The sequence below is a fragment of the Oryza glaberrima genome, chromosome 5 (genome assembly GCF_000147395.1).
Source record: "Oryza glaberrima chromosome 5, OglaRS2, whole genome shotgun sequence".
NCBI classification, from domain to species: Eukaryota; Viridiplantae; Streptophyta; class Magnoliopsida; order Poales; family Poaceae; genus Oryza; species Oryza glaberrima.
Genome location: NC_068330.1, coordinates 18,169,295 through 18,239,357, shown reverse-complemented (window position 1 = coordinate 18,239,357; position 70,063 = coordinate 18,169,295). Strand labels below are relative to the sequence as shown.

Genomic DNA, 70,063 nt, shown 5'->3' with positions numbered 1-70,063 from the left:
ATCCATTCATCGATAGTGTAATTTTATAAAACTAAACTACCAAAATATATGTACTTAAGTGTCAAGTGTCAAAATATGTATGGTTTTCTGTTACTTGAACCATAAAAACATGTTGTTTTGTGAAACTTACTCTTAAGTAAGGTAGTACTAGTACGTCCGGCCAAAAAAAAAGAAAAAAACGGACGCGACGTGCTACAGGAAATCCACCTCTCCCTTTTGTCACGGAGGTGTCGCGTCCGTCGTCTCCGCTTTTGCATGCACGGACCAGAGAACAGACAGGGAGAAGACGGCGCGGTACGGTCGATACCGTCCCTGGTGTACGATGAATGGACTCCACATGGTTTAACCCTTTCTGTCTTGATGGTGCTAGTACACTAGTACTAGTATTATTTGGCCCCAGGGAGCCGCTAATTAATCCTCCCGGTACTTGCTGCCCTCAACGTCAGGTTAGGCCACCAGTTGTACACTTGTGCGACAGCTAACACCGGTTTCTAAACTGCGAGTTATGCAGGACACAATCACAGAACAGCATCAGGCTCGTCAGAATCCGAACATTTTACTACTCCAAACGTTGCAAGGCCGCCCACACGTTAAACGTACTACCGGGGGGGTAATCACCGTCGTCCTCGACTGCAACTTTTCACGTGGCCTCCCATCCCACAGTACGCTGGGGTCATCATCGGCCACGGTCGGTCAAAGCTAAAAAAACCTTTTGACATCTGATCTCTGCCTGTGGAGCAGCACGAGCACAATGCGCAAACACAAACAAAAACGGCACGAGTAGGCAGGCAGCAGCTGGCTGACGCCGCGCTCGCCCGCCTCGCCGATTTGGGCCACATGCCGCATGCGCGAGCCGTTCGCCGCGCCGGCGAATCGGCAGCGATTTGGCTCGCAGGCGATCGAGCGGCCAGGTGTGTAAACGGCTAACCCGTAAACTTACTTAGGCTGAGTGAGTTTGTTTCTTACCGTTCCCAACTCCTCTTCATCGTTTTTCATATGTATGTTTTTCAAACTACTAAACGATGCATATTTTATAAAAATTTTCTATATAAAAGTTGTTTTTAATAAAAATATTAATCTATTTTTTAAGTATTTTTATCTAATACTAATTAATTACATGTCAATGAACTGCTCCGTTTTCTATGCCGAAGGGGAGCGTTCCCAACCACAGCCTTACTTCACTTCCTTTATCTCAATATAAATATAACCTAGTATAGATGTGATATATCCACAATGTGAAGCAAAAGTAGTCCATATGCAATATTATATTCTATTCAGCTACCTATTACTATTGTTCAACTAGTCCATATGGAGAAAATAACAAAAGTTATTCATAAGCATATGGACTACCCATATGAAATAAATAATACTATCTATCTCTAATTCTCTCTCATCTCCTAATGCTACTTCCTCCGTTTCACAATGTAAATCATTATAGCATTTTCCACGTTCATATTGATGGTAATGAATCTAAATAGATATATATGTCTAGATTAATTAACATCAATATAAATATGGGAAATGACAGAACGACTTACATTGTGAAACGGAGGGAGTACCTTGTATCTATATATATATTGTAGAGATTGCTATAGCTAAAGTCTCTTTATATGGGTCCCATCTATATAGATCACTTTTGCCATATACATTAGTGATGATGCTCTAAAACTATAACTCTGAATGTGACATACTTAAAAACTATAAATCTAAAATATGTCACATCTATTCTTCCTTATTGAAATGCAGGAAGGATAAATCAAAATAAACAAATCCGTAGACTCACGTGTCCTCTTTTCCCCTGAGAATAACGGTAGCACCGCCGTAGCAGTAGCAGTACACTATCGTTTACAAGTTCAAGGCCCAGTGATTAGCTAATCTGTGTGCCTTTAGAATTGGGACCTGTCATAGTGCCATGACTCATGATCTGATGAAGCCCCGGTGGTGATCAATGCTGCATTTTGGGACTCTACCTGGTGTCACTCAATATATCCAGAATTGGGTGGGGGGGGGGGGGGGGGGGGGGGGGGCTGTGGCGTCGAAGTAGGCAGGCAGTACTACGTGGCGATGAACTCTGTTTTTTTTTTTTCAGAACGTCTGAACTCTGAATTGAACACAATATCTATTTTCTGAAGACTTGATTAATTGGGCATGCATAATCAAACCACGCAATAACTCCCCATCGCGAAATTTCGATTGCCAATTGGCCCGCAATTAATCAATGTGCCAAAAACAATGATGACATTCCAACTAAACCGAAAGCAAAACTATATAATAAAAGCAGATTCTCCTCCTCTCCAGAAATCAGCTGGGAGGCAAAATGCAAATCCTCCACGAAAACACAAAGGAACAAACCCTACGTACAGGGACCTGATCGATGGGATCAGATCGGAGAGTAATTATATAAATCAAACAAAGCCATGTCAGCTACGACGTCGCTGTTAGTTGTACACGCTACGATTACAACGGATCAGACAGGTGCTCTATACGCTCTGCTACCTCCTAACCTATCACGACCGACACACAACTACACAAGGTGCTCATCAATATTGCTCCTAATCACATGGTTAATCACTCTGATTCCTCTCAGTTGTCACACCACATAATCGATCTCATCAACATGTGGGGACAGTCATTATCAGTGTGTTGATCATTATAGCATGATAATTTATAGTTTGTACAACTAGAGGAGACTCTGATCTCTGATGGATCGATATGATCTGCACTGTACTGCAGCTTCAGATTAAACTAAATGACAGTAGCTGGTCGCCGCTAGTAGGAGGGAGAGAGGGACCATACCCATCTCAGTCACACATGCATCCAAACAACCTTGTCACGTTTTATTTCATAATTAAATCAGTTCAACCATATCGAGGAAATTCAATTCCCTAGATGGGTTAGCCGTGGATTCTGATTTGTACGTGTCGCCAAAAATGACTGTATTTTTTTTAAAGCTTGAAATATCGATGAGATTCGAATGGATGACCACGGAAGTGTACGGTGCACCAAACAGTTTATACAGGTGGCAGTTTATAACCAGGTCAGAGGACTAGATAACTCTGTAGATGACACGTGCATATTCTTTTAGTGCTAGGTGTGAATCGAACTGTGGAATATTGTTCCCTGTTCCAATTGCCTTGCAGATCTCAACTGATCAACCTAACTTTAACAATTCTTTCTGGAAATCAAATCAACATAGTCTTTCTTTTCTTTTCGTGGCTACAGAATTCTTTCTGGAGTATATACACCTTATATCATGATGTAAACGAACGTATAGATATCAATGTTTTAAATAGCGGGCTAAAACATTTAGCGGTCAGTTTCTCAAACAGCTATAGCGGGCTAAATGGAGCTATAGCGGCTAAATTCTACTACATGAGAGCAAATAGCTAAAACCCTTCTCAAACAGCTATAGCGGAAGATTTAATACACTGAGAGATTTAAAACACTGATAGAGATTATAAATTAATTAAGGAGACATGCTCGCGGATGCACGTACCTCTTGCGATGATCGAGAATTTCTGTATATGCACTTGTGATGACTTGTGAGGTGCGTTAGGTACGAGGTATTACAACTTGTTGCATGTAGTGATGTATATCTCCGTTTTAGTCTCTTTCGCACGTGTACGAACGTCGGGTAAACGTGCAATTCCGGTACGTAGGTTTGACTGCACTAACCACCAATTTCACAATTTGGCAGGTTCAGAGTGTACGAGCCTGAAAATGGCTAAGAGTAAGAACGATATATATGGTGCGTTGCACCAGGCTTTTTCATCTCGATTTGTTCGCGTCCGTGTCACGTGTGCATCTAGCTAACTAAAACTAACTAATTAAACCGGGCATACATAATTACATATACTTGGACAGTTGGACGACTTTGAGCCCGGGATTGCTGGAAGCGACCTCTGCTTCTTCAGCATTAGTATCACAATTCAGGGCCTGTTCACTTTGATGCCATTTTCAATCTTACCAAATTTTGATAAAATTGCCAAAAAGTGGTTACATTTAGTTTGTTATCAAAATTTGGCAACTATATAAGAAATCCTACCAGTTGCCAAAATTTTGGCAACTATACCAAAATTTGGTAAGTTTTTTTTTCATCAAAGTGAACAGCCCCTCAGACCTGTTTAGATCTCCTGCTAAAATTTTTTACCCTGTCACATTAAATGTTTGACACATACATGGAGTATTAAATATAAACGAAAAAAATAACTAATTACACAGATTGCGTGTAAATTGCGAGATAAATCTTCTAAGACTAATTATTGCTCCATGATTTACTAATGACGGATTAATTAGGCTTAAAAAATTCGTCTCGCGGTTTACAGGCAGAATCTGTAATTTGTAATGTTATTAGCCTACGTTTAATACTTTAAATATGTGTCCGTATATCCAACGTGATACGTCAAAACTTTACATCCCCTGGATCTAAACACCCCCTGATCACACACACTACTACTAGTAGTATTTTTCTTTTATAAAAAAAATAGTTTTGAAGGTAAAGACATCCTCTAAATATTTTTAAGAAAAAATTATGAGCGTGTTATGAATTAAACACGATTGGAACCATAACCTTTTATCACCATACTACAAGTGCATCTCCTTCTAGCATATATATTTCTTCTTCAGTCAGATAAGAACATACGTTTCCTGGAAACTAATAACCGAAGATGGTTTGGCCAATAATCAGGCCGGCTACGTACGGTTCGTGTAACGTCTAATTAACGTGTTTGACATCGCTAGTGTGACGTGCCCGACGAGATCGATCGGTCGATCGCGCGTCTGACTTTCGAACAAAGACGCACCAAATTTAAACAGATCGATCAACCATTCAATTCAATTTCAACCTCAATCAACGGCGCGATACGCGCGAGGCGTTAATTTGCTCGATATCATATCGAAACCGACCCGCTGATCGATCGAGCTAGCTAGCGATGGCTTCGCCGCGCGACGCGAGTTCCCTGCTGCTGGCTGGCTTATTAGCTGGCGGTACTGTCGCGTGTGCAGACTGCCAGAGTGGTTTGTCTCCCTTTGCTTTCTTCGATGCAAAATGTTTACAAAACCATTTCCCAAAATCGCCATCGAAAACCAAACACGAAACAAACACGGTAGAAGATCCAAAATAGATGACGATACCAAGACACGATATTTATTAACGATGTTCAGCTGAAACTTATATCTTCGGGGTACTGGTTATGGACACTCCTCACTGATTTAGTATAATTACAGCGTATCAGAATTATATTGACTTTCGGTCGAACACCGTCGATAGCCGCTTCCTCTCGCATATGCTAAGTCGTTATACGGTTATAACAGGTTCATCCAATAGAGATAGTCCACAATAGAGTTTGGCTCTTTATTTCTAATATTTAGGACAACTTCAACTTTTAAACTGTAATTGACTATGTACTATATTCAACAAAAACTCGAAAAAAAGATAATGTTACTACTACTCCCCGATCATCTTTGCTTTGCAAACTTGCTAAATATAATTTGAAACCAAATCAAGGATCATAGTACAACAGAGGGTGCATGATGCTTGTATAGCATGCTACCCAGCTATACACAATTAATTTTAGTAAGTAGATACAACAGCAACTTATTCAAATACCTGACGTACAAATATGGTAGTACTACCTACCTACATGAAGGTTCATGCATTTTTTTTTGTGTACTGCTAGTGATACCTCCACTCATGTCTCATGCGCATGCTCGAGTTGATGAGTGTAAATTTTGCTAACCTGAACGGCGATTACGGCAACGACAAATTCAGTTAATCAGCGTTGGGTACGTACAATAATACGGAGGTTGGCCCTATCAGAAAGAGATTGTGATATACACATGCCGGCGATTATACCTATCATACTTACTTCTTTTTGATTCTATAATAATTGACGTTTTGAATAAAATTGAGATCAAACTTTTATAACTTTGACCATCAATAACTTTAAAAATATTTAGTATAAATAAACTAGAACAACATATATAGTTTTGTCTTTCAAAACACTATAATAAAAGTAAACATATATTTATTTATTATATATATTATAGTAGAAAAATAAGGTTAAAGATATATTTTGTAGACCGTGTCATTGTTGAAAACGTCAATTAAAATGAAACAGGAGGAGTATATATATGTCATCGATTCATTTCACTTTGAGAATTAAAGAAGACTTTGTTAAGAAGATCACGCATGCACGTCATATTGGAAAGGAGGACACTAATTAAAGAAGCTTACGGTTAATCCATACCCCATCTGACCGGGGTTTGCCTTTAACATAATTCAGGTTTGGTGGCTAAGCTAGCTGTTAGATCGTTACACATGAGAACGATCGTCTTATCGTGGAATCCAGCCAACCGATCGATCTCCCTCTACAAATCTCCTTTCTTTTTGAACCCCTACAAAGTGTAGTCCCAGCGTGCTACAGTACTAAATATGGCAAATACATGTACCATTTTTTCAAATAATGCTGCCTTTTTTTCAAAAGGAAAAGGAACTCGATCACAAACATATTACTCTCGAGCAGGGGGTGAGTGTAGAACGCACAATAGAGACCAGCTACATTTTCTTTTTTTTTCTGAAAGTAAGAAAGATGTGTTGTCGATTTCATGGGGGCACCGCGATTCTAATGCTTTTTTTTTTCCTTGGACATATTTTCATATTTCTTTGTTTTAAGTTGGTCCTGTTTGAGATAGTTGAAATGATGGATAATCTGATTTTTTATAGCTATTTAAGGGTATAAAAGAATGAATTAATCAATATAAAGTTGATTTAAAAAGGTAGTCTTACAAATTATATATAGAAAATTTCTGAACGAAACGTATGGTTAGAAACTTATGAAGCGTAGCGTGCAAATGAAAATCCAAAATCGAGAATCAAAAACGAAAATCCATTTGTACATACTAAATATAGTTCTCTTCATTCATTATCTTTTAAAAAAAGTATCACCATATTTCTTCCACTAAAATGTGTCCAAATTTTGTAACCAGAGAATGATGGTATAAACAGTTCAATTCATGTGCATTTTCCAGCGGTGTACTCCTAAATGCATGTACATGCCATCAATATACTAGCTCTTATTTAGATGCTCACCACTTAAGGCAGGAGGTAAAGAAAAGGCATCCTTAAATATGCCCACTGTATATGTATGGCTTGGTGTCGGTGGTGTGTATCACATTTGTTCAGTTTATGTCTTCATTGTCCCAAAAGCCATGGAGAATAATGCTGTACAGCCTATGTTTCCATGTTGAACCCTTGCAACTCCTGCAAACCAGAAAAAAAAAAGTGCCACAGAAACATTGTAGTACACACTAACACTAGCACGCTTTGGTTCCAATCAATCCAAAGCATCAGCACATGATGTCCAAATCATTTGGTCCTTATTGTACTAATCACAACGTGATGAACACAGTATTAGATCCTTTAGTTTGCGGGTTATCCATATAGACACAAGTTGAGATGATGGTTTTGATCCCTGTTCCCGCAAGAAGAAGCACCCCTGTTATTTTTCAAGAAATGGAAGATGAATGCGTGCTTTTCGAGTTTCTAAAATATGATTTGTTAAATATAAATGTTAATAGTATCATATATCTATTTTTTAACTTTACAATATAATCACGCTTTGTTCGTATAGCGAATAATCATTGGATGTAGTTGCTCATCCATTCCGGCAAAAGAACACGAGCACATGTGTCTAGGGAAGCTTACTTCATCAATTTTATTGATTCCAACATTTGCTTGTTGGCTTACTCTTCGCCGCTAAATTTATATTTTCAAACTTAGCTTAGAATTGATTTTTTATCGTAATTTATTTTCTAGTCTTATCTTTAAACGGCCAATAATGTAGATATAAAGGTTTTATCTATAAATTATTTATGATTATTTATTTTTTTTATAGCTTATCGACTATGGTTCAACTTTAGTACACTTAGCTACTTGACTGTCTTTTATTTTGTTGTGTTCTTTTATATTTACATGTGTCAATGCAACCATTATGGTAATGTACATGTATTTTTTGGTTAGAGTTCGAGAGTTTTGAATTATGCGCAACAACTAGTTCACTCAAAATTAAAGTTCAACCTTTTGAAGGGTGATCCTTTAAAATTTCAACAGTTTATACATTCCATTATTGAAACAAAAACACACACACACACACACAAAATTGCATGAGCAATAGGCTGCGCAAAGTAACATCATGCATCATTGCCATCTTGTTCTTTTTTTTCGAAAGAACAAAGATCACATCTCCCCCCATCCTCTTCCATTGTGAGCGATGACTCACCCGGTGGCTCCGCTTGCCTATTCTGCACCAACCGAAAGGCAGCCCTGCGAAGTGTGGCACTATTGCACAGCTCTATAGTTTTGTCTCCTCCTATCGTAGGGCAAGGCCAGCCACATGGTCCCTTGTACCCTCTCCCATCTGCATCACCATTCACCGGTTGATGCCAATGCTAGCTAGTGTGACTGTGAGAGTGAGGCTGAGCTGAGCTGAGTGAGTGATCTGACCAGGATCACACACCACCAATGCTCTCTTCACATTTGCAAGTGGCAAAAGGGCAATTCTTTTGCTGCTAGAGATGGATGACCGTCCAGTAGTCCACTCATGTTGGGATGAACTGTTTGCTCCTATGTGTAAAAATGTCTCCACAATTTATGTATATACAATGCTACTCTTGAGAAATTTCAGGAAAAACTTGTAGGGAATTCCCCCCGGTAGCGTTTGAAACAGATTATTTAGGAAAACTTGATCATAGGGAAATTAAATATCTTAAGAAATGGATTGGAACAAGTGGTCTGAGCAATACCGTAGGAGAAATGTTTTTTAGAAAACGTATTTTGGAAGTATGGATCGAATAATTTGGTGAATAAGCCGAAAATAAAAATAGTGCGGCAAATGTCATATTCATTAGCATTCCAACACTCTTTCCCTCACATTTTGCTAGGCACTACGATGTGAAAATATATCGCGCTTGGGCATAAAAACATCTATATCCACTAGAATGAGCATAAAACGTAACACGCAACGCTCTTGCATAGTCGCATTTCGCAACACGCGACAATGTGAAAACACGTCGAGTTTGTGCATGACAACATCGAACATCCACCGAAATGAGCATAATTTGTGGGGATACCATGGACAATTGGCCTAACTTGCAGAGCCAGTAGGACCAAATTTTGCCAGAAAAAAAAAATCCAAGAATAAAAATCCAGGGCATGCATTTGCTCGTGTGGGGCCATCGTCGGATGCAGTGAAGGACAAGAATAAGTACGAATCACAGAGTTGTGGGACATGGGCTCGTATAAATCTTGAAGAAACCAATGGCCAAACAGCAAGATGTGGCTGCTGAAGATGCCTGGCCAGCTATACTAAGATAAGATTATGATGATATGCACACACACACAATACACTACTAGCATATATGCCCCACTCACCAAACAAGAACTGGACTTGTGACCATTTGAAAAGAATACCTGAAAGTTTTTTTGTGTAAATTTACTCTACTTTCAGTATGTTTATATATAACAACTGAAAGTTTGAGCTTGCATGGCTTTGGAGCTAGTAGCTTCTTCTACTACTAATCTCTCTAGGCTTGCGTTGGAATCGTGTATGGTTCTTCTGCCCTTTTTTAAATGGCACATCATGCTTCCATGACGCTTTTCAGACTCTTTAATTTGCCCACACACCTCTCCAACCGCCACCAATAAGCCGCAGTGCGTAATAATTAAGACCTTGATATTCTGTTTTGGTATTGACCATCCAGAGAAGAAAAATTCTTAGTGTGTGATGTGGAGTTGCTTCCTACTTGTAGCCCAGAAGTAGCCACACTGTGCTTTGCTACTGACAGAGCCGGCAGGAATTTCATCCGAGATGTGTTGTGCGAAAGCAACTGTTCATATCCGCTATCAACAATTCGTGTGTGACCATGACAGGAGGGAATCCATCCTTTATTTTCCGTTATCATGTCATTGTTATCGCAAATTTTGCGGTGTTATAGTAACAACATGCCAGTACGAATGCAATAGATTTTCTTCTTGAACATGTCACTCTTAATTATTTGTCAGTGCTTGGCTTATTAGCGTAGACTATGGTTTGTAAAAGAACAGAAATTTTGTGTTATTCGGTCGCTGCCAATTCTTTAGTTTTGAAGCTTAATTTTAGTGTTGATTTGGGGGGGGGGGGGGGGGGGATTTGTTTTTCATCTTGATTTCTTTATTGTTGATTTATAGCCTTAGCTCAACCTCAACCGATCAAAACCTAAAATTTAGCAATTGAAATTAACTATGGGTTAGTAACCTCAGTGGAGCTAATTTTTAAGCATCATGGAGGAGAAAACAAGAGCGATTGTGATTGAACATTGTAACTTTCAAAAATACTGAATCATCAAGTCTCTTTCGGATAAACGTTTTTCAACAGATCAGAACTGGCTTTCAGGGGTAGTTAGCACGCATTCATGTCATGAATATAACACACCACCACCCATGGTGATGTGCACACCAATCTTGAAGAGATGTATGGACTGGAGTTACACCGGCCACTATGAAACATGGCCAATTAATAGATGCCATCCTACTACTATACTATTAGAGTATGCATCACTGTGCTTCTCTCAAGCATATCTGCATATGCTTCTCCTCCTTTTGACAATAGCCCAATGCAGAGGCTCACTTCTTCTTCAGAACCTCTTTTTTTCCTTGAAGAAAGTTTTGGACTTAACACCTGTCCTAAGATGTCATAAATATTCATCCGAAAAGCTAGTGTCAGCAATCTCAAAGATAAGAAAAATAAAAGAAGGTGGGACTGCAAATATTTATAATTGCTTCATGATATAGATGGCCTCTTGTGCACTTTTTTGGTGATAATGAGATTGCATTGCCTATAAAGCTCCACTACATATTCCATCAAGTATGGGTGACTTGTTCTTGCCTGATGCAGCATCCTGATATGGTTGAAATTTACTCTGTTATTTTAACTTACCAACCGTCGGTGCAACAAGGCAGAAGCATCCAACTATATGTTCAGACTTCAGAATTGTGCACATCCTACTATCCTACTCACCACTCACCACTCACTATACTCACTAGTGTGCATAATTGCATATAAACGAATATATGAAACTTTCATCCAAAAGAAAAAAAAAACTGGACATCTGATGAGTGAAGTAGGTTAGTACACTGGGCCTCCAAAAGAAAAAGAAGAAGAAGAAAAACCAGCGTCTTTCACAGCATCAAATCAATGGATTCGTATCTCTTCTTGTCAGCCTGAATATGTATCAGTAATTCAGTATGGGTTCTGCCGTCCAAAGCAGCTCGGCCGTTTGATCTTCAACTATAGTACTACTACCCCGTTGTAGAATATAAGTATTTTTAAAATTAGGTATGGATATTAAGAAAATAAATATTAAAATGACTAAAAAAGTTTTGATTGGTTGAAAAGAGAAAGTACGTGAAAAAAATAATAGAGAATGGATGTGACCGGTTAAGATGAGAATATGCGTAAAAAATAGCTTCGTTTTAAAACAGAGGATTTTTTTTGCGAGGAACAATCAGTGTCTCCATTTTGATTTTTTTTGTAGTCTTTGCCAACAATGTTACTAAGATATCTTGGCTAATTAATCAATACCCTATCTGTTTTATATTATAAGTAGTTTGACCTTTTTCTAGTCAAACTTTATTAAGTTTGACCAAATTTATATAAGAATTTAGTAATATTTAAAATATCAAACTAGTTTCATTAAAACTAACATTTAATATATTTTGATAATATATTTGTTTTATGTTGAAAATACTACTATATTTTTTTATAGACTTAGTCAAATTTAAAGAAGTTTGACTTAAAAAATAACGGAGGGAGTACTAGTAAACTTAAAAAACCTTGCATAATTCTAAATATGGATAAAGCATGACGAAATAAGCTAATTATAGTTGAAAACTCTAGGCTCCTATCATCTCCTAGTTTCTACTTGCTTTGAAATTTGGCCTAAAAATATATATTTATTGGGTATTGTTTGCTACTAGTACTAGGTACTTATTATATTAACTTGCATCAGAAAAAAATACCTGAACCATAACGAGAAAAACAGACAAGAGGTGCGTCGCATTTGTAGCATCTGCTCATGTGCGCGTGTCACCACTTGCAACTAGCAGTTTTCAAGCATCAGCGGCAAGCGGTTGCCCTAGGAATTCTTAGGTACAAGACAAATAATTCATTGTGTAGGTTTCTGTTTGTGCTTATCTTGCCCACCTGGCTGAAAACAAACATTATTGCCACGAGCAATAGCGTTTTCACTATCAATCCAAGTAAAAAAAGCGATATTTTGTAATTAACGATGGAAAAAAATACGAATATTAGAGAATAAACTAATATCAAATAAATAGAATGGGTGATAATTCGAGCCCAGATCAACTAGTCCACCAGCTTATAAAGCTAGCTGTAAGATCCCTGGACATTTCTCCTAATTAACGATTGGCATATCGAAACCACTTTTTCATGTGTATATTTTTGTACTTTTGGCTATATGTTGCAAGTTTGTAACGTTCATTAATTAGGATTGATATATACCAAAACAATTGCTGGTGCCAAATTTCAAGTGGTATAATCGAGGACCATCCAAAGATTAACAAATTCCCATCCAAACCTGACTTTTTAGCAAATCCAAATGGTTCTATACTTCTATTATTCCACGGTCCCACGAAGCACATTGTTGGCAAGTATTTGTCTGCCTGTTTAATTATACAGTTCTATTCTAGCTATGTGATGAAGATATTGCAAAAATATGGGTACCTATGCCTGGTAACCAATAATGCTATATTTACATGGGTATGGGCAGTTTTAGAAGGCCAATAATGTATATTTACTGAGGTATGGGTAGTTTTAAAGGTTCCTATAATTGCTTTCATATAAAATACTCTTCAGTCGTAAAATATATTTCATCCGTAGTTCTAAAAGGTTCCTATAATTGCTTTCATATAAAATACTCTTCTGTCGTAAAATATATTTCATTCGTACTTAAATATAAATGATTTTGAAGAGATGTAACATATCGTACTGCTATGACTCTAGAAAGTAGTATGTTACATTTCCCCAAAATCCTTTATATTTTAGGATGGGAGAAGTAGTAACCTAATAAAACAAATGAGATAAATTCTAGCATTATCAATCTGGACAACCCTCATTATAACGTTGGAATATGTCTCATCTAGTAAAAGATTGTTATATTTTAGAACCAAAATCTAGCCAGAAGAAATTATAATACAACACACATGCACTCTGCAATTGCATTCGTACATGTATATATACATATGTTGTACTAATAACTTACAAATATATAAGTTGCTCAATCTCCATCGCCGTACAACTATAAGGTACAAGTCAATTTGTTTTATAGCGGCAACATTTTCCTCTCATGGTTTCTTAGATACGAAAAATAAATTACATTTTCAGCCTCTACATCTACAATACGTTGCCCTGCATTGGAGAGATACCAACAACCAATTTCCCTCACCTTTTTAGTTTAACCTATTTAATTGTCCGATCGCTTGAGTAGAAAAACAAATAAAGCAACCAAAAAATATTAATTATTAAAATATTTATATTTATATCATTCACAGTTAAAAGCTAATACAAAAATAAACTAGGATTAAAAAATCCCAAAATTAACACTAAATTATAATCAAAGTTTTAAAAAATTAATTTTAGTTATAGGTTTTTCGCATACACGTTTCTTAAATTGTTAAACGATATTTTTTTTACAAAAAGTTTATATAGAAAAGTTATTTTAAAAAATCATATTAATCTATATTTTAATTTTTTACAGTTAATATTTAATTAATTATACGTTAATTCATCGTTCCGTTTTCCGTGCGGAGGAAATGGGTCCCACCTCTATAAAGAACACAGCTAAAGTCAAAAAACAGACGATGTAAGTGACCTTGTTCAGCAAACAGTGAACCGCCAGTGAAAAGGAATCAACCTGCACTAAGAATGTTCCCTAGCAAACCAAAATCCAAGATATGCCCCAAACCATATGCACCACAACCACTCCATCACATCATCATCTGGTAAAACACACAGCACTGCATTCTTCAGCTTCCTCAATCAGCGATCGCCACTGCATATTGAACTCCAAAATCGCCACCGAGGAGCTAGGTCCCACGCCGATTTAACTCCTGACCCCGATCATGGCCATGGGCGGCTTAGATCGTCTTCCATCCCGTGGCCTTTCCCCCCACCACCGCTATCTGATCTCGCAATTTCGGCAAGGGGAATTCATTCGTCGTCGTCCGTATGTGTACGCATGATCAACCTCATCGCAATTATACAACATCGATTCGATCTAGGTTGTTGTTTATGTCATAAAAGTTAGTCGATATATCGACTGGTTTTTTTATAACATTTTATTATAACTTGGTCATAATTATGGATGTTACGGTTTTGGTGCGGGGGTGTGTAGACAAGCTGCTTATCAACCTTCATGCTATAGAGGAAAATTTGACATCTCTAGTCTAAGCTAGAAATAAAATGATAGCCTGACATAAGCTCACGTGTTTAAAAAGAAATAAAGAAAGAAAAAAGTTCATGTCAAAAGATAGCCTGACAGACAACAGGTGTCTCAGGTATTTGGATAACAACAGGAAAACATTTTTTTTTTCCAAAAGGACAACAATTAGGAATATATCCCCAATATTTTTTTTTCTCGTTTTACTTACTGCATTCATTCATGAAAAAAAAGATAAGAAAAACCAACTTTGGTAGTCGATTAATTGGTGCATAGCTTTATCCATCGAGATTTGAATACTGCTACGTATAATCTCAAGAGCGTACATTTTAGGTAGGAGTAGGTATTTGCTGAATACCCTTTTTTTTAGACAATATTTACTGAATACCTGGTAATCCATCTCTTATACATTCCTTAAAATGGCACGTTAGAGAATGTATATGTAAACACGTCTTCTATGTATTTTCTGAAAAAAAAGTATAAAGTAAAAGCTAATTTATTTTGGTTTATCTGTTACCAAAAAGTAATACGTCCATTCGAAAAGATCTTACTTTTAGCTACATATAGCTAAACAACGTGACTATTATTTGGGGCAATTACAAATTTACCACTATTTTAAATCGTTATTGCAAAACTGCCATTAGAAAATTACAAAAATACCACTAGAACTATCATTCGAGTGGCATTCTTGCAATATTAAAAAAACCGGTGGCAAATTTGTAAATGCCTCTTATTATTTAGTTATACATGAAAAATATAAAGTTATTTTAGGAGTATTCTTTTCCACTCCAAATAAACACACGCCACAGCAAAATAGGCAGGGAACAAAATGTTTTTTTATTAAAAAAACACATTAAATTCCTGCAACGCTAAGCAAAATCCCTGCACTTTCTTCCAAGGAAGGAAGTGTTTTTCAGTGCTCGCTTTCGTCCTCCCGGGTTAAAGACTCGAGCTTTTTTTTTTTTTTCTGAGATAAGAACACGCACCGACTAAATGTTAAATTTTTTTTCTTCACTCTCTCGATGCGTATGGCCCCCCTTCGAAAGATTTTGCCTTGACCCGAAGTACACCACTGTACGTATAATCTCATAATTGGAAGAAAGAGAAAAATCCATCCCAGTAATCGCCATTGCCGCCGCGGCTCAGTGCGCCGCGCATTCGCTCGCGCTTGCTCTTCTGCCTCCTCCTTCCTCCCCGCGTGAGATGCAATCACGCAATTCTATAAATATATAAACGAGCTTCTCCTCCTCATGAGCTCTCGTAGTATATAGGAGTAGCCTTTGTGGAGAGATACAGAGAGAGGCAGAGGAGCACAAGCCGTCACTCACCTCACCTGCCTTCTTCTTCATCATCATCATCTTCTTCTTCTTCTTCTTCCTCCGCTTCGCCGATTCAGGTTCGCCTTCGCTGCAGGTAACCATGGCGACCCCCTTTTTTTCCTTGTGATTTCGTGGTGTGTTCTTGGTTCTTGAGTTGTGAGTGCTTGTTCCATTGATGGCACCGGTATTTGGTTGATTCGTTGTTGCCCCCCCCCCCCCCCCCCCCCAACACCTTTTTCTTTATTCTTTTTTCGGTCCGTGTTGATTCTGGTTCTCTGATCAACGGCAGAGTAGATTGGTTTTGTTTATTGGGGTTCTTCTCCTTTTTTTTTCTTGGTTTTTTTTGTGGTGTCAGGCTCATGTTTGCATTGGGTCTCCAACTCTGCCTCTTTTCTCTTCTTTTTTTTTTTCTCCTCCTCATCTTCTTTTCTTGACTCCACCGTTCTAGCCTCTCCCTCTCCTGTTCATGGTGTGTAGGTGTCCGTGCTCGCTTCTTCTTTTTCTCATCTTTTTCTCTCTCCTTTTTTTTCTCTCTCCATCTGGTTATCTGTGTTCTTCGTTGTGCCGGTGGCCTGCATGTTTTACATGACATTGCCCTGCTCTTGTTGTTGTTGTTGTCGTTGTCATTGCAGATGAGAAGCGGCGCCTCGGCGGCGGCGGCGGCGGTGTGATTCTCCTCTCCAGAGAGAGAAAGAAGAGAGAGAGAGAGAGAGAGGAGAGGAGAAGAAGCGTGACCACCGATGGGATCGCTGGAGACGCGGTACCGGCCGGCCGGAGCGCCGTCGTAAGATCCCCCCACAATCTCTTCTTCTTCTTCTTCCTCGCGCCGCCGCTTCTTGCCGGCCGGTGGAGACGGTGGGCGACGGCGACGATGTCGACGTCGACGTCGACGTCGTCTTGGTTCTTTCGCTCGCCGCCTCCTCCACTTTAATTACTACTTGCTGCTGGTGGTGTAGTGTAGTGGTTGGTGGTTTAAGCCCTTTCGCGAGCAACCTCTGCATTAGGGGGTGGGCAATTGGGGGTGAATTCCCGTGCGTGCGGTGCGGTTCAATCCAAAATCTTGCGATGAACACACGCACGCAACGGACAGTGGCGCTCGCATTGGTTAATGCGATCGATTGTGTTGTTAAGCGATGGAGCCTTCGCATTTGGTTGATTGTGTTGTTCATCAGGATTTGGCGTTTTGACCTCTTCGTGGACCAACCGCTGAATCTCTTGGATGATGCAATGGTGCCCCGGTATTGTTGATGATGATGGCATGACATGGTCGGCGACTGACTCTTGTGGGATATGCAAGTCTGACTTTGTGCCACTGGTTTTGTTTCCCCCAAAAAAAAAAAAAATCTTTGTGCTATTAGTGCTGGATTGTCACTGTGTGACGTGTAGGGGATGCAGGCTATGGCTTATGTTGCCGTCGGGTGATCTCAGCGTTCTTGGATCATCTCATCGCCTGTGTGCTATACTAGTAGTAGTTGAGTGGTTAGGTTCCTGATTTTTTTTTATGCTTTGTCAGGATTATGTTTGCTTTTGGTTGTCATGGTTGCGAATTCTAATTCGTGCGTCACAACGGGTATTGAAGGGTTGATCCTACTTTGAATTTTGAGTTGATTGAAGCCATGTGAGTGTGTTTGGTGCAAAGTGACCCTTTGTGATTGTGTAGTGATGATTTTTCTGTTCCTCAAAGAAGTGTCTGATGAGTGAAGCAGGAAGGTTGTGAAATAGATGTCCATATGATATTTTTTATAAGAATATTTATTAGTGCTGAGGACTTTGCTTTTGTTGTTTCGGTTTCCTTATTTTATTGGGAAACATCTTTTAGTGTATCTCACTTTCACATCCAACTAGCGGATATACTGCATTTTCTCCTCTCCTTTTCTTTTTTTTATAGAAGAACGCACTTTTGGATACTTTTAATTTGGCATTGCTCTGTGTTTTTGTAATTAAGTGCTTTGAGTATTTTTATAGCATACTCAAGGGATGATATAATAGCACTTCCTGTATATAAAAATTATTCCATATCTACCTTGTTGAGCTAATCATTAGGGGAAAGTAGGTACCTGAAAGTGCTATTTTTACGAGTGTAGCTGCTACATCCTTGCTGCTGTTTTTAGGGGTACCTTTATGCAAGATTTGGTTCACTGAAACTTCCATTTGTGCCTCTAACCTTTTAGTTAAAGCATATGTTCTTCCTATGAGAATCCTCCATTTGTGCCCGCAAAGAGGTCCTCTATCATGCAGAACCGGTTTTTGCTTTGTAGTGACCGTGCACTTGTTGTCTATATGATTGTGATTTAAATGAAAGTGAAAGGGATTAAAAAGGACATTATGCATTCATGTAGTCGCAGAGAGTTCAGAAATTCACATATTGTGGAATCTGCAGCTAACTTATCATTTATTTCGCTAGCATTCTAGGCTAAGAGGAGGCTAAGGCTATCAATGAGTTGACACATTTCTTTTAACTAAATCTTATTTGGCAAAAGTAGTCCATTTATGTCTGAAACTCTGAATGTTTCTGAAAATATATTGAGACTGAATATGTTTCTACCTTCTGCAGTGATGACACAACTAAGAGGAGGACCCCCAAAAGTAGGATTTACAAAGATGTCGAAAATTTTGGAGTTCTTGTCCTTGAAAAGAACTCTGGTTGCAAGTTCAAAACTTTGAGATATTTGCTCCTAGCTATCACTTCTGCGACGTTCCTTACCCTCCTAACTCCAACCTTTTACGAGCATCAGTTACAAAGTTCTCGGTGAGCACAACTTATTCAGAAGTCCCATTGAATTTTCTTATATAGGGTAAAAGGAAAGCCAAATACCTACATGCTGTTATTATTTTCTCATGTGAACTCATTTTCTCTGCAGGTATGTGGATGTTGGTTGGATATGGGACAAACCAAGTTATGACCCACGATATGTATCATCTGTTGATGTTCAGTGGGAGGATGTATATAAGGCACTGGAAAATCTCAATGTTGGTAGCCAAAAGCTCAAAGTTGGACTCTTGAATTTTAACAGCACTGAGTATGGATCTTGGGCACAGTTGCTCCCAGGAAGTGCTGTTTCCATTGTAAGACTTGAGCATGCCAAAGACAGTATTACTTGGGACACCCTGTATCCTGAATGGATTGATGAGGAGGAAGAAACTGATATACCGGCTTGTCCATCACTTCCAGATCCTAATGTTCGAAAAGGCTCACACTTTGATGTTATTGCTGTGAAACTTCCCTGCACCCGGGTGGGCGGTTGGTCAAGAGATGTTGCACGACTCCATTTGCAGCTCTCAGCAGCAAAACTGGCTGTAGCCTCTTCGAAAGGCAACCAGAAGGTCCATGTGCTATTTGTTACTGACTGCTTCCCTATTCCTAATCTCTTCCCGTGCAAGAACCTTGTGAAACATGAAGGCAATGCTTGGTTGTATAGCCCTGACTTAAAGGCTTTAAGAGAAAAGCTCAGGCTTCCAGTTGGATCCTGCGAGCTTGCTGTTCCGCTCAAAGCAAAAGGTTAGTTGCCTTTTTAGTTAACAAATTTTGGCCTAGAGTTTTCAATCTTATTCCACTTATGGTTACCTAGATCAATTGATATGCATGCCAAGAGTCAGGCAATCTAGAATGCTGTCATTAACTAAAACATGTTTAGAACTGTTTTCTGCACATTTAGAATCTAATAGTACATTGTAAATGGCAAGTCTGTCGTGGTTATAGTCTCCATAAACACATGTTAATGTCAGCTTTTAGTCTTTTCTGAACTGAATTAGAAACTCAGTAGCTAACATTTGTTTGTATTGCTGCAGCAAGACTCTACTCAGTGGATCGAAGAAGAGAAGCATATGCTACTATCCTGCACTCAGCAAGTGAATATGTCTGTGGTGCTATCTCAGCAGCTCAAAGCATTCGCCAAGCAGGGTCAACTAGGGATCTGGTTATCCTTGTCGATGACACGATAAGTGATCACCACCGAAAAGGATTGGAGGCTGCAGGCTGGAAGGTGAGGGTTATCCAAAGAATCAGGAATCCAAAAGCTGAGCGCGATGCTTACAATGAGTGGAACTACAGCAAGTTCAGGTTGTGGCAGCTGACCGACTATGACAAGATCATATTCATAGATGCTGATCTCCTTATCCTGAGGAACGTCGACTTCCTGTTCGCGATGCCAGAGATCACCGCAACTGGCAACAATGCGACACTCTTCAACTCCGGTGTGATGGTCATCGAGCCGTCAAACTGCACATTCCAGCTACTAATGGATCACATCAATGAGATAACATCGTACAACGGCGGTGACCAAGGATATCTGAATGAGATATTCACATGGTGGCACCGCATCCCCAAGCACATGAACTTCTTGAAGCATTTCTGGGAGGGGGACGACGATTCTGCAAAGGCGAAGAAGACTGAGCTGTTTGGCGCAGACCCGCCTATCCTCTATGTCCTCCACTACCTGGGCATGAAGCCATGGCTGTGCTTCAGAGACTATGACTGCAACTGGAACATCCCCCTGATGCGCGAGTTTGCAAGCGATGTCGCGCACGCCCGGTGGTGGAAGGTGCATGACAATATGCCCGAGAAGCTTCAGTCCTATTGCTTGCTGAGATCAAAGCTGAAGGCTGGGCTGGAATGGGAACGGAGGCAGGCTGAGAAGGCAAACCTGGAAGATGGACATTGGCGGCGAAATATCACCGATCCAAGACTGACTATCTGCTACGAGAAGTTCTGCTACTGGGAGAGCATGCTGCTGCATTGGGGTGAGAAGAACCCAACGAACAACAACCCTGTGCCAGCGACAATATCAAGCTCATGATCTGTAGATAGCTCAAGATATTATTAGTACACAAAAATCCATCCTATATAGCACTATACATGCATAGAAACAGCTTGTGTAGGTTGCCATGCTTAGGCCTTTCCAACACACAAAAGAAAAAAAAACACCCTCCATTGCTGTCATGGCTGCAGCTGTGTCTCGCTGCGTTGTTGACGGCTAACAATTCTTTCGGGTTGGTTTAGCTAATAAGTTATGGCAAATGTAAATTCCTTGATGAAAAACCTGAGTACTGCGGGAAAGAGATGCTGCACAGAGAGGCTGTCCTTTGTTGGTTATAATGGAAGTAAAGCTTTTCTTGTACTACAACGCAGTTAACAATTACTAGGAATCTAGGATAGTGCAGGAAACATTCCTGAGCTCTTGAACTAGTACCAATTGTGTAGTACGCTGTACGTCTTAAATGTTCATGATTGACGCTGTACGTTTTAAATGTTCATTATTGAGATGCGTACATTACATAAGAGCAGGTACAGTAGCAGGCTATAAGCTAGCTACAATTTAAAAAGATAAATAAGGGGAGAGAAGAGCAGCGGGCTAAAGATTTGTAGCCAGCTGTAGCACGGACTCCAAAACGCAGTGTGTGTATGACTGATGGGATCAGGTATTAATAGTGTAGTATGCAACTATTGTATGAATGAGCTATTAAATTGGCTATAGATAAATTAGAGTTAGTAGTTGGCTATACTATTAAACTTTCTCTAATAACCAACGTAGTAGAACAAAACATTTGCAAGTATTACCAGCTTTGCGAGCTTCATTAATTGTTGAAAAAGAGCAGATATTATGACAACGTATGAAGTGAATTGTTAGTACAATAGTACATACATGTTGAAACATGTAATTTACAACGTATAGAATGAATTATCACTACGTACAGACAAATGAAACCATCCAAAATCTAATGCATCACCTTGTACAAGAGGAAAAAAAATGTAGAAGCACAGTAAACAACCTAGGAAAATACACTGTTTCATGTTTTCTTGTTCTTTAGCAGACAAAACTGCAGTTCGAAATACTCAAGCTGAAAAACATTATATTGAGTATACTGTCAAGAGTCAGCAGTCACCGAGCCATCTTTCGCCAACCTGTGAAATTGGAATGTGAAAAGCTGGTCAAATCTAGTGATACTTCTTAAATAGGAGTACATAGTTTTGCCTTTTTGTGGATAGAGAAATGAAGGTAGCCATTATCATAACTCACCATTTGTTAAAAGGTATGAAAATACCAGTTCATTCCAAGCATCAGGAACTCCAGGGAGACACCAATGGCTGCAATCAAGTACAGTGGGAGGATAACTCCAGGTGCCAACATGAGCATCACTTCGGAATGCTCCCATTAAAGTCACGTTTAGTAGAGTGACAGGAGCTTTCATGTTTGCCACAACATCGGCAAGTATAGTCCCAAATTCACTCTTATCATTTCCTTTGGCCTCTGATGAAGGCTGTTCTGTTACTTCACATACCTTTTGATTTGTATCACTGTAAAGGTGAAACAATTCTTTAGTTAGTTCTTACAGAAGAGGAAACAAAGGACAGAATTGATATTGTCAAATGTTACGTATAGAGGAAATAATATAAGTAGAAAGAAAATCAGGAAATGCTAGTTTTGAGGTACCATAGTCGTCTCAGATTATACCATAGTTCTAAGAATTGAAGAGATAATGGTGACATTTTGCAGTACAAAATTTAACAATGTAGAATGACAAGGTGAAAACAGATGAAGAGGGTGCTCGGCTTAGCTAGCTGCAGCAGCACAGCCGCCGCCGATTTTCTGATGCTGGGACTGTAGCTGCACAGCAACTAGCACAAGTGCACAACCGAGCGAGGCTGAAGTTTCTAGATGGACCCAGAACCCGACATAATATTGTCACAGTTCGTATTGGAAACAGTGAGAAGGTTTTGACAGTTCACTGAAATGGTAATGTAAATTTTCAGTGAATTGTTCAGACATGTCCCCTCTTTAACAAAAATGGAATATGGTTCTCAAATCCAAGGTGATAAAGTGCAAGAAGCAAATTATGAATAACTAAATCAGAATGCAGGTCAAATAATGCTTTCGAAATTGGATTGATCACTGATGAGATGCAGATGGACAAGGACTCCAGATTACTAGCATAACAAAATGGATATGCCATAAGCCCACAATCATCAATTGCTGCGATCATCTATACTCATTGCCAAATAAAAGTTCTAATGCTTAATATGATTTAAATTTATGTGTGAACTTTACTTGGGCATTGAATTATGGATATAAATGCTCATTTTAACATGTGAAGTTGCCAAATACTGAATGTTTTTCTAGTGAATTCACATTTTATAGATTGGCCATACATTGACAAATTTACTTACTAACCCACTCTTAATAATTTATTCTCATTTGAATTGACATGGTTAAACTGCATACGTATAATATTGCATCTATAAAGTCACTTCAAATTATGCTCATAAAAAGGTATGAAAAACAGGTTGTACAGAAAAGAGCAGTTGTTTGCATTCAGAAAGCAAACCTCCAGTGGGACGGCTCATATGTTCGGAAGAAAACATGAGTTCTGTTTAAATCGATTCTTTTTTCAACCCATGAAGCCCAGGTCTCCAATGCCGTCCTGAAAGCAGCCTCGACAGATGTTCCTAGTTTAAGCGCTCGTCCAGACTGAAAATAACAACCCCTGCGCATGACCAAGCCAGAAATGCTAATAATATCAATTGCATTGCACTTAACTCTCACAGAAAAATATAAAGGGAAATTTAGGTATGACAAACTCTATTCAGCTCGTTTGTAACAACGAGAAAGTAATTTGAAGTGGACTTTGTAGTTTGTACAATTGTACTGAAAGACGATAAAATTGGTGTGTTCCCAATGTCATGAGACCAGTGAACAAATTACATGTTAAAACGGGAAAGGAAAACATATGGGTTGAGATGCATGACATCCAGCAAATACATTCTGTATTAGCAACTGTTCACTCTGCCAATTTAACAGTACCATCACAAATCGGATGAAGCCTAGGTTTGAATAATCAACATCAACGTGTAAAGGTAACATGGAGAAACTAGAAAACTAGGGAACTAGAAACATGAAGCCATCTAGTTTCCCTTCACCAATTGTGGTTCTCTTTGCTTAGAGGCATAGAGATACTCAAATTTAGTGATAAATTCAAATGAACAGATCCCATCCTATTCCCCAACTGTATTTATCAAAATGAAAGGTTCTGTGCTACCCATCAGACCAAACTGAAGCACATGCCTAAGATTCATCACTCAACAAATGTTTCTGATAATAGATACTCATATGACAAAGCTAATGTATGATGCTGAGAACAAAGAACTAAAAAGGTTACCAAACTGAAGCGACTGATCTTACATCTCAAACAATTTGGTCGGAGTCCACCAGTGGCCGGTGTTGAAAACCAACACATCTGAATTCACCCATTTCCTGCTGATATTATCCAACCTGTCCAGCCGCAGAGTCGACTTGACCCTCTTCGGGGCGTGCCTCGGCGGCGGGCGCTGCTGGACGAGGAACACCGAGCGGAAGAACTCCACGGTGAGGTCGAACGACGCGAACCTCACCGCCAAGGACCGTATCGTCTTGGTGATCTCGTTCCCGTTCACCTCGTACACCGTCTTGGGGTCGTCCACGCCGGCCATGAGCATGCAGATGAAGGACTCCCACTGCGTGCGGCTCATGGAGTCCCCCACGAACACGACCCGCTTCCCGCGCAGCCGCTCCAGCGCGGCGCGGGCGGTGAACCTCGGCGCGTCGCACCGCCGCGGCTTCCACCGCCACTTGAGGTACCCGGTGTCCCTCCGCCCGTTGGCCAGGCAGTTGAACCCGCGCTCCGCGAACGGGCACAGCGAGCTGTTGTACAGCGGGTACCTGGCGTCGGGCACCCAGGCGCCGTCGAACACGTCGCACGGCTCGAGGTCCCGGCCGACGAAGCCGGCGACGGCGCTCCCACGGCCGAGGTACCGGAACACGTAGAGGTAGAGCGCGCAGGACAGCACGAGCGCCACGGAGGCCAGGAAGAACGCGAGCGCCACGCGCTCCAGCGACGACGCGCCCGAGGCCGAGGGCAGCGGCGCCGCCCACCACCACCACCTCCTTCGCTGCGCAGAGACCCGCGGGCTCCCGGGCCCCGCGCCGCCCCTCGGGGCGTGTCGAGCGTGGCCGCCTCCCGCGCGGCTAGAGGCCGCGCTCACCATCTCGACGCCACCACCACCACCTCCTCCTCCTCCAACCCCGCCGCCAGATCTCCCATCCGCCGGCTCCCCCAGCTCGCCAAATCGGCCCGAATGCCGCCCGGCCTCCGCTATGCGGGCGTGCGGGTGGCGGCGGCGCGGCGCGGCGAGGCGAGGCGAGCTAGCTGTCTTTGTAACCCCGCGAGCTCGCGTCGGCGTCGCGGCGCGGCGCGTCGCGTGACGGCGCGAGCCGGGAGAGGGGGGGCGACGAGGGGAGGCGGTTGCTTTGCTTGCTTTGCTTTGCTTGCGGCAGGTGGGGGCTGGGAGTGGGGTATGTCACTGACATGTGGGGTCAGAGAGACGGTGGGGCCCACATGTCTGTGGTTTTGGGTGGGGGAAGCGATTGAGCGTGCAAGTGTTGGTTGGAGCTGTCCGTCTGTGTGCGGGAAGGGAGAGGCGCAAAGGCTTCTGGAATTTCCTGATTTGTGCTGCACTGGCGCCTGTACTTTGCTTGCCGGATGAAAGAATTTATAAATGGCCAGATTACCTACCTTGATGATAAGATTAAGAAAGGTTCTTTTCGCTAGCTCTTTTTCGATTAAGAAATATAAGCACTAACATCATATACTCAAGGGATGGAGACAAGGCCCATTGAGATAACTGAAATAGATGGGTAATTTGATTTTTCTTATAGCTATTTGAGAGTGTAAATGAATGAAATAGCTACTATAAAATTGAAAAGGTTGCTTTAGAAACAAATATTTCATGAAAAATTTTCACAGAACACACCGTTTTAAAATCTTAGAAAATGTGCAAATGAAAACCAAAAAAATCAGATCACAAAATAACAGGGCTAAGTGACTGACTATCAATCATTAATGTATCACCTCACTGAATTTATACTAAAGGTGTTACTCCCTCCATTTCATATTATAAGTCATTTTAAATTTATCCTAAGTCTAATCTCATTAAGCTTAATCAAATTTATAGAAAATCATAACATCTATAAAACCAAATTAGTTTAATAAATGTATCGTATATAGTACATTTATTTTGTGTTAGACATATTGATATTTTTTAAAAACTTGATCAAATTTAAATTTAAAGAGACTTAATTTAAAATAAACATAAAATAACTTGTAATATGAAATATATGGAGTATGTAATTACATGCATTATATTTTAAGCTCTGTTGGAGACCTGCACTCCACCACACCCACCACTTTCAATCGTCTCATAACCGCATGAATAAATCAAGTGGTACGGACAGCTACCAAGTGATTGAAAAATGATGTACTCGAATTGAAAAGGCATTCCACTGGAAGCCATGGACGCAAAAGAAGTATAGTTGTCAAATGCTTTGATTCACTCGACAATGACACTGCATCTGCTCAGCAAGTCTCCGCTCGCAGATTGCAGATAATAAACAATTACACAAAAGCATCTTTTGCTTGTAAACAAGAGAAAAATTGCCAATATATAACCACTCAGCTGCATCGACTAATTGCTTAGCTGTCTGCGACTGCATGTCGGGTTTTCTATCTAGCGGGCCGCGTAAGATGCGATAGGCGACCGGGCGTCACCGGCGATCAAGCTCCATAATCCACACTTCACCGACGGTAAGCCGCTAACCGTCACCGGCGAGCTCGCAGCGACCCGGCCTCCTCCGCCTGCGTCTACTGGGGGTGTTCGATAGTGCTAATTTGCAGCCATCACTATCAGCTACCGTAAAAATATAAAGAAGATTTATGGTGGGCTGTGCAACCACAGGTGTAGAACTATATCGAGCAAGCTCACTGTTAATAGAGGATTACAATTTTTTTTTACTCGTCTCAAAATAAATCAACCTCGTACTATTTAGATTAATTATTCTAGAATATGTGTCACTTTCTAGTAAGAGGTTGGTTTATTTTAGAATAAATGGAGTAGTTCAGGAGAGATTACAAGTCATAAATTAATTGGATGCAGATGTTGGCAACTTTTTTAACAAGTCGACAAGCACGATCGCAACACCTAAACGCCTTGCGGTGATATGGAGTCGTCAACCATCTCGATTTAGCCAAAGGGCCAAATTAAGATGGGTTTTTGAGAAAAACAGCTAAACCAGCTAGCGGAGCCGATTTAGAGATCAAAATCAGCCTCTAGGCTAATTTAGATTGATATGAGGATAACTACCCGTCTCGTGGGCAAAACGGAAGGTTTTCAGGACAAACCTACAAAGAGGTGTCGCACTCTCGCTGTGGCGGCGAATGGTTTACGGCGCAAACCGACAAAGATGGACTAAAACTAAGGTAAAATAGAAAACATAGTAAAAGAACGATTCAAGTAAATTGTATTCGGGGGTTTTATAATGAACCGGCCTTGTCCCTTAAATAGGGGTTGGTCTTGCCCTCTACAGGCCCTTCTCCATGCCTAACTCGGGATAGAAACCAAAGGAAACACGAAACATGCCTTCCCGAGCAAGTAAACCCGAGACCCGATGAAAACAGACTCGGACTCGGACCCTGCCGGTCTGACCGCCCACATACCTGCGGTCAGACCGACCCTACTAGCCGGTCAGACCGCCCATATACCTGCGGTTTGACCGGCCCTGTGAAGGAAACCCGATACTTTCCAAACTTTGGCAATTTTCCCCTATTTCGTCCATAGGTGCCAGATTTGGGTGTAAACACATGCCCCCGCCTTTTTGGTGACCATACGTGAACCTAAAAGCATAGAACATGTTATCTCAGGGCGATAATCCAATTACCGGCCATAGGATTTCCTAAGCATCTTGCCAAATGCTCGGGAAGTATTTCTTCAAGTATTTCCTATTAATCGCTCTCTGAAAACACCGTCTTGAAGTGTTTTCATCTCCTTCAAAGTCTTCAAACGCTTGTCGATGACATCTTCAAAATTGCTTCCCATCAAGATCTTGTAATCTTCAACTGACAAGTCGTCTTGCTTGAAATACCGAAGAGAGCCAAGATTTACCTTAACGGGCAAAACGACAATTTCAACAATGTTTTATTACTTGACTCGGCTTATCCATTAGCCTGAGCGTAGTACAGAGAAGAACTCAACAACTTAATATCATAAGATTCGGTAAAACTTCTCACTTCTTCGGACATAAAAGAAGCTCCTTTAACGTTTGAGGAATACCGAATCTATGAACAATATGCTTCAAAATAAAGTCAATTACCTCCGTACAAGTAATATTCTCAAGCGGCACGGCTTCGGCCCACTTAGTGAAGTAATCCATTGCAACTAGCACGAACCAATGCCCTTTTGATGACGAAGAACAAATTTGACCAATGAAATCCAAAGCCCAACCTCGGAACAGCCATAGTTTAATGATAGGATTCAACACAGCGGTAGGCGCTAATTGAACATTGTCGATCCGTTAACAAGCTTCACTCCCTATATAACATTTGAAACAATCATCAATTATTTTCGGCCAATAAAACCCCACTCTCCTAAGCAACCAATTTATCTTACGGGCCTATTGATGAATTTTACAAATCCCTTCATGTACTACTCTCCTAGCAACTTTAGATTGATCATTATCTAAGTAATACTCCATCTATTTTTTGGCGATATAATATTTGAACACTTGCCACCGAATCTTTCGATCAACCTTAAGTGTAGGATCTTTCAAACATCTAATCAAAGGAATTCTCCAAGCTATTTCTAACTCATGGGCACAAATGTCCGAATTCACAATTAATTTGGCCTTTTATTCAATTGTAACATGCTTTCCAGCTCTCTGCCCGAGATCGGTCAGACCGGACACGCAATGCCGGTCAGACCGCCCTGTCTACACGGTCAAACCGGCCATGCATAGCCGGTCAGACCGCCGGTACCACCGGTCAGACCGGCCGTGCAATGCCGGTCTATGACTTTGCCAATTTCGTCCAAACTTTTGAAATCAAGCATCGGCCTTTAGTATATAATTTTTCCTTACATAATAGCTAGATGCTTGGTGTATCAAATTATTGGACCAAAATTCCTTCTCTCTAGACATATGAAAAACTATAACATCCAACTAACATGTCTAGATGAATACTAATTCAAATGGCTTTTGAAACAATAATCATCATGGCATCAAAACACTTAACCAATTGAAGTATGATCAATAATGAATCACCAAAGTCATATGCCTCACACACATGAATTCCAATAAACTACAAATGTAAGTAATCGGCTTGAGCATGTATGCAAAATATTAACAATGCCAATGCTTCTAAAGAAAACAACTCTAGAATAAATCATCACATTGACCATTGACATTAGCCGAATTACTAATAAGCAAAACTTTCATGGTGCAATAATTATAAAATCTATATCTTATATGGTGATCCATAAAAACACATACAATTTGGCTTTAAATAAATATCAAAGACTCATGAGCCAAATCATACTTCAAACAAATTATATGCCAACCTACCAATTCCACTACTTAGAACTGGCATTTGCAACATGTATGTATAATATTAATTTGATAAGCAAAAAACACACATGTGCTAGATAGCAAGCAATGTTCTAACATGGCATAGGCATATAACGATAAACACAATAAACTCATACCTTACCTTAGCATCCAACAAACGGCGGCTCAAAGATGTGATGTTGTATCCATCGCCGTTCATCTCTCTTGATTTCTTCATGAGCATATTTATGTCTTGCCCCCCAAGCAAAATCGGCTTTCTCGACTGCACGATTTCGAAGGCAAGACGAACACCGCACCAACATCCACAGCATCATGTGAAGGAGACTTATCTCTAATGACCGATGATTCGTCTATCATCAAATTGGATTTATCTCTACTATGGGAAATCACCGGTCTCTTAACTTTTACCTCTTTGGATCTCCACACTTGCCTAGGTGCTGTTCGAGGCTCTAAATTATTACATGTTTTATTCTCTACATCTTTGGCCTCCTTTTCTTTTTGACTTATGGCTTGAAGACGTTGTAGCCTCCTCTTTTGAGAGCGAGATAAGCCAGAATTTATCCACTTCGGCTGTGGTTGTTTTCCATGAGCTAAACAATGATTCTTAATATTTTTGGTCGAAGTGGAAGCTCCTATGTTGCTCTCAATTTTCCCACTCTTCTCCAATGCCCCCCAGTCAGACCGGCCTCTGGGCCCGGTCAGACCGGCCACAAGCCGTCGGTCAGACCGGCTAGAAGGACCTGTCAGACCGGCCGTAGTCTGGCGGTTAGACCGGCCAGCTGGCTCGGTCAGACCACCGATGTCGACAGCAACGGCGTCGGCTTCAGTCTTCTCCGCTTGTATAGTTTTCGCCGCATCTCCAGTAAGTACATGAATATCTTGAAACTCCTCCTTGATAACAACGACCTCCGGAGCTTTGGCTTCTTTCCTCACCCACACCTTCTTCACATTTTTCACCTTTGATCTACCAGACTGATTCTTTTGTGGGAAACGGTCTTGTCTTGAGTTAGATGAATGATTTGGCACTGTCCTAGGTGATTCCTTCCACTCCTGATAATGCGGCATAGGTGGTTGATGCATCCACGGTACGTAATACATAAAGGATAACCAAACGGTGACATTGGATATGGATACCATGGCATCACAACCGGAGGTTTGTATGGAGTTGGTATAGTTGATGGCTCCGATTGCTTTGGTGTTTGACCAAATCTTTTTCTACGAGATGTTCTTGGTCTTTTTGAATCACTAGTTTGATTATCAAATCGTTGACCGGCTAAACCTTTCTTGTACTTAGCCATAAGCATCTCAAAAGTGAGCTTCGGCTTTTTGGTCTTTTGGGAATTAGATGACCCATCCTTTGCAACTTTATGATCTTCGGCCTTCGCATTTTTGATCATATTCTTGGGCCGATGATCCCCAATAATAACACTTTTCCCTTTCTTTTTGTCAACATCAATAGAACTAGTAGGGAGAGGATCACTAACAATTTCGGTCTTAGGCATAGATGTAACCGAAATAGTTTCACAAGTGACCGATGAAGTATCAATCGGTCTTTGCTCCATCAAGCTTGCATCTTTGAAATAATCATGAAACTCATGCTCCATTTGTGACCATGTAGAAATTGAACTAGGAGCAAGCAAACTATACCATGTAGATGCAAAGTTTGACAAAGAAAGGGGAAACAACTTCAACTTAAGCAAATCATCGCTACCGGCCTTACCACATTGATCAATAAATTGGCCGATATGCTCCATTGTTGTTCTAGCATCCTCACCTGTGAATTTCGTGAAGTTGGGCTCCTCAAATCCTTGCGGGTACGGGACCGAATCTACGTGTTCAGGATACGGCCTTTGATATGTATGCATAACTATTTTAGATTCTATCTCACTACTATCCCACAAGACATTTTCATTATCTTTTCCAACATCCACATGACCGATTTGTGATTCGGTCTTAGGTGACAATGCTATTTCACTTTCGCTTGTGATACAATCCGAACCGTCATTTAGTTCGGCTATATTTTCAATGATGCTATTCTCTAAGCTAGCAACACAATCCGAACCATTACTTGGTTCGACTATTCCATCATTGTCTAAACTAGTAACACAATCCGAACCAACACTTGGTTCGGCTATATTGGTTATTGCGTTATCATCCAAACTAGTAAGACAATCCGAATCAACATTTGGTTCGGCTATACTCGTTACGGCATCATTGCACAAATTATTACCACAATCCGAACCATCGCTTGGTTCGGCTATACATGATATTGCACTATCATCTAAATTAGCATTTAAGCTATTGTCATCCACTCCGCTTTCCTGAGCCAGAGCTTCATGCAACACATGATCAACATCAAGAAATATTTGGCCATTCAATCTCTCTTTAATAGAATCAAGCAATCCATCATATGCAATGTCGGCCAAATCTTTGTCAGTTATTTTCAAATTGAAACATCAGTTTTTAACATCTCTAAACCTTTCAATATAATCAGCAACAGATTCATTGTATTTATGCCTAACCGATGTTAAATCAGACAACCTAAGCTCAGTCTCACTAGTGTGGAAATAATCATGAAATTTTGTTCTAATTGACACCAAGTATGAATAGAATTTGCCGATAAAGAAGTAAACCATGTAAAAGCAGTACCGGACAAAAATAAAGAAAACAAGCGCAATTTAAAAGTATCACTATTAGCCCAACCACATTGCGCTAAGAATTGATCTACATGCTCGCATGTAGTCCTACTATCCTCACTACTAAACTTGGTAAATTCAGGAATTTTATAATCACGAGGATATGGGAAAATGTCATAATAATCAGGATACGGCTTTTGGTACTCTCTAGCGCGATTCCTTAGCTTTGCTAAATTCTCCCTGATAATATTTCTAAACCAATCCTCCACAGTTTCAGGCCTTGGTGGATCTGGTGGTGAACTTGGTGGCCTAAAAGGTGGTTGTTGCGACACAATATTGTTATATTGGCCATACCTAGTATCGGGAGGATATACCCTATTAATATCATTGTAGGCATTAGGAATATGTGGAATAGCATGACTAACAGTATTAACAGGTGATAAATAATAATTAAAATCAGTACTGCTAGTCGTGGTATGAAAACCTGGAGAAACTCCCAGGGAACCGGTCTGACCGGCCCATGGCCCGGTCACCGGTGGTCAGTGGTGCGGTCAGACCGGCCAAAGGAGGTCCGATCTGGATAGAATAGGGCACGGTCTGACCGGCATAGGATACGATTAGACCGGTGTCACGACCGGTCATACCGTTAGCTAGGTTTTGCATATAGCCGATTCCTGTGTAATCGGCTGTATAATCACCCATTGACCCCCCTAGCATTATAAGCATATTGTATAGGAGCAAAACTGGAAATAGCATATGCATCTACACAATGATTATTAACGTTTTGAATAGCAAAGGACGGGTTGGGCGAATCGGAGGTTACCTTTGGTGAAACTACAACTTGAGGTAGCGGGACATTTCCTTTCACGACGCCTTGATCGGTCCTAATGTATTGTGCAGTAATATTGTTGAACCCGTTCCCGCTCGTCATAGTTGATGATGAAATTTCTTGATTAAATCCGGCCATATAGCTCATAGCCGAAATCGTTGACCGAATAAATTAGTATACGGTCTTTTGACTTCCTTGGTATACTTGATATGAGCACGTAGCAAAAACAATTAACCGATCTTTAATCAAGATCGGCTGTTGCTTTCCCTAATTAAAAATAGCCGTGTACTGCTAGGGTGTACGAGTATTACTGCCTTGCTCCTTATTCACACGTGTACCTCTGGATGACCGTGTGCAGTAATAAATCGGCTTTAATAGCCTGATTTTTTTTATACCGTGTGTAGCAGATCGGCTTGTACAGAAACAATCCGATTGCTATTGCTATTGATCACAAATTCCGCCGAATCAAAACAATTCGGCCAGAAAACTAAACCGACGACGACACCCGAGCGTGATCAAGCAAGATCACAACGCGAACAGTAGATCAAAATATTCGGCTATAATAAAGCCGAGTAGATCGATTCCCCAGCGGAGTCGTCAGAAATCGTGTTAGCAACTTTTTTGACAAGTCGACAAGCACGATCGCAACACCTAAACGCCTTGCGGTGATACGGAATCGTCAACCACTTCGATTTAGCCAAAGGGCCAAATTAAGATGGGTTTTTGAGAAAAACAGCTAAACCGGCTAGCGGAGCCGATTTAGAGATCAAAATCAGCCTCTAGGCCGATTTAGATTGATATGAGGATAACTACCCGTCTCGTGGGCAAAACAGAAGGTTTTCAGGACAAACCTACAAAGAGGTGTCGCACTCTCACAGCGGCGGCGAACAGTTTACGGCGCAAACCGACAAAGATAGACTAAAACTAAGGTAAAATAGAAAACATAGTAAAAGAACGATTCAAGTAAATTGTATTCGGCGGTTTTATAATGAACCGGCCTTGTCTCTTAAATAGGGGTTGGTCTTGCCCCCTACAGGCCCTTCTCCATGCCCAACTCGGGATAGAAACCAAAGGAAACACGAAACATGCCTTCCCGAGTAAGGAAACCCAAGACCCGACGAAAACAGACTCGGACTTGGACCCTGCCGGTCTGACCGCTCACATACCTGCGGTCAGACCGGCCCTACTAGCCGGTCAGACCGCCCATATACCTGCGGTCTGACCGGCCCTGTGAAGGAAGCCCGATACTTTCCAAACTTTGGCAATTTTTTCCTATTTCATCTATAGGTGCCAAATTTAGGTGGCAGAAACTACTCCTAACTGAATGTATAAATTCTTGACCAAGATTGACCCTCGAATTAACTATGGAAAATACAAGAAAAATCTTTCATAAGACCAGGCTGTCAGCGGTGACAGGAGTACACAAACCAGAGAGCTAAGACATCTGGTCGGCCCAAATAGTATAAAGCCCAACTATAAGAAACCACTCAAATGCGGCTCAATAGTAACCGAAGTAGGGACCACCACCACCTCCCCTCCACACCTCCACGCAAACCACAGGGCCCCACACTTCAGCCTCTCACAAGTCACTAAACCACCCGTAGAAACGAACAGATGACAAGAACTCGCCGGGCAACTACCGAGTCGGGGGAAACTTACCAAAACAACCCAAAAACCTTCCAAAACCTTTTCTTTTTCCACTTATTTTAATCAAACCAACGCAGGAAAGTCAACACCGGGGAGGCGACTGCAAAAAAGCCAAAACCGAGGTCGCGTGCATGCGAAGCTTCGTCGAAGCCGCACGACGCGGCGAGGGGAGGGGGGAGGGGCCTGAAAGCAAAAGAGCCGATCTCCTGGGCCCACTCGTCAGCTTCTCGGCCGGGCCCGGAAGTAAAAAGAGCCGATTCCGTGGGGCCCACTCGTCAGCCTCTCGGCCCAGCACCAGCGCACGCCACCGCGTCTGGGGGGGTATAAAAGAGCCCCCATCACAGCGACGCGAGCGGTTGCTTCCTCCGAAAATCCTCATCCTCTCCATTGACCAGACGGCGGCGCAGGCGCAGGCGCTCACCTCCCTCCTCCTCCGCGGCATCCCCAATCGACCAGCTGGCTCCCCTGCCTCCTCCGCGTAAGTTCACCCCGATCTTTCTCTCGAATCCCTTGCTCCGATCTCCAATCCGCGCTGGTTCTGTGCGGGTTTTTGGATTAGGGCGCGGTTAGCGTCGGGGGATGTCTTGGGGTTGGGGGGTAGGGTTGGTGGCTATTTGGGGGTTTGGTTCGACGATTCGGGGATGGGGGTTGATGGATTTGTGTGGATCGGATTGGTCTCGTCGATAGGTTCGGGGTCGCGGATCAGGGTGGTGGATGTGATGCAGGTTTTGTGTGAGATCGATTTGATCGTCGATTTTGGGGCCTAATTTAGGATTGGATTGCTTGGAGAGCATTGGTTTGTGCAGCGTTGACTTAGGTACGGTTTTTTTGGTTAGGTTGATTGGGGGTTCCGTTTGATCGTTGACCTGTGGTTTAGGACAGATCTGGAATTCTCCAGGCTCAATTGAAGGGAAGATTATCTCTTTTGGGGGGATTTCACCGGGAAATATCAATCAACCAAAAACTAGTTGTGATTTCCTTGTTGTAACATACGTATTCGATATTCAGTTTTCCTTCTATTTCGGTTTCCTCCGAAAATTAAAGTAGTAGCTGCCTATTTTCTTTGTTTGGACATGCTCATGAGGGTTTATCAAGGGTTTAGAATGTCATATTTTAGGAAAACCTGTACCTTCTGCTTTATATGACCATTCATGTTTCTTATGTCTGTCTTATTTTACTTGCAGGATTTTGATCCTAATCACCCATGTCTGCTGAAGTCAGCGAGGAATATCCTTATTTCCTCTCCTGCTACTTCTGGTTCATATATTGCATAAAATTCCGAGATTTCACTTGATACAAGTGGATCACCTGGAGTTTTGTGCTAATACTTCCTATCATGTGAATCAGTTGTAGTTAGCATAATTGGCAAGACTCAAGTTTTCTCTCATCTGGGTTCAGAAACATTTGTCGGTTGAGTGCTCGATCTAAACTCTGCTTGAGTCTTGCCGAAGATTGTTTCTCAACAATCACGTCTTCTGTTCTCTCTGAGGTTGGACCAATCTCCCTTTTGGTCTGATCAACCTCCTGATCTCCCTTCAGGACACTTGTCATAACGTGAACCGTCCTGCTGTGTTCACGCAATACAATCTTCTGAAGTCCTCTCTTGTTCCTTCTGTGCTCAAGCATCAAAAGCAGCTCTCTCCTAAGTTCTCTTGATTGTTTGTTCTCCTAAATTCTGTTGTTTGAGCACTCAAACATTTCCCTTACTGGTCAATCTTAGATCACTTGTTGATTATTGGTATTGGCATTATTTAGTGAAGCATTTCTGCTTGTACCTTAAACAAAGGTCTCTGTTGTCTTATTGGTGCTGAAGGCAAGATATACACTGCAGTGATGGCTCAAACTTGCTTGCCACCTGGCTTTCGTTTTCATCCAACAGATGTTGAACTTGTTTCATACTATTTGAAAAGGAAGATTATGGGAAAGAAGCCTCTTATTCAAGCTATATCAGATGTTGAACTGTATAAATTTGCTCCCTGGGATCTTCCTGGTAATTCCTAATTCTCATGTTATGATGTTTTTAGAAACTTTAAATAAATGATAAAATAGTGGTCACGAAGACAAATAGTTGTCATTTATTCTCAATTTTATGCACAATTTTGCTCTAATTTGTATGCATCAATCTTCTGCAGCTCAATCCTGTCTCCAGAGCAGAGATCTTGAATGGTTCTTCTTTTGCCCACGAGACAAGAAATATCCTAATGGGTCTAGGACAAATCGTTCCACACCAAATGGTTACTGGAAAACAAGTGGGAAAGATAGAACGATTGAGCTTAACTCTCGCATTGTTGGGTCAAAGAAAACACTGATTTTTCATGAAGGCAAAGCACCTAAAGGCAACAGGACTGATTGGGTGATGTACGAATACAAAATGGAAGACAATCAATTGGTCTCTGCTGGTTTCTCAAAGGTAATGCTGTTTAGTATGCGTATTGCTTGTCGAGTAAGCTCTCACAACTACACTTAGCTTTATGTGATCAAGATTTAGTAATTCCTTATTTTATGTTCATCGTTCTGTTATTATCTCCTTTTTATTATCTTTGGAAGTAAAATTGTATTCTAAACCATTAGTAACAGAAGTGGAATATGGCTGGGCTAATAATGCTCTTTATGTGCGGTAGTTATCATTGAAGAAATTTTAGAACTCCAGAAACAGATAAAAAACAATAGAATATTGATCCTTGTGCTGATTTATAGGGGCTAAAGTGCAAATTGTGCTAGGCACCCTTTGTTTTGTTTTTATTTTTCTCACTCTTATGCCAGCCAATATTTTGCTTTTTTGAAAAGCAGTTATCAACGATGAAGTACTTTTTTGGATTTTGATTTAGTTAAAACAAAGCTATTATTGGTTTTATAACTCTTATGTATCCTATTTGGGATATTGTACTCAATAGTTCTTTTAATTTAACATTCAGGATGATTTTGTCCTCTGCAAAATTTTCAAGAAAAGTGGCCTTGGTCCAAGGATTGGGGAGCAATATGGGGCTCCATTTAATGAAGAAGAATGGGAGCATGCAGATGCTGAAATGTTTCCCTTGCTGCCAAATGTTGAAACTTCTGTGTTTCCATTGCTGCCCTCTTCAGAGGTAGTAAATTCTACTGATGATACACGTGTTCAGCCTTCTGTTGCTGCCAGAGCTATTGAGGAACTACCTGTGCAGCATTTACCTCATGTATGTGCTGGGAATGGATCAACATATCAAAATATTACTGTTACTGGTGAAAGTGCTCTCATGGAACTGCCTTCCCAGCACTCTGTTGAATCTATTGGTGATGAGGTAGTTTCTGTGGACAACTGTTCTAATGTGGTCAATAATGCAGACAGTCCTGTAATTGAGGGGCTTGTATTGGAGGAACTTTCTAGGTTTTTAACTGATTCTCCTCATCATGGCAACCCTGTTGGGGAGGTAGATAGAGCTTGTTCATTATCAGATCTCCTTGTATTCCTTTTATGCTTGGGCATACAAAAATGTCTGATTTTTCTCTGGGCTTATTATTTTATCTATTTATTTTGCAGCACTCTGGTCTCCCACCAATGTCTGAAGCTGAAGCTCATGCTTTTGAGGTTAGCACAAATGATCTGTACAATGAAATTGCAGGGCTTGCTGAATTGGGTGTGCCAAATGGTGATGGATTTTCTCCGTCCAATGCTGGTGTTACTGAACAACAGCCCACATACTTTGGAGTTCCTAACAGTGAAAATTATGTAAATATGGATGATATCTTTGCTCCAGACACAAGATTATCCTATGCATATCCTTTGCCAAACAACCAATTTTGGCATTATCCCATGGATCAGTTCACATACAGTACTACTCTATCTGCTGCCTTTCCATCTGGTGACTCGCGTCCAACTATGCGCATTGTTGATGATTTACCTGCTGCTGCTAATAACGGTGGCTTTGCTTCAAAACCCAGCATGCAGTTCCCACTGTCATAACTAAGTCCAGAACCGTTCTAGAGGTACAGTTTCGTTTTTAAGTTGTTTGTTTTCCAGGTATTAATTATTTCGGGCTAATTTAGTTGCTGCTATTAAATCTTCAGGACTCTGATACTGATGACCTAGTGGGATTCCATATGCTGGCAGTACTGCGCAACAGATGTGTCTTCATGGCCACCTGCTGCCGCTCCGAGCTAAGCCAAACCTCGCTGAATCTTTCTCGTGGACTGTTGCTGGATTTACTAGTGCTCGAACTGGTGGTCACTGCAAGCATTGTGAGGCCAACAATGTACATTGTTTTGACGGTTTGGCCTAGTTCTCGATGGCGATGCTCTATGATCCGAACCTGTCTAGCCTGGCGCGCTACTGAGGATCAGATATTCGCTTTGTGTTACCTTATTTACTTGCTGCTGAATAAAGTTTGTTTATCAAACTAGTGTGTATTGTGTTATGACTGCACTTGAACCTTACTTATGTAAGTTTGCATGGTTTGGCCTACTATTTACTTGCTATTAATCTTCTCCTAAGTTCGTTGTTTTGGCATGGATTACTGGTACTATATAATGTTTTGCACATGCCTACAGTACTTCTGTGGGCCAAACTTACGTGCACATTTAGACTGAAACGGTGCACGTATTTGGGCTGAAATTGTACAAGCATATGGGCGGAAATTGTGCTAGTGTACGGCCTGAAATTGTGCGCCCGTTTGAGCTGAATCAACGCTGATATTTGTGCCGAATTATATAACACGGACCGGCACATTTGGGTCGAAACACCGCGCAAGTTAGGTCTGAAATTGCACGTACAATGGGCACCAAGAACAGAGCGATGACGTGCAGCCCAGAGGCAGAAAATATGCAAACTAATCTGGCGCTCTCGAGATCGCAATGCAAACTACGCTACATGTTTGGAAATTGCTTACTTGAAAAGTGTAACATAATTAACATCTTTATAACAAGAAAAACGACGAGAACATCTCTCCAAGTGATCAACCTAAGAACTCCGATGATACCCTGCGTAATTGTAACCCCCATTGGGCAGCATCTGCATCTGCATCTGCTGCTGCGGTGGCCGCTGCTGCTCGAGCATGGCGAGCGCGCCCTGCCCACTCATGCCGTTCTTGCCGTACTGCTGCCACACCATCTGCTCCTCCACCAGCTGATGCTGCTTCGTCTCCATGTCCGACATCTGCACGTACGCCGGCGGCGCCACCGCCATGGACGCCGCGAAGGGGTCGCCGCTGGCGCCGCTGGTCCCGGGTGGCGCGGGCAGCGCGAGCATCGGCGCCCCCGGCGGCCGCATCGCCACGCTGCTCGCGCTGCCGGAGAACGCCTGCGCGTTCGCGGCCGTCGACGCCGCCGCCGCTTGGCTGTACATCCCGTCGAGCACCAGCATGCTAAGGCCGCCGCCGAGCTCGGCGCGCTGGTGGGCGAGCGCGCTCGCGGACTGGACCAGCGCCGTCTCCCAGTCCGTCGACGAGGGGTCGAACGCGTCGGGCGCCGGCGCCGACCCGGCCGGGTTACCGTCGAACAGGGCGAGCGCCAGCTGCCGCCCGTGCTCTTCGCCGGACATGGCGTCCCCCTTCAGGTTCAGGAAGTCGGCGTCGCCGTCGGCGATGAGCGGTGGCGCCTCCGGCTCAGCAGGCACCGTCTCCCCGGCGTTCTGCTCCTCCGGCGCCGGAAGGGCCTTGGTGGCGCTCACGTCGTCCTCTACAACGGGGGACGCCTCTCGCCTGGGTGGCTCCGGCGACTGCGCCGCGGCGGCGCGCCTGTCCCGGACGAACTCGTCCATGAGCTCCAGCTTCTTCTGCGTGATGAGCTCCACCTCCGGGACGTCGGACTGGCGGCACACGTACGCGTCCTTGCACCACGTGTAGAGCGCCTCGAGCTCGTCGAGCTGCTTGGCGAGGCCGCAGAAGACGGCGTGCACGCGCTCGCAGTCGTCGGCCTCCATCTCCGGGAACTGCTCGACGAGCGCCGCCATCACCTCCGTGAGCTCGCAGTAGAGCTGCACGCTCTCCTTCACCAGCGGGTACAGCGACACCGACACCACCCGGTTCGTCTTCGCCGCGCCTGCGACGGACGGACACGCGCTTCTTCCATGTCAGTGCACGCGCCGGCGATGGCAATGAGAACGCAAGGAGGATTCGCTCACCGACGGGGCGGCAGGCGATGAACCGGTCGAGCAGGTGCTGCAGCTGCTGCGCCTTGGCGAGGAGCTGCTCCAGCGTCATCTCGCTCGTCGGCGTCTCCCTCGCCACGAGCGCCACCGCCTTGTCGGCCTCGTCGTCTCTCATGATGAAGTCGTCGTAGTTGAAGCGGTTCCCGGGGGACGCGTACAGCTGCTCGCGGAGCGGCCGCCCAGGGCGCGCCGCGCCGCCGTGCTTGGCCTGCATCCGGTACTCGAGCCGGTCGTCGAGGTAGGCGGCGTAGGTGCGGACGAACGCGGAGAAGTCCCAGGCGTCGGTGCGGGAGCGGTCGCAGAAGTCGGACATGTTGAGCATGCGCGTCCCCCGGCGCGTGGCGTAGAACACCTCCTGCTCGAACGCCTGGTCGCCGTCGGCGAGGAGGCGGTGGACGAGCGCCAGCGTCTTGAGCGCGACGGCCCAGCTGCGGGTGCGCCCCAGGCGGCGCGACAGCGACGCGACGCAGGCGCCGATGTAGGCGCGGGAGTGGAGCGTGAGCGCGATCACCTCCCGGACGTGGCGCTCGTCGGCGGGGAAGCTCTCGCTGTGCCTGGTGGCCTTGACGATGGCCACGTCCAGCTCCGACGCCGCCGCGCCGCCGCTCCCGACCTTGGCCAGCCCGATGCTCGTCTGGTCCTTCACCGCGCCGATCGCCTTGCGGAGCTTGCTCGGCGGCATCGCGACGACGTTCGCTGGCTGCTCGCCGTCTCGCCGGTGTTTGAGACGAATCGGCGGATGGTGGAGACGACGATGATTGAAATGCGCGCCGCGAGGGTTGCGGGCGGCTGAGAGGTCGCCCGCGGATTGAGGAGGGGGATGGACGCCATGGACGGTGTGGGAGAGGTCATGCTTGACCTCTTGACACATGGATTACTCTCGTTTAATTATCTCGTTATTACAAACATGGTTAATTACATCTTGCAAATCATCAATCAATAACTCCCCTAACCTCACCGTTTTTCTCATGTTTTTGGTTTTTTTTTTTTGGCTACCTTGCTGATTTACATGTCCCTGTTTACTGTAGTCTGCTCGTCGGCTGAGTATGTGAATTTTTGTGTTGCCGGTGCGCCGGTCATGTAATTAGTTAGGCCGGTTAATTGGGTAATTAGTTGCTGTGTTTGGGGTTTGGATGCCGGTCACTGTGATGCTTGTTCCCGGTTGGATGGCGCTTTGTATGGCGCGTGGCATGTGGCCATTTCCTGTTTTGGTCCATTTGTTTCTTCTGTTATTTCAGTTTAGCCTCTCTGTCCTGTACTTTGTGCCTTCGTGCTTTTCTGTTTAGCCCCTTGCGTTTTTTACAAATTGAATGTGAAGAAGACAAAATTCTGTTTTGGGGATGTGTTTGTGGTTGGTAGTTATGCTGGGTATGCACATGTGCTTTTGCCCTTCCTTCTCTCTCTGTATGGTGTGGCCTGTTGACTTTTTTGGGTCTTTCTTGTTCTCTTTGGATTGGTGTTGTCTCCCCGTCGCTGCTGGCTTGCTCGTACGAGCTTTTCCGTCCTGTTGCTCGTGCCGGTGGCCGTTGCTGCTTGTCATCTTCTGTTCCTGAATAGGTCGAGGTTAGTCCATCTTGCGGATGTGCTGTTTTCATTCTTTGTTGTACTTTGGGGGTGGGGGGGTGTGTTGTTCCCCTCCCGGTAGTCTCTTCTTCCCCTTTGTTGTTCCTGATTCTCTGTTGGAGGTGACTCGATTTGGTGGATTTGGGGAGAGCTGTTTCTCCCCCGGTTCAGTTACTTTTTCCTCTGTTGTGACTGCTTCTTTCGGTTTCTTCTTCAATGTGTTCCTTTCCAGTGTGTTCGCTGACCGGAGGAGGAGCCGACGATGATGGGTGGGATTTGCGCGCTGGTGGTCGGGGATGCCGAGGAGGATGAGACGGAGCTCTGCGCGATCTGCGTCCACGTCATGGTGCCCGGACGGCCAGTCCGCGTCCTCCCCAGATGTACCCGCGCCTTCCACCACGACTGCGTCCACCGGTGGCGAACCATCTCGTCGCGCTGCCTCGTCTGCAATGCGTGGGTGACGCAGCGGTCGCAGGGACCTAACCGTCGCCATCGCCCGCCCAGCCTGATCTGAGTTCTTGGCATTTCGGCGTTCCTACTTTCCTTATAATGGCTCAGCTCATGGTTCTTGGTGAGGTATTGTTCTATTCCCGCTGATTGTCGTAGTCGGTTTCTAGGCTCTGCACAGTGCTCCTTGCCGATTTCTTGTTCTTTTTTCTGGCGATTCTTCTATGGGTCTGCATGTAAATTGACTTGTTCTTGTATTTGGTGGTAGCAAGCAAAACGGTATGCAGGTTTTAGCCCTTTTCTCAATTTTTTGCTGTTTACTTTTTCCCTACATGTATTTTGTGCTTGCAAATTTTCCCAATGCGCCTTGCTTACCCTTTCCATGTGTTGGGTCTTGTAAAAAATTTCCCTTTTCATGAGGCCCCTGTGTAGGAGAAATTGCCCTCTTTGCTGTTGTGTGCGATATTTTATTTTATTTTTTAAACATTGTTGCAGTGTTACAGTTTTACATAGTTAGTAAAAAGGGTACCATTGTTCGGAAGGGGTAAAAATAACTATGGGTCAACACACATATGGTCATATTTATGGGACCTGCCCAATTCCCGTTTGTAAGCGGCATCGCTCCCCCCCCCCCCCCCCCCCCCCCCTCTTTGGGTGATGTAGGTTGCTGTGATGGCTGGTAACTTTTCTTTTCAAGTGTATTTGTCAAGTGGTCTTAATTTGTTATTAGTGCTACCGTATGTATTTATGCGGTTGTCATTACCCTGCCTTTTTTGTTGATTGAGCTGATGTTTCTTGTCGACCTTGCTGTCCGGTTGTCCTGACTGTGGGCTGATTCGTTGCTGCGTGCGTTGTCTTCTTTGAAGGCGGGGTATTTACTGGGGGTGATTCATGTGCGTGTCGACCTCCTGTGGTATTTACTGTTCTCACAGGTTGTGCTGGCGAGTTAATTCACTGTTTATTGGTGTAGGTGTCGGCTTGCATGTCTATTGTTTGTTGTATGTGTGTCCATGCCCTTGCTTGCTGTCCCTTCTTGCCCCTCCCCTTTATATGGTTACTCTGTGCATCAGTGCTAGCTTTTTTGTTTTCCTTTCTACGACCGGTTCGTTATTTGTTTCTTCTTTGTTCTTTTTTTTCCCTCCCGACGTTTGCCCTGTTCTTTCATTTATACTGTGTTAATGTTATACTGATCGTACGCCTCCTTGTTTCTGTAAGATTATGATATCCATGTTCTTACTTGTGAAATCTTATTAGGCACTGGGTATACTTACTTGGTCGTATTGGTTTATGCCGTCTGCATCATCTGCTAGAGCTCCTCGTGCCGCAATCCTTCGTGGTAGGAGTTCTTCCTCACGGCCAGCATGTGAATCAACACGATCAACCGGTAATTGCCTTTTCCTTCGTTACTATATTCATTTTTACTCCCCTTTTGCCCGAAATGTAAACGTCACTTCTCTCGTTCCAGTTGTTTATCGTATGACTAGCGTGCTGTGCTTGTCGATGCCTATTAGATTTGAATTTGTCTTTTTCCTTTGCTTTTGGAAAGTTTGATCATGTTACCTTTTTTTTTAGCTACCTCGTTCAATTCTGGTCCTTCGTACCAGTCTTTGGTCATTCGGAGGAAAAGGAAATTGGCAATCTTGCGTCGCCGGTTGTTTGCTTCACCAGGTTGGTTCTTTAGCCGTGTTTAGTTGCAAAAATTTTCTTCAAACTTCAAACTTTTCTATCACATCAAAACTTTCTTACACACACAAACTTCTAACTTTTCCATCACATCGTTCCAATTTCAAACAAACTTCTAATTTTAGCGTGAACTAAACACACCCTAAGGGTCCAGGCAATGAATTGCTTAAGACCCCTGTACTGTAGCTCTGTTTATCCGTACAGTACTGCACATGAATAGATGATTGCCTCTGTTTTTTTTTTTTTTGGTCGAATGCACAGGAAGCCAGTAATACAATATGCTTTTAGATTTTTTTCTGGAAAATATTCTCATTGTTTGCGATACGTCTTATAAGCTGACAAATAAAGGAAGCAATCAAAATTGATTTTAGGGTAAGTTCTTATACTTCTATAAAGATTAAGGCCAAAAAATAGAGAGGGATCTTAGATTTTGTCACAGTTGATATGATACTTCACCCTGTGTGACATTTTCAATTGAGGAGTTGTAAAGAATATCTGCAACAATAATTTGGAAGTGAATCATGACAAGTATTCGTCATATAATTTACTAGCGTGATTCTATTTCTTTTTGCAAGAGATCAGTGCTGCTATTAAATTCAGTCAAGAGTGTATCATTACCTTTCTAACATTAATATTGCCCTTGGACCATAAGGCCACACCATGAATGCCTGCACTTTTGGTCTTTGAAAATATATATGTATTGTTTTGATGGTGAAGCTAGATATGGAGCAACATGCACAGATTAGACAAAATGTAAAAGTGCTTGGGAAGACATGTTGAATACTGAGCATGCAGCTGCAGGTAATCGAAAGAAAAGTTGAAATGGATATATTATGCTTCCTAAGGTATTAAGAAAACATCTGTTTTGTTCTAACCCATGTATGCCCTATGTTTCAGTGACATTTTGAAAGAGCATTGGGCTATATACGATTCAAAAAAAAAAAGATGCTACCGAATTTTTTGGTGCAAACATGCTTACATGCTTGAAGAGCTGCGCTGAAGTGGTTTGAACATGTTTGCAGACAAAATTGTGGTTTGTAATGAGCTCTTTCCACTTGTAATCCTTTATGGTGGAGAAGAATGCCAATCAGAGCATCCACCTAAATGAACACGCATTTGAAAGTGTTTGTCCTTTTTGTTAATAAAAATTATAGCCCAATTCACATTTTTATCGTTCATCTTTGTTGGTGTATTGTCTTCTATTAAGCCACTTAATGGATTCGCAAGGATGACTTATACTTCATTGTACTCTGTTTATTAAACAAATGTAGACCATATTTATCAAAATATGTATCTACTATCTAACCATTTTATGTAGAACTATTTGCCATCGCGCGCGGCGCCACGCCGCGCTCTCCTTTCTAGTAAAGATCAAAGCAGCAAGGGTCTAGCTAATATTACTATTTGTAGAAGTAGAACACGCTGGAAATCTTAGCCGATTCGAGACGCACGCCAGAGCTACACTTCGGTGCTCGCCTTGCCGCCGGCCGTCGAGTCGTCGTCGGCGGCGCCGCCGTCGGCGACCTTGTTGTTCCTCCCCTCGGCCATCTCCACGTCGTCGTCGCCGGCCTGCTTGCCGCCGCTGCCGCCGCCGGCGCCCTTGTTGTTGCGGTAGATGGCGTAGAGCACCAGCTGCACGGCGCCAAGAAAGCTCCCGCACCCGTTCGGAATCTGTCCAAACAAAAACGATCGAACACCAATCAAATCAATCAACTGTTTGAGCTGCACGCGGGCGCCGGCAGCCGGTGGGGCACGACACGCACCGTGACGAAGGGGTCGCGGCCGAGCAAGCCGTAGATGAACCACGACGTGCCGCACAGGAACACGGCCAGCGACAGCAGGAACGGCATGTACTCCACGCTCTTCGTCTTGATCACCAGCCTCTGCATCGATTCACCATGAAAACCAATCAGCAAGCAAGTAATCGCCACGAAATCCAATCCAAGAAGTTTCCGCTGTTAGGAGTTGAGTTTAGCCGCCGTAGTTCTTCTTAAGTTTTAGTTTAAGTTTTTCCCCGTTCTCTTAGCATAAGCCGGTTTGGCGGATTGCGTCGTATAATTAAAACTATTTTTCTTTGAAAAAATCCAATCCATGAAACCGAGAATGGCAGGCACGTACCATGATGGAGAGGGGGGAGGCGTACATGCAGATGGAGCAGACGGTGGCGGCGACGCCGCAGAGGAGCTTGCGGTGCTGGCCGTGGAGGGCGAGGAGGGAGACGAGCGCCACCGCCGCGAACACCGACGCGACGGCCGCGGCGAGGCCGAGCGTGCGCAACCGCGTCTTGTGGGTGGAGGCGAACACGAGGAACACCACCACGTACGCCGTCTCGATCACCGCGCCGGCGCCGTTGATCGTCGACACCAGGATGTTGTTTGGGGACACGAACGGCAGCCCGTACCTTCGCAATTCAACACAAGGCATCGGCAGCGTTAAACCGTGTGCAGGGTTTAATCTTCTGCCAAAATTTCGGAGCGAATTTGTTTGAAATCAAACTAAATAGTAATTTTTGACTGAATTTATATAGTATCGTGCCGGGGTGGGGGTTACGAAATTTCGGACTGAAATTTCTAACCTGACCGTGTGTGTCGTGTTGTTATTTAGGGCCTGTTAAGATCTGATCAGCCCGATACCTACAAGTTACAGTGTAATTACACTACGATTGTACTATAATTACATATGTCAAATTTTTAGAAGAAAATTTGTCAACAAATGTATAGTAGTCCCATGTTTATTACGTTTTTGATTAGGTTTAAAAGTGTGTTTAGATGGATCGTAAATTTCTGGTTATTTTCGGTCCATTCTGACATAATTCCTTTTAAAGGACGCTTCAAATTTTGCAAGTTTTTTTTTTCTACCGCAGAAATTAAACTGTTTTTCTAACTGTAGAGAAATAGGAATATTCTTTTTTCTGACGGCATAGTGCCAGGATCGAAATCAATTTGAGGTGACATGGGAATAAGGATGAACACAATGTGCTAGTCTATCCAGTTTCGTTTAAAATACAATTATTTAAATAGAATATTCATGCTAATTAGTTTAACTCTCTTTTCCTTTTCAAAATTCCTCATATATAGATTATGCCCTTTCAGCAAGTAATTTGTACTCACTCCGTCCCAAATTATAAAAAATTTTAGAGTTGGACACGGTTATTAAGAAAGTAGATACAACTATTAAGTTGTTATTGGTTGACAAGTGTAGGTAAGTGCGAAAAGTGATTGCTGAAGGGTGATGGTTGGTTGGGAAGAAAACGTTGGTGAAGTTATTATATTTTAGGATAAATCCTGAGTGCTCAAAATTGTTATATTTTGGGACGGAAGAAATACTACTTTTTCTACAAGGTCCTATCCTTCTAAGCAGATTGTAATATTATGCCATCTCATCAATTTTGGATTATATGCTTCACAAAGGCATGGAGGTAGGGTTGAAAATGGTACCAAAAATTCTTGACCGAACAAGTAACATTTATGTTGGAATAGTAACATTTTTGACCATTTATAGCCATATTTATTTTAGTGGCGTACATATTGCAAACCATTAAATAGTTAGTAAATTGTAAATACGAAAATTACCGACCAACCTAGAATCGTTTCCAAAACATTGTATCGTTCATTTATACGAGGAGGCATGTAGCTAAGCTTGTACTGTAGGTTATGTCGGTTACTTGGTTATTGTGAATATTTTGAGAAGATTACCATGCAGAGAGGAGGCAGTTGATGAGTGTCATGTTGTATGGCACCCCAGAGAAATCCTCTGTTGATTTCCTCCGAATGATCCTCCAGAAAGTAGGCCTGTGAAAAAAACAAGTGTGTTTTTTTGGTTCACAAATTCATTAGATGCTAGCAGTAGTAATACCTCTGTTCAATGCAAGACAGCAACCAGCAACAGTAAAATTAAAACATTTTTTTTCAAGAAAAATAATTTCAGAACCGGACAAAGAACATGACTTGTTTGGAATTGATGGTGGCAAAATACAGTGTATGCCGGAAGTTTCTAGTTTAAATTGCTGGAACAATATATGGGTTTTTTTTAAAAAAATACTGGCCTCTACATCTAAAAACAGATGCTATTAATTATGAGGATATAAAAAGAACTGATGAAGAAAATTGCTGGATGTACACGGCCAAATATACTATTACGAGGTAAAAACAGATGCATGGATCCCCTTGAATTCTAGCTCTCCCCTTGAATTCTAGCTCTTTCTTACGAGACAAGCTGTGCATGTCATTCATGGCATCATGTGGGTTTATGTATCTGGATCTAGCTACAATTACACTTCATAATTTCAGAGAAAAAGATCCACTTCGGAAACCCTATGTTTGGCGAGCTCACTAAATTTATGGCACCACTTTTCTTATCATCTTTGACCCTCTCTTTATAAATATAACAGCTACCAGTCCAAAAGAGAGACAGTGAGATGCATCAACTTTTGATACTTACACTGGGGATAAGAAGAGGAAGAGCGCGATGACATTGCCTGAAAGAACAAAACCAACCAGTAAGCTGAAGAAAGCCAACAAGAACACTCACCAAATACTTCTTATAACCTAACAAAATTCACAGGAACCAATATAATCAAGCTAGAGTACTGAGTAACACTCACCAGAAACTCCAAACAAGAACTTCGCCAAATCCTCCATCTGTTATAGATGCCGCTTTAGTTCCTTGCACTTACAAATCCCTCTCCTTCAGATAAACTAAAAACAAAAACCAAAGCAAGGCGAAATTAGCTCAGCCGGCTAGCTAAGCTAGCTAGCTCCAAAGCTGATCTCTTCTTGTTCTGAAGAGGAGATCGATCGATGCAGTAAGTGCCCAGCCAGCACAAACTGAATGTCTGAATGACAAATGTGGCGCGTGTTCTTGTGTGTGTGTGGGTACATGAACTGCCCGGTTATATATAGGAAGAGAGTTGGAGGGAGAGAGGGTGTGGATAGCGGAGAAGGGTGAGTGCCTGACCGTTGATGCCATCGCCATCCTGAAAACGAGTGCCAATGTAGACGTGTAGCCTCAAGGGAAGTAAACAGTATCTTTTCCACATCATCTTCTTTTTTCTTGTTTTTGTCAAAGCTGGTGTAAGTCAGAAATTCGAAGCATCGTTCATATTTATATATTCAGTATTCCATTTCGACTAAGATAGAGACTTGCTTAGTCGAAGTAGATCGTATATCTAGTTAGATGATCAACAAATATAAATGCTAATTAGTCGAGAGAAAAAACCGACTAAAGCAGCATGCATGTGTCTCTTCCTATCGTCAGCTCGCTGTTTGGAAGGTCCAATCTTTTCTCTCTCTTTTTTCAGAGAAGAATGGAGTTTTGAATGATCTAGCTAGCTTTCCGGCCATGTTGTCTCTCCAGCTGCATCGACACGAAATCCCTGAATCTTCTAAAGATATATACCGACCTCCACCACACCACTGGTGGAGAAAAGAGTATTCTGGGTTCAGTTAACCTATTCCCACACAATACTCTAATTAATCGATTGCCAAAATGATTCCTCAAATTAAATAAATCACTAATCAGTTGATTTGGCAATTAAGTTCTTGAAAGAGACCATTCCTCGCAATTAAATACAGTATAATCATTCCACTTGAGGACGTTAGTTTAGACAAGAGGTAATCAGTTGTCAGTTCGGCATGCTCCTCTTGCCTGAATAATGCAGCATTGCAGATGATCCATGCAAACTCTCATGCTTCTTCTATGTCCATTATAATCTATGTGCTTAGATTACGAGGACGCCTAACACACAGACATGCATCTGCCATGTAAACAACCTACTCGTCTTATTCATTGTAATGTTATCGCCGACGAAATTGATATGTACACTACAATCAAAGTAGCTGATGAACTTGTCGAAATGCAAACGGAAGTGCTCTATCTGACACTGCTGATGAAGGCCCCAAGAATCCAAGATATGGTCAAACTTAAACACAAATGTCGGGCTACGACCAAGTGTAGCTGCCTGGCTGTTCTTGGCATTTTGCACCATGAAATGGGTGAGGATATGCATGAACGTATATGCGTCGATCGGTCCAAACCCACGCATCGTATAGTAAATTCATATGCATCTGTGAATTGGGATATGTCATATGTCTCTGAAGTCTGCACACACCAAGGCATCAACAGCTACTTTGTAGGCTGTTGCTGCTGCATCACCCGGTCCATGTGGCAATGTTATCCGGTAATGTACTGACGTGATATTCAGAAATTCAGTCCAGAATCCCTGCAGCTCTGTCAGCTTCCTGGCATGCAGATTGCAGCTGGAGCTGTTTCTTCACACGAGAGAAGAATCCATGAGCTTTTCTTTTTTTTTAAACCGAAGCTAGGGTAAACTGGTGTTATATTAAGAAGGGAAAAAGTATTTATAATATCACAGAAGAAGGTGAAAGAACCAGAGGAAGTGAGGGAAGAAAAACACAAAATAGAAACACGCACTAAACAAAACCTACGCGGATATTCTCGTGATGTTTTTGCTCCGCACATTCTCCACAGTTTGATTTCGTCTTATATTTTGGCGAGTAGTTGCGACATGGTTTTTTCTTGATTTCGAAATACTCTCCTGCTTCGTTCACACCATATTTCCTATGTCACCAACAAGTGGATTGACTTGAGTGCTTTAGCTTTGCTTTTCCCTCCTTGAGATGTTCTTCTGATCCACCATTCTAACAATACTTCATTTTCATCATGTGAATGGTCTACATCGCTGCAGTTCAGTCTACTCAGGACCCTCTCCCAGATTTGACGTACAAAAGTGCAATCTTTGAAAAGATGTTGGGCGGTTTCTAGATTCATGTAGCATAGTTGGTAGAAGTAATTGTTTGGCCATTGTCTGATCTGTAGCCTGTCCGTTGTCCAAATACTATTTTGCAATATATAGAAGCCATGCAAAGTGTTTGCATTTGGAAGATGCCTATTGCTTCAAAATCAGTTTTGCTGCAGTTGAGCTTATCCTACCATTGAACTGTGCTATATAGGCTAACTTTGCACTGTACTTTTCATTTCTCGTCCATCGCCAAGTTATGGTGTCCTCGACACCTTCTGTGAGGACAATGTCGCTATTCCACACATGGTAGAACACCTCAAAGAATTTCTTGGCTAGCTCGACTGTGAGATTATGCCTGATGTATAGTATCCATTGGTCATTTGCTAGTCCTTCTTGGACCGTCCTACCTTTCCTTTTGGCATGGTTGTATAAGGCCTGAGCTAACTCCTTCAGTGGTGTTGCCAATCCAATTTGATTCCACGAAGCTCTCTTTGTGACCATCACCTATTGTCACTTTGGTCGCAGAAGCAAATAACTTTTTGTCCATTTTATCACGAGCAATTCTACGGTCTTTAAGTAGGTACCATGAGGTACCACCTTTTCTATTGTAAATTTGGTACATGTCCCTGCCCAATGTTTGTTTGGGCTCTCCCAACTGAATAATAGCCATCGCACTCTCAATGCTCGTGCAAATTTCTCTAAGTCCAAAACTTCCAGTCCCCCAAGTTTGGTGGGTGAGCAAACCGTTAGCCAATTTGTTTTGTATTTGTCCCCACTAATCTCTTGGTCGTCAGCCCGAAGAATCATTTTCCTAATTTTGTCCATATCATACAGGAAATTTTCCATGAGCTTTTCCATTGTGCTAAAGTTGCACTTTTTCTGTGATACAATGCAGTACAGTGGATGCAGCTATGCAGGTGGACTACTTTGCATGGAACCATGTAGAAGAAGACATGCAATGCAAGCGCACGCGAGCAGTTTGGCAATTCTGATGAGACGAGAGCCACACTACCTACAATTCTGATGGCAATGTCAGAATATTCCTCGTGCCACTAACTTTGTACTAAATCGTCATCAGTTTTTCTCCTCCTCTGAAGATCCGTGGGCACCGTGCGTCCAGATGGATCAGTGTTGCTTCATGATCGGGACACTGCTAGGGACTAGCTGGATCAAGAAGAGATCACAGACGCATTCTGCCGATGGCTGGAGAACTCTGAAACTTTTTGTTCTGACGAAGTAGGGGAGGATACGTGACTGGTGATCATTGCACAAAAAAAAAGATACTTTCACTGTTGCTCCAAATGCTGCTGTGTTTTCAGCTAGCTTCTGATATCGTTTTCATCGATTTGCATGTGGGACTCACAAAATTTTGCAATTGATTGGGTAAATGAGTATGATCAGATGAAGCAAAAATTTGGACGGACCGTAGCAGCTGGACAGAGATCCCCTTCGCTGCTTCTTCAAGAATTCTCTGGAGTTTTTTCATTGCCTATTAATTGTACCAAAATTCGTGGTTGCGCTTTTTATCGGGTGATCATCGATTGATATGATCGATTCGACAGCGATGTCTTTCGCATGCGCAATTGTTTTTTGTGCCACCAAAATTGTACTCCCTCCGTCCAAAAAAAAAAGACAAACTCTGGTTTCCGTGTCCAACGTTTGACCGTCTGTCTTATTTGAAAAAATCTATTATCTATCTATCTATTATATACTAAAAGTCCATTAGACTTTCTAGAAACGCTCTCATACCGCCATGTGGCACCCTACAAACACTCCTACGCTGCCACATGGCGCTCTAATAAATTTAGAATTCCAAAATAAATCTAACCGTTAGTTTTCATTTAATTTGGTGGACACATTATTTTTTACCATTAGATCTATAATAAAAATAACCAATCTGATTTATCTTAAAAGGCCCACATAACCCACATAGTGCACGTACGTACGTACGTACGTACGTACTTCATACACGGCTCCACGTTCATCTTTTATCTTTTCTTTTCTTTTTCGCTCACAAGAATAAAAACCAAATTAATTATTCCAGCCCATAGATATTAACTCTAGCCAATATATATGAAAAATATATGTACGTACCAATAATATATTATATTATATATTTTTCATATATTATAGATATTATTTAGTACGCTGGCCCCATGTCCCTCCTCTTTTTTTCTTTTTACTCACATGACATAAAACCTAAATTAATATTAATAATTATATAATAAAAGTCTATTAGAATTCCTATAAACGCTTCTAAACCGTCATGTAGTATCTACAAACGCTCCTAAGCCGCCACGTGGCACTCTAATAAATTAAAAAAACTATAAATCCTGAGAAAAGAACATCTAACCATCCACTTTCACTTAATTTGATGGGCCCATTATTTTAACCGTTAGATTTAATCTCATATAAACAGAGAGATGGAAAGAAAGACCACGTACCTTCCCCACCTCTCTCCTCAGTTGTTATGTTCGCCCTCTCCCCAACATACCTTCCACACCTCTCCCCTCAGTCGTTACGTTCATCCTCTCCCCACGTACGCCCCTCTCTCTCCCTCCCCTCTACATATAATTCCTTTTTCCTATATTAGCTAACGGGGGAAATTCGATTAAAAAAATTTCAACATTTGTAACATCTAAATCATATATCCTGAAAAATAAACATCTACCCTTTAATTTTTTTATTAAAATTAGTGGACATAACACTTCAAGCCATTAGATTAGATTTATTTTTTCTCATCTTAAAAAAAAGACATCCATCCTCCTCTCCGTTTTCTTTTAGGAAATCCTCTACGTATTTTTCCTCCCATTCTCTCTTTATGAAAGATTTTCCAACAATAAATTTTAAAAGCATACTTCTAAATACATATTATTTGCAATGGTAAATTTTAAATAATACTAACTTTTTAACTTTTAAATTATACGTTCAATTTTTGATCTACTTGTACCATTGTGTTATTTATGATTGAAATCACAATTAGAATTTAAGACAAATGTTGACTATATTTTAACTTGTAAAATTATATTCATTTACGTTTTGTTGAGACCCTTTACATGTTATTCAAACATATATGAACAATTATTAAAAGAAAAGTGACATTATATACTATTTCATCATATATCACTTCACCGGCATGCATAACTAAAACAGATTTATGAACTTCAAAAAGTTCTAAAAATTCTGAATTATGAGGAAAAACAAAATATAGATTATACCATAGTTTGATGCATCACAAAACATGCATAACTAAATAAGATTTACTTAAAAAATAATGAGTCATATCCTAGCTGTTTGTCCACCTATATATCATTCCGAGCTTAAGATAGAAATGATCTATTCTGTACCAAATTCTACTTGATAAGGCAATAGAAATTATATGGAGGTAAAGATAAAGGTAAATTTTCTTTCTGTATAACATGATAATATAACGGTAATGTTCAGCTTCAGAACAAGCAAGCAAAAGCTGCATGTGTATTGTCCAGTGTTTCTATCTATTGTATATGAAAAATCCATTAAACTTCCTAAAAAACTCTTAAGCCGCCATGTGAGACTCCTACCAATGCTCCTAAGTTACCGTGTGGCACTCTAATAAATTAGAGAAAACCTTACAAATTTTGAGAAAAAAGAAAAACATCCCACCCTCGATTTTCATTTAATTCGGTGGACCACTGAAAAAATTTGTCAAGTATGGGACTTGAACACAAGTGGGTAATTTCCACCAAAGGAACATAACCAATTAAGCTATGTTCAATTCAAAATAATGTTGGATATTAAAACAACCATAATTTTTAAGCTGCATTTTTTGAATACTCCTATGCCTTTTAAACCAGTGAAACCATTATTTTTAATCGTTAGATCTATCTTATATAAGAAAAACAAACTTGTATTCATGGTACAACACATTTCAAAAATATTATTGTGCAATTATATTCACGTTAGATTGCGTAGAACCTCTTACCCACTCTACATGAAATGTTTATAGATAGATTGTCTCTCAAACTATATCAATCATATTAGGCTATATAAAATTTAGTGGAGCTTCATGTCCCACCAAATTCATCCTCTAATAAACCATGATAATATATATATGTAATAAAAAAACACACTACTTTTGCTTTCGTTGAGATATTTTCTAAAGAAAATAAGTCTACCTAATTCTTTTCAAATGACGAAGAAGATTATAAATAGCTGCGTATAGATATTACTTAAATATGATATAATATAAAGCTAATAGGTTAAAAATTGTGAAAGCAACTAATGCTAACAAAAACAATTTACGGAGAAATCAGGGTAGATGCTCCGGTTAATATATCGCTCTTAGTGTCTCAAACTTAGTGTACAATGCATGCCCGCGCATTTGCGCGGGCTACCTTCCTAGTTATGAAAAAAATTAAAAAGACAAGTCACGCATAAAATATTAATCATGTTTTATCATCTAACAACAATGAAAATATAAATTATAAAAAAATTCCATATAAGACGGACAGTTAAAGTTGGACACGGAAACTCAAGTTTTGGACGGAGGGAATATGACGCTGCAGTCAATTTACTGATGTGATTACACACATATCGTCTGCTAATTAATTCTCTGACAGCAAAATTGAGGTATTCCTGCATCCACGATCTGAGCAGTTCAGAATTGTGGCTCTCCTTCGAACCTATAGCAAGTACAGTAACAACTAACAAGTTCTTAGATTTTCAGTTCAACGACGATTTTAAGATGGATCATCAACTGAGTAAAAGTACTAATTGACGATTACTCCTCATTCCACTTGGAAGAAAGAAAGAAACTGATCTATAATTCCACAACTAGACACGCAAGAATCAGTGGAAACGTATATATCGTAGAAGGCTCTTGAGTCTTGACCAAACAAAAACTAACAAATTAATCCAAAGGTTGGATAATTCCCTCTCGTTCATGGCACCGAACAGCAGCTAATTGATCAACCATTACCTAATAAGATGATTAAATGCGCCCTGATTCGAAGGGTGGGTGATCCAGTGGCCAGAACTAAATCGTATTAGGATTTGTCTGTCTCGGCTTTTAATTCGAGCTCGACGTAGGATCATCGATCGTCGCCTTGCAACCAAGGGCTCTGACCCTAGCCAAGCACATCGCGAACGCATCGACGTCGAGTCTTCCACTTGTTTAGTTAGCATTTGACTAGAGGCGATCTCGATCGAGTTGCCGACGAGATCGATCATGCGACCGCGACGCGGCGCTCCGTGTCATCTCGATCTCGCGCTCGATCTTGGGCGTTCTCACTCCCTGACAGCTACTGATGGATTAGCAAACAAGTTCGTCGATATACTACCCGGTTATAAATATTTGACGCTCAAGAGTCTGATTAAACTTTTAAAAGTGCTTAATTACAAAAATAAAATACATTTGCAGGTTTGCCTAAAAGAACACTATCGTCTATTGTAACGTTATTTAAAACAAAATCGATGGTTAAAGTTTGAAAGTCTAAAATAATGTTAGACTTCTAAATTTGGTACGGCTCTAACTTATAAATTTAACTCTAAGAATTGATCTATTATGAAGTTGTGAAGCAGCATGATTCATGAACCCAATTTGACATCTCTAATTCATTTGGTAAAAGTACTCCAACTCACTCTACTCCCCTTTTGGATAGAGCTGAAATTATTTGACTAGGCTCTAGCTCCAGGAGCATGAGAGGTTGAGCTGAAGCTAGCTCTGCCAGACAGGCTCTTATTACTCGAAGAATATCTTCAGTGAGCTAGGATAAGCTCAGCAGGAGTTAGTTACTTGAAATGAACAATACAATTTCAATTTATTGCTACAGCGCCTACAGCCTCGTACAAATAGAGGAACGTGGGCTGTGGATTAAGGTCCCCATCGGTAGAATAAGCCAAACAGTATATTTACAAACGAAAAATAATTTTTAAATAAAATTTTTATACACGTGTTCTTAACGATCTTAAGTAAAAGCTGAAAAACAAACTTCGATGAAAATACTCCAAAATCAATTCTAAATTTAAAATTGAAAATTTAAATTTTAGCTAATAAGTATAAACGAAAATATAAGGGTGTAAAGATGATGGAGAAGGCTGGTAGCAACAGCTCCGCTTCCCCCTCAACGCTTCCAAATGTTAATTGGGCCAAGAATCCAGCCCACCAAGCCAACTTCACTGCTGCGCCGCACGAGAACCTCATCGTTTGTCTTTTTTCCTAATAAGCCAAAACATCTTATTAGAGAATAAAAATAAATTTATAGGTAAAACTTTTATATATGTATTCTCGGTGACTTAAAAGTCAATGCTGAAAAAAAAACCACGTTAAAAATATCTCGATAATGTCAAAATTAAGTTTGAAAATTCAAATTTTGGCCTTTTCTTTAGCTGAATAGGCCATCCGATGAGCGCCCGAGCTTTCCGACTCCAATGTAGCGGATCAATTGTTTACCATGGATGAGTCGGGCAAGAGTTCGATCGGCCGGTTCCTGCCAAGACTCGCGCCGTAAAAATAAAGGGTTAAAATAAATCGATGTATCGGTCAGAGTCGCGTTATTTTCAATTCAAGAAGCAGCGAATTTCCATGGCTTCTCCTTCTATCTCAGGCGTCTCGGCGCCGACTTTGGGTCTGTCTTCTCACATATTCAGCTCTAACTTTACCTTTTTTGAAGCTGTAGTTCAACTAAAATATTAGCGTCGCTGGTTAGAGCGCTCTCAAAGATTAAATAGGTGGAGCTGAATTTAGATTGCTACACAACTTCACTCTAGATTTAACTTCTAATTTAGTAGTTAGGATTCTACCAAATAGGTCTTCGTGTTCTCAGCGATCCGGCTTCACGCCACATATGTGAGTTTCGGACTGATCTCGTAGTCGTAGCTAACTGCTTGACCCCTTTGACCTAATTTGTCGCTTCTGATCAGTTGAATGGCACAATTAATATCCGGGATGTGCTTCTGTGCTCCTCAAATGAAAATCTGCAAGGAAATTTAGAGCCCATCAATTGTGAGGGTTAAAATCTGATTATAAAAAGCTTATATTATGTATTGTATCATTGATGTGCATTGCAATCATTGTCCTAGAAATACTTATATTATGTATAAAATCTGAATCTTAGCTATGTTTCTATTTGAGAACAGAGCAAGTATGAAAATACAAGACATTAAATTTCATACTTAGGAAATGAATCAACTTTACAGTACTAGATGGTAGTGTAAAATGTGGTAGTACCGAGATATGATACTAGGGAGGTAAAAAAAATTTGCACTAAAAATTTTGAAACCTCTTGGTACCATTCAAGAACTGTAAATTTTCTCTAGAAAATGTGGTATATCTTCCTAATTGGTTTCGTTTGTAGATTGGTTGTTTGGTTGTGTAGTTGGATTAATTCTCACAATGAAAATATTCCTGGATCATCGAATTGTCTTCTTATTAGCTCTGTCAAATCGCCATTGCTTAGGAATGTATGTTTTTTCACTCAACTTGATCAACGTAGAATGTATGGAAAGACAATCCAAGCGATGGGCTCGGTTAGTACTACCTCTAGTTAAGATTGTCATAATCTCAATTCGATCATATGATTTTACAATTTCACGATTCTAATTAAGATGCTCGATTCTATGATTCTATATAGGTAGAATCTACGATTTTGCGACTTTTATGTATATGATTATAATTCCGATCCAGGATTGTGATTTTAACAACCTTATTCTGTCATAGATAAATACAGTGATCCAATCGTCGAGAACACACTAATTAGATTATTAACTACTAGTATAAAACCTATAAGAAAATGTGGCAAAGGTTAATATTTTCAAACTAATTTTAAGATAAATATAACCATTCCATTTTAAAAGGTTGAATTGAAATATTCAAAGACATGGTCAAAATTTTAAACATATTAACTACGGATTTACAAAAGTTATTTATTTGACTTGAGGGAATATGTCCTAGAATGGCCGCTCTTTATCTCCAAATTTTCATGTGGGCACAAATGGAACTTGCATTATGCATTATGGGTGTTATCCTTAACCAGATTTGATTTGATGATTTGCCACTTTTTAAGGTGCCACTGCCAGTGAAATGTGGGATTCTATTGAGTCTCAAACCTTGTAGGTTATAAGACGTTTTGACTTTGGTCAAAGCCAAACTATTTTAAGTTTGACAAAGACTTTGTTTGGATCCTCCAGGCTATTAAATAGCCCTTTGGAATCTTGTTATTTAGGAGTATTAAACGAAGATTACTGACAAAACCTATTCCATAACCCCTTGTCTATTTTGCAAGACGAATCTAATGAGGTACATTAATCCATGATTAGCGGATGATTACTGTAGCATCGTTGTAGCAAATCATGGATTAATATATCTCGTTAGATTCATCTCGCAAAATAGCCCAAGGGTTATGGAATGTGTTTTATCAGTAATTTACGTTTAATACTCCTAAATAGCAAAGATTCCGTAGGGCTATTTAATAGCCCAAAGGATACAATCAAGACCTAAAGTTTATAGACAAATATAGTAATATATGGAATGTGTTTTATCAGTAATTTACGTTTAATACTCCTAAATAGCAAAGATTCCGTAGGGCTATTTAATAGCCCAAAGGATACAATCAAGACCTTAAAGTTTATAGACAAATATAGTAATATAAACGACTTGTAACTTGAAACGGAGGGAGTGTGTGAATTAGGAATTCGGGATAGCAAATCATCAAATCTCCGGTCTAGAGAGTGGCAAAACATTGAATCCCCTGCTCACAAGTCACAAATAGACAAGCCACTTAATAGAAGTCCGCTACATAGCACACACACATCTTTGTAGTAGTTTGCAGTCAGTGGCCTGAATGGCAGGGGAGACGCAACTCTCCAGCCATTCTCCACTCCATGGTTATCATTCCTACAGATATAGAGTCCTACTGTACATTATTTGAGTTCCGAGTTTATTCACACAGCTTCTTCTTCCTCTAGGCCAGGAAGGAACACCTCATCATCCACCAGGCAATAGGGCATTCACCAGGACCAAGCGCCCAAAACACCATCAGTATGCGTGGCTAGGCACCATGGTTCTTCCAGCCCGGTGCGGGTGGAGGGCGCAGGCGCAGTGGACAGACGTCAGGCTGAGGCAGCCACTGATGATCAGGGAGTGCCTCCCAGGGCAAGTGTGGAGGGCCGGGAAGGAGTCGCAGACCGCCTGGACCGCTGGGGGTGTCAGGGCGGTGCACTGGCTGATGTTCAGGTTTGCGAGACCGTCTTCTTCCTTAGAGCTGCTGCTCCTCACACTGTCCCACCTCCTGCGTTTGCTCTTGACCCGGCTGTTTGCGAGGGAGTACATGGCTCGGTCGGTGATGTTCTGGCAGTAGTACAAGCCTAAAGATCGCAGGTGTGGACACCCAGTGGCAAGAGCGATCACACTCTCATCTGCAATATGATTGAACAGGATTAAATTGCTGAGACCGGGGATGTAATAATCTTTCTTATCTAAAAAAGGATGCCCATGATTGCTAGAAACTACAATTGAACTATGGAAGTCCCAACCCTCGCAAAAGAAGTAACTTTGTTTTAATAGTACAAAGAAGCCAGGTGCCTGATAAACTAATATAATACTATAGTAATCTATAAGACTAGCACTCAAACGGACATCTTATTTCTTTTCGTCAATGAATGAAGAGAAAAAGGTCACGAAAAAATAGATATACAAATACTGCAAATTACCTGTTATAAGAACACAACCACACAAGTCCAGAGCCCTGAGATCAGGGCACCCTGATGCCAAGCTGGTCACTCCCTTATCTGTGACATCCTCACACCAACCTAAGTTCAATGATTGCAGCTGGCCGCAATTACGGGCTATGGCCTGCATCAAGATCACAGAAACTCAATGGAAGTTCATCAAACATGTTACCAAAATAATGGGTTAACAGGGAGTACCTGCAAAGCTCTGTCGGTTGCTGCCTTCCCACAACCACATAGATTCAAGCACTTAAAATTTTTACAGTGGAAAGTAAGATAGGTCAAGGCAGTGTCACTGAAGTTGGAACATCCACTAATGTTTAATTTTGTAAGCTGAGGGCAGCCACGGGCTAATGCATACAAGGAACGGTCACTAAGCCTAAAACTTCTGCTAAGGTCTAACTCACGTAGATCATGACAGTAGCTGGAAACGGCCTCTACTGCACTGTCTTCAAGCTGAGGTATGTTCTGGCGAAGAGTGAGAACTTGAAGCTTCGTGAACTTGTGAGCAAGTGATATCATTAAGTTATTCATGTTCTGCTGGCACCTGCAGATGGTATAATTTTCAGGTCAACTAACAGATACTAAAAACTTGGAAATGCAAAGAAAATACCATTTGAAAATATGCTTGCAAAGATTGAAATACTACTAGTAGCATGTACTCCATGATGGGAATCATCAAAGAGACATGTTAATTAATCTAAGAATGAGAATACAAATAGAAAGCACTTGTCAGTGGCTTAGTGTCCCTAAGCAGAAATAGTGACTAGTCTCCATTCAAGTAGGTGAAGCATGTTGCCCTGGCCATCTCATGTTAGTTTTTTAATAGTTAAGGGTTATATTAACTATAGCATATATGCTGGATTTGCTTTGGACATCAGTTCAAATGAAAAGAAAAGTCTGTTCTTAGGATTTTCAGGCCTTCAGACAATATAAGTGGTAAAATAAGATGCGTACATGAAACTGCATAGGGTTGCAGAAAAACCTACAGCAGTCACAGACCCAAATCTAACGCTCTAAGCACATGGGCTTTTCTACTTTTCTAATAGTACGATATGGTTGAATAATGATGCATAGGAATGTGTGTTCTAAGACACTTGGAATATATTCTAGTGGTAGTGCCATATCCAATATTTTCAATGATCAAAGCTAATCCAAATCTTCCCACCATTATACCAACAGCGTATAGACGTAATGTCATGAAAAGTTAACGCCACCACACAAGTCACACCAATCAGACAATAACCATCGATTGAAAGAACAACACTGAAGGATAAAAACCTTGCTCACCGTGAGAGGGAAAGATTAGTAAGCCCCCATCCCAGCGCGTCGCGCCAGCCAGTGCAAACACCGGATGCCACGACAAGCATCCGGTCATCTCCAACTATCGACATGATCCGCAGAAGCAGCTCAATAGGAAGGTCCTTCCAGCCTGACAAGGTTGGCATTGCACCACCACCTTCAGCCTGCCCCCTCCCGCTGCCGATCGAAAGCATGAGGCTTCTGAAGCATGCATCCAATTCCCCATTTGCTGACCTCCCACTAACCATTTCCAAAAATTACTTCTAGCACCAGCTACTCCTGCAATTGCCCGACAAGTAATCAGCAAATTAGATAAGCCTAGATAAGCTATCCAACGACCGGCCTATTTACGGACCTGCGAGAGGTAATGATAGCATCAGTTATTAGAGACCATACAACTATACAGGCACCACCAACTCTGGAAGGTCATAAACTCATAATAGAAATGCACAAGCATAGGCTATTTCTGTGGAGCAAATTTCTTGGAAAATCACATAACTAAATTACATAACGTACAATCGTGCAAGGAGAAACTTGAAACAGCACAGACCACTGAAAAGAAATTGAAGCCCGCTACAGATTCAGGGCTTACAAAATGAAACGAGATGTGCTGGACCTGAACCCTCTGATTTTGCTTATGCAGAGCGCATACAAGAACCTGAATGAGCCTTCGGATCGGAGGGAAGTTGCACTACTAATAGCAACATGGCATAGATTTTTCTCAAGAAAGAGGATGGCAGGGAACACTGGGGAACACCAGAGAGGCAACTGAGAGAAATCATGAACAAGAACGAAAACTGCGTCAATGGCATCTTTCTAGGTCCAAGATGGCGGAGCTTAGAAAAGCGCTGAAACTCATAAGGAACTTTGGTGATTAATTAAAGCTTCAATTGTTCACCTATGTCTCCAGTTCCAGGACCCAATAGCAGGAATCGAGGCCTCGAGAGGATAATCCGCGAAAAGCCATGGGGAAAAGGCTCCAAAATCGCGGAGCAATCGAAATGAAAGCCGAAAATCTAGGGAATAATCGGAGACCAAGAGGCTCCCTCGGAAAAACAGCCCAAGAAAGAAACCGAGTTCCAGACTTGCATAGGTAAATCAAAGCTTAGCCAGCTCCTCCAATTCATCCCCCACACAAGGAATGAATCCATCCTCGCGGAAAAATATTCAGCAAAACAAAAAGGGGAAAATCCCCTCCAAAAAAAAAATGACCAGAACAATCAACTCACCCAGTCCTAAGCACGCGGCGCGAGGAGCCGAGGACCCTTCTCCCTATCTCTCCTTCCCGGACCCTGCGGGGCGGAGACGCCGGCCCAGCTTCGGGCCTCCCGACCCCCTCCTAAACGCGCGCGGAGGCGGGAGGCGGAGGGGGAGGGCGGCTCGATCGGGGGGTGGACGCGGCGAGGGCCGAGAGGAGGAAGGCGAGCGAAGCTGTTTGGGTGGGCGTGGCGTGGCGTGGCGCCCGCGCGGAGGTGGACGCGGCTCGCGAGGCGCGAGTGCCCGGCGGATGGGAGCGAAATCTTTTTTTCCGCTCGTCCTGGGGCGTGGCGCGGGATGTGGATAGAGACGACGACGTCGCGGCCTCGCGGGCAGCTTTGGGCTGGGGCGGCACGGGACGGCAGAGGCGGAGGTGTTTTTTTTTTTCTTTTCTTTTAACTCGTGTGTAGTGAATGTGATCGTATCGTATCACGCCAACGCGACCTCGTCTCGTGCTATCGAGAGGGCAGCGCACGTGACATCGGGAGTGTAGCGCGCCCTCGTGGCGGAGCAAACAACGACGGAAACGTTCTAGAGTACTCCTTCGTCTTATATTATTATTAATCATTTTGATTTTTTTTCTTAATTGAATTTGTTTATATTTTATCAAGTTTATGAAAAATTGTAGTACTTTCTCAGTCATATAAAGATGGTTGTTTTGCAATTTATAAGATGTCCCAAAAAGTTTGTCATGTTAGTTTTTCAAGGTCATTAGTACTTCTAAAGAATTATTCTGGTCCACCCATTTGAATTGAGTGCAAGTAAACAATTCATTGTTTTTCTCAAGCATTCAGAGGACAACTATAAATGAAGGGCAAATTGGTAATTTATGATTGTGGGCTAATTTGTATCAAAATCTTTAGGCAAAATTTGCTACAGGACACCGAAAGATTGTGGCCTTTGCTGTGAGACACTCGAAGATCGTGTATTTGCTCGTGGACACTAAAAAAAGTGGTAATTAGCTACTAGACACTCCTCCCATTATTTTATTATTTCCGGTCAAAATGGAGAGAGACTTTGGTTAAAGATAAGTTTGCCCATGGTCCCACTTGTCAATCTCTCTTTCTCTTCTTCTTCCTCTTTCTCAGTTCATCTTTTTCTCGTTGCGCCATCGCTGAGCTGCCGAGCTCCGCCACGGCTGAGCCGTCGTGTGTCGTCGCCGTTCCGCGAGCACTCCCTCTCTAGCCTCCTCGCCGCCCTCCCCGCCGGCGCCGCGCACGTCGGCTGCCTCAGCCTCACCCACCGGCACACTCCTCCGTGTCGTCGGGAAACACCGGCAGGTCCACCACCGGCGCCGCCTCCGCCGCCATCGTGGGGTGCGCCGCGCGGGGCGCGGTGGGCAGGTACGCGGCGTATAGCCAAGCGGGAGCGTGGGGGTAGACACGCCGCCTCCTACTGCCGCCAGCAGCGTGGTGGGCGCGTACGTAGCGTACAGCCAGGCGCGAGGGCGGAGCAGGATCGCAGCCACGGCGGGAGCACGACACCTCCGGCTGCGCCCCAGCGGCCCGCGCCGGCCGTTGCAGGAAGCGAGGACGGCGGGGAGGAGAGGCGGGGACGGGGTGAGCTGGCAGACGGAGGTGGCCGTCAGCGGTGAACCCCGGCGATGCGCCGCTGCCGCCGCCCCGCCGTGGTCGAGCCATCCCGGCTCGGGCCAGCCGCGGTCGCGAGGAAGAATGGGGAAAAGAAAAGGAGAGAGAGAGAGGAAGAACAGTACGTGTCTAGGGGCATTTTGGTACTTACACAGCTCTTTATCTCTCCATTTTGACCGGAAATAATAAAATAATGGGAGGAGTGTCCAGCAACTAATTACCATTTTTTTACACTGTCCACGAGCAAATACACGATCTTCGGATGTCTCACAGCAAAGGCCGCAATCTTTCGGTGTCCTATAGCAAATTTTGCCAAATCTTTACAACGTCAATCTTTGTGGGATAGAGGAAGTGATATTTGTAACACAATACAAACATATATTATCAAAAAATATATCCAATACCAAACTTAGTGAAACTAATTTAGTGGTTTAGACATTACTATTTTTTTATTAAATTTGATTAAACTTTTTTAAAAAACCATATCGTACCATCGAAGGTGGCCTCGTGCGAAGCAAAGGACGGAAATGATATAGAGTAACATAAATAGTGGTACCGTTAGACCATTCACACTATAGCGGTATGGCATTTGGACTTAGGTGGTGTTTGGTTGGAGGGACTAAAGTGGGGCTAAACTTTAGTCCCTCTCACAAAAACATAAGTCCCTACCATAGGGACTTGTACTTTTGTGAGAGGGACTAAATTTAGTCCCTAGTTCCCAAACACCCCCTTAACCATCTATGCGGGAGACTCTCCTCCACGTACGCAATTTTCCTTCCCCAATGAAGACGCTCGGATCCCTGTGAAGAAAGGGTGGCTTTGTCTTAACGCATGGTAAAAGCGAGAGGAGACAGAAAGGCGTACGATGGGAAAGAATGGCAAGGGGAAAAGGTGATGACTAGCGAGAGGGATAGGCGATGGCCAGAGTGAGGAGAGGCAAATCTACAACAAACTTACCAGGAGGATCCATGCCATCGCTACCGTCATCGGCCTCGAAGCTCACTGGCAGGAGCTACCTCCGATCCATCTCGTCGCGATACTTGTTGGGCCCCCCTATCTGATCGTCGTTGGACCACACTGCCTTCCTAGCCGTTCTCCCGTCGGATCAACGTCCAGCACTACCAGATCGAGGAGAAATGAGGTCGCGTAGCTTCCGTCGATGGCGACCTTCGTGAGGAAGACAAGGTCACACAGCTCCCGTCGACAAGGCGGAGGAGGTGGATTGGCGGTGAAGGCACATGGTTGACGCTCATCACCACCTCGCCGCCGCTTGACTCATTCGATGGTGGTGAGCGAGAAGAGGAGGCGGCTGTGCACAAGAAGAGAGAGGAGGGGAACAGATGGCAAAACAAAGGAGGGGGTGGCAACGGCGACCTGATCTGTTCGTCGACCTTGGCAACGATGATGTGAGGTGGCCAGAAAAGGGACAAGAGCAAGATTCAGCCAGAAAAGTGACCGAAGGAAGAAGGGGATCATGATGGAAGAGAGAGGGGGGGAATAGAGGAGAGGGTGGCACGTGGCCACGTGGGTTCACCAGTAGGTTGAGGGCACATATATAGACTTTTTTTTTGTTGATATAGGGTTTAGATTGTAAAGTTTTAATTAATTTGCTAACAAAAATAATATAAGGACTAACACGATAAAAGTTAGGTGCTGAATCTAAAAAATATTATAGAGTAGCCTACATTATGGAGATAGTATTTATATTTATATATCATATATAGTTGGAACCAAAAGTTTGACATGCATATAACCCCTTTTTTTAGAGTAAAGAGCAGAAGCTCTGCTAATTTCATTTCAAAAGAAAAGAGATAGTGTTTTTACAAGCATGTAGGTTACAAAGGATCCCAGAATCCCCCAAATAGCCTTTGGATCTTTCGCATGCTTTGATATCAACCATTCATGTGTCATGTGCATTTAAATCCCACTTAGTGTAGATGTAGTTATTACTATAAATCTAAATATCTATTAAAACCATACATATCGCCTAGATAAATTATAAGCATTAGATTTCTCTCATGTTAGATACAAGTATTTCTAAATTTTTCTACTGCAACGTGCGGGATAACCACTTGTTTTTAAGATGGTTTTATCCATGTACTACCTCCGTTTCACAATGTAAGTCATTCTAGCATTTCCCACATTCATATTGATGTTAATGAATCTAGATTCTATCTAGATTCATTAACATCAATATGAATGTGGGAAATGCTAGAATGACTTACATTGTGAAACGGAGGAAGTACACTAGTACAGATCCTTCCATCTGTGACGGCCCATAACAAGACTAGAATTTGTGGGCCGTCACAAGGAAGTAATCTCAATCGGGCCGAAGTTTCGCCCGATTGAGATATGGTCGCACAGCCATGGTATATCGGCATAAAACTAAAGCCTATCACGGATGACACTTATCTGTGACGGGCTATAGTTTAGGCCCGATTGAGATGAGGGTTCCATATCTCAATCGGGCCCTAAAAGAAGCCCGTCACAGATGAGGGTCATCTATGACGGGCTCCAACTAGAGGCCCGATTGAGATAAGTTTAGTGCCCGTCACAAATGACACTCTTTTTTGACGGCCTTTTATTAAGGCCCAATAGAGATTACTTGTATGCCCGTCATGGTTAATTGTTTTAGGGCCGTTACAGATATTTGTTGCACAGTATAAATACCCCCCACCACCTAGTGTAACTGTATCCCACTATTCACTATTTTGGTGGGAGGCTGTAGGGGGCGATTTTTTGTCCTTTTTCCAAGGAAAACAGAAATTAAATTCCTGTAGGTGATCAAAATGGATCAATCAAGTGAGTAATATTAATCATTAATTGAGCAACTTCATCACGTCTTACTTTTGCAATACTGATATTATAATATGTGCCTCTAATTTGTTTTTTTTATTTTGTAGCAATTGATCGAAGTTGGATGTATGCGAAAAATTTGAAACGTCATTCTACAGAGTACAGAAAGGGCGTAATAAATTTTATGAACGCCGCGGAGGAGGATCGGATAAGAAGAAACGGTGATTACATGTGTTGTCCATGTGCAGATTGCAAGAATGAGAATATATTTGATAGCGGAGAGGACGTACACGGTCATCTGATACAACGAGGATTCATGGAGGGCTATACATGTTGGGTGAAGCATGGAGAGCAAGAATCAGGAAGTGGAGCAGCAGCAGACAGAAGTGGTGCGCATAATCAGGAAGATGAAGATGAGCATGACATGTTTATACCTTCTCCATTAGGCGGTGAAATGGTTGATGTGGATCACGATCTGCTGCAAGAGATGTTACGTGACGTTGAGGACCCAGTCCAGAATGAGAGAGATGGAATGAAGTTCAGCAGGTTGGTAAGTGATTATGAGACGCCTCTGTACGCTGGAGGCAAAGCAAAACACACTAAGTTGTCAGTTACCTTGGACCTAATGAAGCTGAAGGCAAGTAGTGGATGGACAGACAAGAGTTTCACAGATCTTTTAGGAATTTTGAAGGCTATGCTTCCTGTTGAGAACACATTGCCCGAGACGACATACGAAGCCAAGCAGGTTCTGTGTTCACTGGGGTTAGAGGTCCAAAGAATTCACGCTTGTCCCAACGACTGCATATTGTACCACAAGCAATATGCGGACTTGGATGCTTGTCCTGTCTGCAAGGCTTCTCGATACAAGCGAAAGAAAAGTGCTGACGAAGAAAATAAGTCAAAGAGGGGTGGTCCGGCAAAAGTTGTGTGGTATCTACCTATCATTGATCGTTTCAAGAGAATCTTTGCCAACCCAAACGAAGCGAAGTTAGTACGTTGGCACGCCACGGAGAGAAGGAATGACGGTATGCTTAGACACCCAGCGGATTCGATTGAATGGAGGAATATCGATTGAAAACACAAAGACTTTGCTGCCAACCCTAGAAACATGAGGATATGTCTGTGTACGGATGGCATGAATCCTTTCGGTGACATGAGTAGTACTCACAGCACTTGGCCAGTTATTATTGCGAACTATAACCTCCCACCATGGTTATGCTTTAAACGGAAATATATTATGTTGTGCTTGTTAATCCAAGGTCCAAGGCAACCCGGCAATGATATCGATGTATTCCTGGAGCCTGTTATCGACGATCTGGAGATTCTTTGGAAAGAAGGTGTGGAAACTTGGGATGCATATGGTCAGGAGAACTTCAAGCTAAGAGTTCTATTGTTCTGCACCATTAATGACTACCCTGCACTCGATAATCTTTCCGGACAAACTATAAAAGGAAAGAAGGCATGCTCCGATTGCAAGGAACATACACGAAGCCGGTAGCTGAAGAAATCACGAAAGATGGTATACATGGGACACCGGAGGTGGCTCTCGCTACGTCACGCATTTAGCAGAAAGAAGAAAATTTTTAACGGTAAGAAAGAACTTTAGCCTGCTCCCAAAGATTTGTCTGGAGATGAGGTCCACAATATGGTCAAGGACATAAGCAATGAGTTTGGGAAGAAAAGAAAACGTAGCAAGACAAAGGAGAAGGGTATGTGGAAGAAAAAATCCATATTTTGGCGGCTACCTTACTGGAAAGATCTTGATGTCCGTCATTGCATTGATCTCATGCATGTAGAAAAGAATGTGTGAGAGTTTGGTTGGCCTGATGTTGAATATTCCCGGGAAGACAAAGGACGGGTTGAACGCGCGCCTTGATCTACAGGAAATGAATATTCACAGTGAACTCCAGCCCATACGAGATGCAGAGACAGGTAAAGTGTACCTCCCTCCAGTCTGCCACACACTGTCGAAGGATGAGAAGATCGCAATGTTATCATGCTTGAAGGATATTAAAGTTCCATCGGGCTATTCAGCAAGGATAAGTAAGTATGTTAAATTGGACGATCTAAAACTTGTTGGAATGAAGTCTCACGATTGCCACGTGCTAATCACACAAATCTTTCCAGTTGCTATCAAAGGCATTCTATCACCGAAAGTGCGTCACACGATCCAACGTTTGTGCGCCTTCTTCAATGCAATTGGACAGAAGGTTATAGATCCAGAAGATCTAGATGGGCTGCAGACCGATATTGTGAATACCCTTTGTCACCTGGAGATGTTTTTCCCACTGTCTTTCTTTGATATAATGGTTCATCTCCCTGTTCATCTGGTGAAGCAAACAAAACTATGTGGTCCGGCTTTTCTAAGGGAAATGTGGCCGTTTGAAAGGTACATGGGAGTTCTGAAGTCGTAAGTTCGTAACAGAGCTAAACCCGAGGGGAGTATCATTGAAGGTTACACGACCGAGGAGGCTATTGAGTTCTGTGTCAAT

General features: G+C 42.1%; 6 protein-coding genes and 1 long non-coding RNA gene across 13 annotated transcripts; 3 read left to right on the top strand and 4 right to left on the bottom strand.

Moving 5' to 3' along the window:
• The first annotated feature begins 15,598 nt into the window (after positions 1-15,598).
• On the top strand, positions 15,599-20,935 carry LOC127773194 (UDP-glucuronate:xylan alpha-glucuronosyltransferase 1-like). The gene is made up of 5 exons (XM_052299222.1): positions 15,599-15,906; positions 16,445-16,596; positions 18,367-18,561; positions 18,674-19,311; positions 19,602-20,935. Exons 2-5 carry the CDS (start codon positions 16,553-16,555, stop codon positions 20,606-20,608), a joined length of 1,884 nt encoding a protein of 627 aa, XP_052155182.1. The 5' UTR covers positions 15,599-15,906; positions 16,445-16,552; the 3' UTR covers positions 20,609-20,935.
• A 451-nt stretch (positions 20,936-21,386) lies between these two features.
• Positions 21,387-25,285, bottom strand: LOC127773195 (protein trichome berefringence-like 7). Its single transcript, XM_052299223.1, has 4 exons — positions 23,990-25,285; positions 23,136-23,294; positions 21,830-22,107; positions 21,387-21,714 (listed from the first exon to the last, which is right to left on the bottom strand). The coding sequence occupies exons 1-4, from the start codon at positions 24,829-24,831 to the stop codon at positions 21,692-21,694; spliced, it is 1,302 nt and encodes a 433-aa protein (XP_052155183.1). The 5' UTR covers positions 24,832-25,285; the 3' UTR covers positions 21,387-21,691.
• Positions 25,286-34,711: 9,426 nt separating this feature from the next.
• LOC127772670 (NAC domain-containing protein 78-like) lies at positions 34,712-38,815 on the top strand. Of its 2 annotated transcripts, none has more exons than XM_052298626.1 (6): positions 34,712-34,826; positions 35,533-36,338; positions 36,481-36,758; positions 37,264-37,626; positions 37,866-38,311; positions 38,393-38,815. In XM_052298626.1, the coding sequence occupies exons 2-5, from the start codon at positions 36,182-36,184 to the stop codon at positions 38,286-38,288; spliced, it is 1,221 nt and encodes a 406-aa protein (XP_052154586.1). In that variant the 5' UTR covers positions 34,712-34,826; positions 35,533-36,181; the 3' UTR covers positions 38,289-38,311; positions 38,393-38,815. The 2 variants fall into 2 exon arrangements, with proteins under 2 accessions (XP_052154586.1, XP_052154585.1); XM_052298625.1 differs by having other exon boundaries at positions 37,264-37,755.
• LOC127772669 (putative clathrin assembly protein At1g03050) lies at positions 38,669-41,432 on the bottom strand. The gene is made up of 2 exons (XM_052298624.1): positions 40,443-41,432; positions 38,669-40,360 (listed from the first exon to the last, which is right to left on the bottom strand). The coding sequence occupies exons 1-2, from the start codon at positions 41,338-41,340 to the stop codon at positions 39,282-39,284; spliced, it is 1,977 nt and encodes a 658-aa protein (XP_052154584.1). The 5' UTR covers positions 41,341-41,432; the 3' UTR covers positions 38,669-39,281.
• Positions 41,433-41,569: 137 nt separating this feature from the next.
• LOC127772673 (uncharacterized) lies at positions 41,570-45,333 on the top strand. Of its 6 annotated transcripts, none has more exons than XR_008017438.1 (5): positions 41,570-42,032; positions 42,265-42,608; positions 43,734-43,863; positions 44,052-44,963; positions 45,060-45,333. It is a non-coding gene; the product is annotated as an uncharacterized LOC127772673 (long non-coding RNA). The 6 variants fall into 6 exon arrangements; XR_008017441.1 differs by lacking the exon at positions 41,570-42,032 and adding an exon at positions 42,058-42,154; XR_008017443.1 differs by lacking the exon at positions 41,570-42,032 and having other exon boundaries at positions 42,063-42,608; positions 44,052-44,147; positions 44,880-44,963.
• Positions 45,334-45,377: 44 nt separating this feature from the next.
• LOC127772671 (bidirectional sugar transporter SWEET1b) lies at positions 45,378-49,022 on the bottom strand. The gene is made up of 6 exons (XM_052298627.1): positions 48,766-49,022; positions 48,603-48,639; positions 47,858-47,953; positions 46,281-46,563; positions 45,926-46,045; positions 45,378-45,833 (listed from the first exon to the last, which is right to left on the bottom strand). Exons 1-6 carry the CDS (start codon positions 48,800-48,802, stop codon positions 45,621-45,623), a joined length of 786 nt encoding a protein of 261 aa, XP_052154587.1. The 5' UTR covers positions 48,803-49,022; the 3' UTR covers positions 45,378-45,620.
• A 10,627-nt stretch (positions 49,023-59,649) lies between these two features.
• LOC127774605 (F-box protein SKP2A-like) lies at positions 59,650-63,491 on the bottom strand. Its single transcript, XM_052300874.1, has 5 exons — positions 63,159-63,491; positions 61,918-62,208; positions 60,826-61,174; positions 60,610-60,751; positions 59,650-60,315 (listed from the first exon to the last, which is right to left on the bottom strand). Exons 2-5 carry the CDS (start codon positions 62,175-62,177, stop codon positions 59,936-59,938), a joined length of 1,131 nt encoding a protein of 376 aa, XP_052156834.1. The 5' UTR covers positions 62,178-62,208; positions 63,159-63,491; the 3' UTR covers positions 59,650-59,935.
• Between the last annotated feature and the right edge of the window lie 6,572 nt (positions 63,492-70,063).

Excerpts from the sequence above, each read along its gene's own strand:
- LOC127773194 (XM_052299222.1), top strand. The coding sequence starts at position 16,553 with ATGGGATCGCTGGAGACGCGGTACCGGCCGGCCGGAGCGCCGTC. Across the intron at positions 18,562-18,673 it reads CATCAGTTACAAAGTTCTCG|GTATGTGGATGTTGGTTGGA; the intron begins GTGAGCACAACT and ends TTTTCTCTGCAG. Across the intron at positions 19,312-19,601 it reads TGTTCCGCTCAAAGCAAAAG|CAAGACTCTACTCAGTGGAT; the intron begins GTTAGTTGCCTT and ends GTATTGCTGCAG.
- LOC127773195 (XM_052299223.1), bottom strand. The coding sequence starts at position 24,831 with ATGGTGAGCGCGGCCTCTAGCCGCGCGGGAGGCGGCCACGCTCGACAC. Across the intron at positions 23,295-23,989 it reads CCGACCAAATTGTTTGAGAT|GGGTTGTTATTTTCAGTCTG; the intron begins GTAAGATCAGTC and ends GGTCATGCGCAG. Across the intron at positions 22,108-23,135 it reads TATGAGCCGTCCCACTGGAG|TGATACAAATCAAAAGGTAT; the intron begins GTTTGCTTTCTG and ends TCACCTTTACAG.
- LOC127772670 (XM_052298625.1), top strand. The coding sequence starts at position 36,182 with ATGGCTCAAACTTGCTTGCCACCTGGCTTTCGTTTTCATCCAACAGAT. Across the intron at positions 36,759-37,263 it reads TCTCTGCTGGTTTCTCAAAG|GATGATTTTGTCCTCTGCAA; the intron begins GTAATGCTGTTT and ends TTTAACATTCAG. Across the intron at positions 37,756-37,865 it reads ATGGCAACCCTGTTGGGGAG|CACTCTGGTCTCCCACCAAT; the intron begins GTAGATAGAGCT and ends TTTATTTTGCAG.
- LOC127772669 (XM_052298624.1), bottom strand. The coding sequence starts at position 41,340 with ATGTGTCAAGAGGTCAAGCATGACCTCTCCCACACCGTCCATGGCGTC. Across the intron at positions 40,361-40,442 it reads CATCGCCTGCCGCCCCGTCG|GCGCGGCGAAGACGAACCGG; the intron begins GTGAGCGAATCC and ends CGTCCGTCGCAG.
- LOC127772671 (XM_052298627.1), bottom strand. The coding sequence starts at position 48,802 with ATGGAGGATTTGGCGAAGTTCTTGTTTGGAGTTTCTG. Across the intron at positions 47,954-48,602 it reads TTCCTCTTCTTATCCCCAGT|GCCTACTTTCTGGAGGATCA; the intron begins GTAAGTATCAAA and ends TTTTTTTCACAG. Across the intron at positions 46,564-47,857 it reads AACTGCCTCCTCTCTGCATG|GTACGGGCTGCCGTTCGTGT; the intron begins GTAATCTTCTCA and ends TGAATTGCGAAG.
- LOC127774605 (XM_052300874.1), bottom strand. The coding sequence starts at position 62,177 with ATGGTTAGTGGGAGGTCAGCAAATGGGGAATTGGATGCATGCTTCAGA. Across the intron at positions 61,175-61,917 it reads ACTAATCTTTCCCTCTCACG|GTGCCAGCAGAACATGAATA; the intron begins GTGAGCAAGGTT and ends TACCATCTGCAG. Across the intron at positions 60,316-60,609 it reads TGGTTGTGTTCTTATAACAG|ATGAGAGTGTGATCGCTCTT; the intron begins GTAATTTGCAGT and ends ATCATATTGCAG.